Here is a 72,089-nt window from a genome sequence, read left to right on the forward strand (position 1 = left end):
TAGTTCATAATAATAGCGATTTACATAGTATATTCACATATGAATATTATATAGTATATACACTTGTGAATATTACATGATATATTTATTTGTGAATATTAGATGGTATATTCACTTATGAATATTAGATGGTATCTTCATATGTGAATATTATATAGTATTACATGGTATATCACATATGAATATTACATAGTATATTCACTTGTAAATGTTAGATTTAATACTCACTTATGAATATTAGACGGTATATGTATATGTGAATATTACATAGTATATTCACATATAAATATTACAAGGTGTATTTACAAATATATATATATATATATATATATATATATATATATTATGTTATTCACATATGAATAACATACAGACTTGCATATTTGTTTTGTGTTTTAATAATCATATACTGATTCAGGTACGAAAACATATTCATATGTGAATATAACGTGGTAATTTAGTTTATGCATTTCATCAAACAGTTGGAGTGCATACAAGTTATCTTTTTTAAAAATGCTAAAAACATAATACTTTGACTATTTAAAACTTACAAAATAGTAGATTAATAGATAATTATATGAAATTTTTCACAAAAAATGATTTGATGTTTTTCTAACCTTAATTTTGAAGTTTTGTTTGATGATCAATGTTGAATGGATGATATGAAGTGGAACTGTTGTTAATTATTGATGATGTTGATCTAATGACGTTGGGAGTATAATTGACCATAGATGTTGAAGATATGCTCATATTCAAGCAGAATTGAAGGTTTGATTGAAAGAACCAAAAGTGAATTTTTGTTGTCTACTGTTGAATGGTGTTGATAAACGTGTTATTAACGAAGATCGATGATTGATTAACACTGGATGATGTTGATCGATGATTTAATTGAAGAAATCTAGATGATCGTTGAAGGTTAGAGAAGAAATTTGGATGATGAACGATGGATTAGTAATATATTTGAACTGTTATATAATTATCCACAGTTACGTCTCTGTGATTGAAGGATATTATATCATATTTACAAGTTTGTCATCATTTATTTTATGTTAAGATGGTAATTAAATGATTGGCTGAGAATGATTCTCCCATTCTCAACCTTTTTTTTTCTCAATTGAACCCTTCTCTCTCTCTATCTCTCTCTCTCTATCTATTTCTCTCTCTCTCTCTCTCTCTCTCTCTCTATATATATATATATATATATATATATATATATATATATATGTGTGTGTGTGTGTGTGTGTGTGTGTGTGTGTTCAAATGTGGATGAGTATTTATTGTGTGGACGTAGGGACCAATAAGAATTTAAAAAATAAATTAAATAAGTAATAAATAAAAATCGGTATAATGGTAATCTTAAATATTTTAATTATAGTAAATACGTAACAACATTTAATATCCCTTCAAATTAGGAAATTCAGTATTAAAGTCCATTATATCGCAACTTATCTCCATAACCCTAATTCCCTTTTTTCTTTTTCTTTTCTCCATACACAGTCACGATCCCAAATCATTGAATTCATTCATATTTCCATGAAAAGCTCGGAATTCGCATCACTTGAGATTAGTGGGAGTATGGTTCATCAAGAGAATGCCTCAATTTTTTATTTACACCCCCACATATAGAGACGAAATCAATCAAGAATTGGTAATTTCATTCGATGACTCATCAATGTGTTTAAACATTCCACATTGATTCTTCATCTAGCGACTCATTCCTTTCATCAAATCCTCCTTGGTCGTCGGATTTACAGACCATGTTTTCTACCAGGTTTATGGCTTCGTCACCTTGTCCATCATCCCCTCACTCTCCTCGTATCGCATGTCTTCATTCCACATCCACTACCCTCGTAGGGGTGTATGTACATATATTGTAAAGGTCTACAACATTTATTTTGTCGTTGATTGCTTTCAATTCCAACTATTTAGATTGGTTCCTTGATTCGTTGATTAATAATGGTTCTTTATTGAACTTTTTCACACACACACACACACACACACACACACATATATATATATATATATATATATATATATAAAAGGCTAAGTTATAATGTTGATGACATATACTGTGTGGTTGTAAAGTCAATTCTGGACCAATGGATGAAAAAGAATGAATTGATATTATATGAGGGTCTATGATATTACAATGAAATAACATGTACCATATAATCATCCAAGTTTCATTGTAAGGGTATTTTAGTCATTTAAGCTATATTATAAAAAGGAAAATATCGGATTTTATGGGATAATTAATTAATCTTAATTAAAAATTTTGATTTTTCAATTTAATTATGTGACAACCCAAAAAATTTTTACTTTAATAGCCAAGCCAAGAAACCTTAAGTCAGACTCACCCCTGCTAACATTTGGCATTGTTTAGAGCCTGTTTGAGTGTTTTGAGCCCAATACACTTAAGGAATAAGTGTTAGAAAGTACCTGCTAGAACCACATTGTAGCAAATCAGACCATAACCCCCTTAAAATGAGTTCACGGCCACAAGACCATGAGTTTACGGCCGTAAACTCATGTGGCCGTAAACTCAAGAGTATATAGATGATACTTGGCCATTTTCTCATTTCTTTCCTTCCTTGACCAATTTTCCCTCATTCACTTTCAACTATCATCCAACTATCACCTTAGATCTTCAAAAGTGTAAGTGTTCTATCCCTTGATTAGTTGATACACCTTATTAACTAGCTTCATACATTGATTTCATCCATGAAAATCATGTTTGTTTAGATCTTCAAGAAACACCAAGAACACCAAGAACACATACTAGTGTTCTTGGCCAAAATCGACCCTTTCAAGCTTCTATATCGTAAGTACTCTTCATTATACTTCATATCTACTAAGGAAGCCTGGCATTTCGGGCAGCTTCATTTCCAATGCCCTTTGTCATGGTAGTGGTAACACTTTGCATCCTTCGGGTTCGAGGAGGGTGCAGCAGGACTAGCCTTAGTTCCACTAGAAGAGGTGCCATCATGGGACTTTCCCTTATGGTGGCTCTTTGAAGGAGCCTTCCTCTTCTTACCCTTCCCTTGCCCAATAGCCAAGATGGGGGCAGTAGTAGTAATAGGAGTTGGTGCAACGGATTTGTCCTTGAGGTTGCTCTTAGCAGACCTCAACCGGCCTTGAAGCTTGCTCAACATGACCTCCTCTTTGTTCATGTAGTAGGTCATGCAGAACTGTTTGTAGCAAGGAGTGAATAATAATATCAATCGCTATCTCCTCATCGAAGTTAACATTTAACTTCTGCAGGCGGTCGACATATCTCTACATTTTCTACAGATGAGCAGTGACAGACTCTCCATGCCTCATCTTGTTTGTGATCATCGAAGTGATGATCTCGTACCTCTCCTACCTGGCACTTTGGTGGTACCTATCTAGTAAATATTGGTGCATCTCATAAGGATAGAAGTCCTTGTAGGAATTTTGGAGTTTGGCAGTCATGGTCGCGAGCATGATATAATGGACTTTTGTAGCATCACACCCATGAGCCTCAAAGGCAGCGATCTCCTCGAGAGTAGCAGTGTTGACATCTACTTCTTTCAGCTCCTTGTCGAGGACATACTCCTTGCCCTCGTAGCGGATAACCATTTGTATGTTGTGGACCCAATCATTAAAATTGCTTCCATCGAAGATCACCCTTCCACACAAATTCATGAGTAAGAATGAGCCGGAAGCATTGTTGTTCGGGTTAGACATCTGAAAAAAAGAGAGAAATTTTGATTAGAAAAGAATCCCCAATTAAACACCCAGATGAGAAATTAGGGCTAGGATCCAACAACATTATTCACAATTTAGAAGAGGGATGCCCTGATCTAAACAACAATAATTTGAAGGTAAGTGAATGACGATTCACTAATTTCCACCATGAAAAACGGAAGCAATTAAGTTTTAAATGTTTTTGAAAATCCTAGATCTTTTAAGATTCATTGAACTTTTCAATGGCATGTTTAAATCTCGATATTCCCTTCAAGTTTGTGACTGGGATACCGAGGATCACAAACAAGGTGTGAATAACCATGCAAATGTACTTGATGCCCTCAATGTTACAGTCACCTAATCAATGTGCTGGTTAGCCACACACGCTCTATTGATCTATGTCAAACATCGAGTCACCCTTTTCAACCTTTGCTAGACCCAAATTAGTGTGCTGGTTAACCACACATGTTCCACTAACGTCTAGGAAAGAGTACAAAGTGTAATTTCATGGAATAACATCATTTTCACATTTTGCCTAAAGTAACTAAGATTGAGAATTTTTATAAAAACATTTAGTTACTTTATTAACCATTATACTTTTAATGAGGAATTAGTTGCCCTATCCTACCCGTTCGGCTAACGACCCTCCACCAATCAAGGAAGCGGTGGGTGAGAGTGGACACCCATTAAACTGCCATTTTATATGCAGCAACCTTATACCCCCTTATAGATTGGCTTCGTGAATAAGGCCTACTAACGGTAAGACTAGCATTAATCTCATACATATATATAATCATTATTCTTATAAAATTATAATAGTATAAGGGTTGAATTTTAAACTTGTAAAATTCTAGGGTTTAGAATTTAAATATTTCAAAATTAAACTTTTAATCAAAAAATTAAATTCCAAAATTTGAGGGCAAGTTTTGAAACATTTCAAAACTATCTAGATCAAAATTCAAATAATATAATTAATCAGTTAATCGGTGATTATCTAATTTGGACCTGATCCTTTTTCCATTCAAGATAATTCAATCAAATAATTCAAATAATTAAAGTTTATCATATAAGGCAATAATTATCTAATTAATTGACAAATATCTTTTATTTTGACAAGGATAATCACATGGAATCAATAAAAATCAGATTTTATTAATTAAAAACATTTTTGGTAATTATCCCAAGTCAAAATAAGCCAAAATCCCAAAAATCCATCTGTCTGACACCCCGACTCGTCGAGTCCCTTACAGAACTCGCCGAGTTCATCTGACTCGTTGAGTCTATCAGGCAGAAGGCAGAAAAACCGATTTCAAGCAATGGAATTAACACACAATGCATCAAATACAATAGAAACCAAGCAAGGCTCTGTTACCATTGATGAGTTATTAGCAAAAGAACATTCCTATGTGCACATGCAAAACCCTAAAGCTTTGGATCTAGGTTTCTCTATTATACATGCAAATTAATCCAAAGCTTGTAAACCCTAATCTAGCATACTATAAAATCAAAATTTACAACTAAAACATGTTTAGATGATTACCTTTGGATAGTAGCAAGAATCTTCAACTTCAAGAGCGTAGTATCACAATTGTAATGCCTCTAATGGCTTACAAACACCGAGGCAAGAAGATGATCTTGATGAGAGGGAATGAAGGCTTAATTTTGACTCTTAGAACTCTAGGGTTTCTTGGGGTAGCCGAAATATGAAGCCGTGGGTCCTTTTATATACGTGTGCTGCTAGGGTTTCAGTCAAAACCCTAATTGGATAGCTTAGGCCTTAAGCAGTCCAATGGAACCCTCCAGAACAAGGCCTTGGACGATTACTAAGTGGACTTACACCTTAAAACCTTCCGCCCTATAATCCAAGAGATCTACAACCCAAAATCTAATTATCTTATAATTTCAATTCCAGTCCCCTTAGTTCAATTAATCTTTTTGGATCACAAAATCAATTTCTTAATTAATTCTTGATCAATATTAATTAACTAATATGATTTCTCTTTTAATATATTACTCATATAATATATTAATAACCCATAATATCCTCTCTCTCCATAAATCATCATGTCAAGTTGCTTTGATGAAGACAACCCAAAAGGACCATGCTAGAACCGGGTCAAGTACATACCAAATATAGTTAAGGACTTAGACACTAATCCAACACATGTAAGGATGTCGTGGGCTCCCCCCAGGGTCTTATACCTTCATGTCATGGTCTCCCCCCATGGTCTTTAACTTGGAATGCCATTGGCTCCCCCACATGGTCTTATATCCAACTGCCATGGGCTCCCCCCGGTGTCTTCCATGTAATACCCACATAATCAACTAACATATCATATATCACAAAAGTATTTACCATACTACATAACACATACATAAACATATAAGGATGTCGTGGGCTACCCCCATGGTCTTATACCATCATGCCATGGGCTCCTCTCACATGGTCTTCACCTAGGAATGCCATGCGCTCCCCATATGGTCTTATATCCAACTACCACGGGATCCCCCCGGTGTCTGCCATACAAATATCACATAATCACTAGCATTCCACTTAGCATAAAGCTAACTATCATACTACATATCTCTACTACAGCTAGTGTAACACATATCATAAAATGGGTCGGCCTTGGTACCTTAGACCCATTAGTATGGTGAGGAGACTCACCTGACACTGCTGAAGTTCCGCAGATAAAACTCTAGCTGCTGGTTGACATGTTCCCGAACTGTCAGTCATGAAAACAATACCCAATTAATAATTGGGTTCCAATACACAACCATACTCTACACTTGGGGTAATTGGACCATTTTACTCCTAACATAGCTTGGTTCAAAACCAAGGCCCAAACTCACACCTTGAAGGCCCATAAGCCCAACAATCAACCAAGGCCCAACATATGGCCCAATTTTCCAAATTGAGCCCAAACCTCTACATGGAATTATTTTAAGGCCCAACCAATTATTCTTGTCCAAACAATTGGCTTTCTGATGGCCCAATAGCTAATAATCTTCAAGGCCCAATTATGGCCCACTTATGGCCTAATTTTCCAAAATAGGCCCAAGCCCCTCTAAAGGGTCTTATCTTAAAGCCCAATAATCACCTTAGTCCATAATTGTGTTCCCCATGAGCCCACAAAGGCCTACATCAGCTTAGTCGAATAAATGGCCCAACAAGAACCCAAACCCAATTAGGGTTTTTCACATGAAATGACGATTAGGGTTAAGTGTTCTTACTTAACCCATGAAGCACTTTATCCATTAAGGACTTAATCCATTAAGTCCAAACTGTCACACCCCCGAACCAGGCGGCGGAAACGTTCGGGAGCTGTCGTGACTCAATTGAATACCATAACATTGAATATATATGAAACGTAACAACATTCGTCACCATGCATTAATATAGTACAACCAATGAAGTTTACATGAAGTACATTGTTTAAACATTTCATTCCCAAAAATAAATTGTTCGATTCGTTAATAAGTAAACTGCAAGCCATCACTGAGTACGATTTCCTTTGATTCACTGATTACCTGAGAATACAAGTATTTTGAAAAACGTCAACATATGAAATGTTGGTGAGTTCATAAGCGGTATTTGAAAAACAATGTTTCGTGTCGTTTGAAAACCACCAGAAAATCCGATATTTTCTGAAAAGGAAAGCTTTTGAAAACGTTTGTGAAGATCCATAGGTATGCTTGTTTGTTTCTATACTTGTAAAAATTGTTCATTAAACTTGTATACATTTCGAATCTGTATGTATTGAAAAACCCTAGGAAAACCCGATGTTTTCCTAATTCTTTGAATTCCATGAAGTTACATTGAAAACCATTGCAACGCGTGTAGTTATCAATCCCAGGCAACGTTGGATTATTTTTGAGCATGATTAATTACTACAAACACGCGTTACACAAACGACCAGTTTATAGCTATACTAACGATCCCGTAGGCATCGTTCGTACTAATCACGTTATCCAACCGCCCTGACTACGTGTAGTCCCACATCCGAAGAGAAAGAGGACACGAAGGCCCCGATGACTCCATTAACCGGTTGGGGATAAAAAAAGGTACAAGGGGTCTCTGACCCGCCTCGCATGAAATACCGACTTTACTAGCAATACCAAAGGACCCTTGGGGACCAATACTATACAAGCCATTGAAAGTCCTTTTACGTTGTGTTAGATCGGTAAAACCCAACACTTCGTAAGGTAGAGGTCTTCGGGCCTTAAGATCAGGTCATTGGGCTAGCTAGGCCCAACAAACAAGATTTTACACTTTTGGGGCCCAAAGATGGTGCGTAGACGTCTGTGCACACTCGCATGTATATTGAATTCCCAAATGTTACTTGTATGAATCGAGATATCGTCGCGTTAGTAGTTTCGGGTTTTTATTGGTTCGAGACCGAACCAATTCGTTTAGCAACGACTTTTGGTATTGTTGTGTATTGTATTTCGTCGATAGTCGTGGTGCCATTATTTGATCAAATTGTGTGTATTGAATTAGCCTTGAAAGTTTTTTGTTTTCAGCCCCTCATTGTTTGTAAAATTTACTTTTTCAACCCTTAAATTAAATAACTTTCCGGTTTGGTCCTTAAATCATTTTTCTTGACATTTCAACACCAAAAATTATTGAAATTAATATTTTTCAGCATAATTTTTCATTGAAAACAGTTTAAGTCCCTGAAAATGCAGTTTTCTCGGTTATAACCCCTCTTTTCGCAATTTTGACAATTTTGGCCCAAATTGGAAAATCTTTGCAACTTTGGTCCTTTTTAAATTTAAAAAGCATTTTAAACCTTTGAAAAGGACTTGGAACACTAATAGTCCACTGTTTTACAGAAAAAAACACAGTTTTGGCCCTCCAAAACAGAAAATTTCGCATAATGGGCCTTATTGGGCCGAAAATGTCATTTTTAGCCCATTAAGCTTGAAATTTATGTTTTTAATCCTCCAACAAGTATATTTTCAGAAAATACATTATGGAAACTGTTTTGACTCATCTCCCCCATCAGATTTCGAAATATTTCAATTTGGGCCCTTTAACTTTATATTTTTAGCATTTTATGTCCAAAAATTGAGTTTTTAGCCCAAAGAAAATGTTACTAAGCCATTTAGCTATTTTTCTTGGAATACTTTGTATGTAGGAATATACTTGATGCTAGTATCATTTAATATAAGGTATATCTCGGTTTTGAGGGGTTTTATGGCTAGATCCAACATTATAACACACAAAAACACACATATAAGCATGGAAATCATACAAGGCATACAAAACACATATAGATCTACACTTTCACTTGTATCCCCCCCCCAACAAAACTCATAAAAACAGAAAATAGGGGGTATGAAGCTCACCTTGGGTGTGGTTTTGGTTTTTGAAGAAAAGATGGAAGAAAACTTGGTGATTTTTGGCCTTAGCACCCTTTTCTTGAAGATCTCGAGTTTGGTATGCTTCTAAGATGCATGATCACAAGTTGCAATAGATTTAGAAGAGATTTTTGATGGGATGAAGTAGCTAGATCATGGATATAAATAAAAACTTACCTAAGATGATGATTAACTTGAAAGATCCACTTGAAAGCTTCCTAAATTTCGAGATTTTTGAGTGGAGAGGGAGGAGTGTTCTTGAGTGAGTTTGAGAGATTTTTTTTTTGTGAATGTGTGTGTTTGAGTATGGCCGAGAGCAAGAGAAAGAGGGAGAAGAAGAGACCTTGAGGTGATGTTTGCATGGAAGAATGAGATATAATGCATGGATAACCATGAGGTAATAGTGAGGTGTCACTTGAAAGTCAACTCTCTTCATCTCCTCTTGGGTTTGGGCCTTGGGCCGAGAATCTTGAAGGAAAAGGAAAATTTGGGCTTTTTGCCCCTAAGCCCAATATTAGAGTTTGTTTGGGTATGTTTTAAGCCTAAAAGAATGTAGTATGATTTTTACATTTTTGTTGGACTAGTTTAGGTTATTCATGGATCAAAGCTTTTAATTCATTTCATTCTAGGCCCAACATGGCCCAAAATGTTGAAATAAATTAGTGTGGGTCCAATTAGAGCCCAATTAGGGTTCTAAGCCCATGATAGTCAAATTGGAAGCTTATTGGTCTATTTGGATCCAATAAGGAAGTTCTGGTCCAAGGTGGACCTAAGTAAGAACTTCTATAGTTTCCAATTGTTTGATGACTATTTGTAGTACTTGTATAATGTATTTGATTGAAGTTTTTGATGTCATAATCATAGGTGTCACACCTGTTCTTAAGTTTTTGATTCACATTAACTTGAGGGTATAGATTACATGACACAAAATTTCCAGTTGTGACACAAACATACAATGAAATCGGGCTTGAGTCATAACTTCACTCCAATGGTCCAAAATGCGGGTCCCGATATGTCCAAACAAATAATTCCAAAATTAGGGTTTTCTAAAACCTAATTAGGGTTTCCAATCCATTACAATCCAATTAGGCCCAAAAGCCAAGTCCTTAGGCCCATTAGGGTTTCATTAGGACAATTAGGGTTTTCCTAAGTCGGACACCACCCATTACCACGTCGGGTAGTGGTGGTCAATGGCGCCACACGACGGCTCACGGCGATGGCCACCACTTCATGGTGGTGGTTAGGGTTCTAGTACAATCTAGTCCAAGCATCCCAAAAGTAACCAAAACACATGCAAAGCACACCGCCACCCAACACGGCGGCCGGTGGCGGCAGCCACCACCCTACGGTGGTGGTTTTGAGTTTTCTTTTCCTTATTTAATTTCCGATTATAATATACAATGTTTTATCCCAAAAATAAACACACACACTAATAGATAAACACACACAAAACCACCCTTGTGGTGGCCATCAGTGGTAGATGGTGGCAGCCACCACCTCACGGTGGTGGTGGTGGCTTTTTCGTGAACTCCGGCCAAGCAAACGACCACACTCATATTTCTGTTCGTAACACAATCTAGCCACCACCTGGTGGTGTACGACGGCGGTAAAGGTGATCCTAACAGCCGGTGACACTCTTTAGCAACATAAAAGAACACGGTATCTGGTGAGGAACGATGGCAGCGATTGGTGTCATGAACGACGGTACAACAACGACGACAATAATGCTTGAACTCGACTGGCAGCGGCGGCAGCAACTTCGTTCGTTCACTCCTCACAGCCCCATCGCCAAAATCTCTGACACGTTGAACTCTCCATCACCGGCAACAAACATGGTGGAAGTCCAGCGTCTCCGACAACCATGTCGCGATGGCGGCTGCACTTCTTCCCTTAGGGCCAGGGTTTCGTAGGATTCATATACTCCCGCTCCATTCAAACTTTGGGCCATAATGACACTATTAGTCCCTTCCTTTCTCTTTTATTTCAAACTAACTCCATATTTTACCCTTTCTACCCTGACTTTGGAAATTCCTTTCAAATCTAATCCGTAATCTTACCAATCAACCCCTTCTTCTACAATTATTTTCAACCGAAGTCCAGAATTTACCCTCTAGCCCCTACTTCCATAAATTCTTTCATTTTAAGTCCAATGATACCACACACTCCCTGACTTCTAAAAATCTTTACGAAAAAAATCCTGAAATTACACTTTAACCCTCAAAAGTCCAAATGATATGATTTGGCTCCCAGAACCCAACTCTCCGCTAGATATTACGCATTTTAGGGCCAATTAAAATAATATAAAACATAAATTTACATATTGGAGTTCCGGGTTCATTATTCAATTACTCTATTTCAAACGGAGTGTTACACACTTCTAGTTGTGTCGCGCAGAACACGCACATCACTTGACATTTCGCAGTTGTTTGTTTTTTAAAAGACTTCTTTCCGACTTAAAAATTGTTGTGTCTGTGTTGCGCGACGCAACATTGGACCATTCTCTTCAAACCACTCCGCACCTTACTTTAAGTTATATTATTCAACATTAATTTGTTTTAATTTTTTCAACAACATGTTTATTATTTTACTAATATTATGAAATATATTATAAACACTTCAAGTATATTTTACATAATTTGAAAACTATTTGGTAAATTTCATATATTTTTTTTGTGTTACATTGTCTATAACCAAATATAAATAAATTAAAAAGTTAATTACTAAAATTATAAAATATATTTTAGCTAACCCAAGAAATAACCATCTTCTTGGAAAATTTAACAAATAACCATGTTGTTTGCTAAATTAATAATTTTATTTATTGTTATTTAACAATTATTATGTTTAATTATTTTATATAAACATCTTTAAAAATAATACCATCACAATCATCTTTATATCCGATTTGCATATGATTAAAACTAAAGAGAATTTTGATTTAGAATTATTTTTAACTAGGATAAATTACACGAATGGTCCCTGTGGTTTATGGTAACCTGTGTGCTTGGTCCCTAACAATTTTTTAAACTCGGACCGTCCCTTAAGTTTGTTTTTGTTGCTAGTTTAATCCTTATCATACCTAAAATGACATTTATACCCTTTTGACCTTTTTAGTGATATTATCTAATTAAAAAAATAACAAAAATACATGTGGGTCCTACTGCTCACCCCCTTCTTGATGCTACCCAAATTCTGAGACATTATCCCCATGCCTCAACCTTGTATGCTCTCGCATTCTATCATATGCTTTTGGAACCACATCACCGAAAACCACATCCAAAATTGTCGAAAGATCTACCTGCAATCGCTAGACCGTCAGCGACTAATAGTCCAGCAGGTTTCTCTCTCTCTCTCTCTCTCTCTCTCTGGCTTCATCTTCTGCAACTTCTCTGAAAAAAAATTATCTCCGGTTAGACCGGGGGTTTCATCACAAGTAGATCTTCGACTTCTTCACCTGAGGTCATAAACGACGAAGAGCTATCAGACGCATTCACAATATCGCCTCACATAATCGTTCTACTGGATATCTGCCTCATCCAATATGCTTAGAGTTGACTCGCGTTCATGACCGGGTTCATATGATAGATTTTTTTATTTTCATCTGCCTTAAACACACGAGATCTGGATTCGATTTTAGAGGGGGATTCACATGTGGATTTAGAATTTGGGTTTGATTTTGAGGTTTCTCAAGATTTTGAATCTGATTTTTATTTCAGATATCCTTTTAGTGTTTGATTTCATAATTGGTTTTGATTTCAAGTATGTGGTTTGATCTCAAATTTCAGATATGATTTTCATTTTTGGCTTAAGATTTAATTTTAGCACTGAATTTTATTTTGAAGTAATGAGTGGTGGTTGTTGACAGGAATGAATGTGGATCTTTGAGTCAGGATTTTCATTTAGTTTGATTTTCATTTGGTTGATCCTATATTCTTGTGTAAATTGAAGAAGCAATAACCATGGTTAGAAGATTTTATGATGACTGCCGGAGACGATGGTGGTTGTCGGATATGATGGTGGTCATGGCTGTCGGAGATGACGATGATGAAGATGAGGGGATGATGGTATCTACGGCAGCTAATGATGGCGGCCCCATTTACTTTATATAACTATAATAACAAAAATAAATATTAAAAATATTAAAAAGAAATAGATAAGGGTAAAAGAGTCTTTTTATGTCTGGTAGGGACTAAATGCGCAACAAAATGAAGTGTAAGGGACCATACGAGTTAAAAAAAAGTTGTTAGGGACCAAGGATGTAGGTTACCATAAACCACAGGGACCATCCGTGTAATTTACCCTTTTAACTATTGTATGACTAGTTTTAGTTTAATTTAGCACTCTACGGACTTTAAAAAAACAAACATACATCTTATTGCAGTTTGCAAATGTTAGGTCCTCCTTTTCTATTGTACAAGGTTGTAGATGTGGTCTCCAAACCACAAATGTTTTGACTTTGAGAAAACAAACAACAACATAGTATCAACAACATGAGATCCGCCCCATCCAACTTATTTTTATAATTTTTGTCCAATTTTTAGTTTTTTTTTTTTCGAATTTGGCCCATATTATTTACAAAAATTTCCCAACTTTTATTTCGGTTAGCATATATTTTGATAGCATTTAACAAACATTTAGACACATTTTAATAGCAATTTTAAGCCAAAATGGATAATGCAAATAGTTTTTTAATTATCTTTTGCCTTTTGCATACATATAAAATCTGTGTTGCAATGCACGGGATAAAACTACTAGTTTATAAACAATTAGCAATGAATTATTGTTCAAGCATCACTAATTTTTAGGTTTAATTATGTATGTATAATATATATGACATAGTTTACATTCAACTTAGGTTTAATAATGTATAACAATGTGCTTTTGGCTTGTGGATATGAATATGTAAAAATATGTATTTTTACAACCTTATATGCATGAAAAATGAATACATAAAAAATATTTCAAAAACGAATTTGTTAAAAAAAGTCTAATCTGGAAAACCTGAAAAATCTTTAAAAAATAGGCATAAAACAAAGATCTTAAAACTGGAAATTTCTTTAAAAACATGCATAAAAATGAAATCATAAAACTTGAAAAAAAATATAACTTTGTAAAAAGAATTTCGTGAAAAGGAAATTTGAAAATAAAAGATGAAAAGAAGTTGATTTTTTTCTAAAAAAAAAAACAAGTTTCAAAAAACATACAAAAGAAAAGCTGTAAAAAAATAAAGGAAAAATTGTAAAATAATTTAGACCTAATTTGTAAAAAAATGATGGTTGAGTTAAAAATATAGAAAATGTATAATTGAAGGGGCGGATATAAATCAAAGTCAGAGGAAAGCACGCAGGTTAGACCGTATTCAGGCTTTGACTTGCGTAATAAATATATGAAAAGGTGATTGAACTATGCTCCCATTCATGCCAAGTGATGGTGAAGCCATTAGGCGATGAATCATTTATACTCCTACAAAATAAATATAAAAACTATGTACGATTATTAAAAATAAAGTTATTATTTATCATGTCATATTGATAACTAGAATCGTTGGTATAACATATTTTTAGCATTTTCTATCTTATTCAAGAACTAACACATTGATCGCAGTGAACAATGTATTTCATGTAATTAATCTTTGTATATTAAACACAATAAATATAAATACAATAACGGGTTATACGAAAAGGGTCGGTTACATGGGCCTATATAAGAATCATTTATATACACAAATATCCCCATGCATCACAATGGATGAAAAGTCATGATCTGAAGACAATAGAAGCTCTTTGATGAAGATAACATCATATTGAGACATATATGGAACATGTAACATCTGAATCCTGATGTGTAAATTTTTATTTATGTTTGAAAAACCTGGTTGGCCACGACGTGTTGATGGTACCACCACGATGTGGAAAATTGGTTTGAAACTGCTCATCTTAATGGGTGCCACGACGTGTCACTAAGTTGCCCACAACGTGGTGACCATTTTGGCCCAAACCCTAATTTTCGAGCTTTGAGTCATATTTAAAGGAAGTAAAGGCTAGGGTTTCCTCCACCCTCAACCTTCATTACCTTCAAACAACTCCTTGTCCAAAACCCTAGTTCTTTTAGAAGATTTTGTGCTCGTTTTGCAAGTTCTTGGTTGTTTTAATGGAAGAAGAATAAGAGTTATTGCCTTAATCCAACAAACAAACCCTCCCTTCACTTGTATGCATCTTATGGGCTTTTTGTACGTCCTCAAGTTTCCATCTTTTAACGCCTTTCTCCTTAGATCTAGGCTTTATGTCATTTTATGGTCCCTTTAATGCGGTTGGTATGGGTTAAAGAGATAAAGTTTGCAACTTTATGGTTCTCTAATTCTCAAGAGCATTATATCTCGTAGATCAATGAAGTGGTGGTGATTTGGGAACCTTGCTTGAATTATAGGTTATATTGCATCTTTTGACCTAAATTTGGGAAAGGACATGCATAGGTAATGGTATGCAACATATCTAACATACTCAAGTTCCAATATTTCCAATGATGACCGAAGGTGTCTAGATTTCTATTCTTAAAATATTTTTTATTCAAGAAAAAACATGAGAATATTTTACTCCTTATAAATTTTACTGCCCTTACATGTTCTTAGTATAAATTGGTCACCATTTCTTTATACGAATCCCAATATCAATTTCTTGTAAATTCTTTGTGTGACAACCCGAAATTTATTCCGTTATTTTTAACCCCTCCTTCCGTTAATAAGCCTCATTTTATTAAACTGTCCGTTAACCTTTTAGACTGGTTAATTAATGTGGGACTTTTATAATGACTTGGTAAGGGTTGAAACAAATTAGAAACACCATCATTAATCCCTTGGAAAGTTTTAGTTACAACCAAGTCAAAATACGACCAATTAATCGGGTGCGACCAAAAGCCCTGTTTAACGGCAGTATCGGGTAGATTTCTATTGAGCCCCAACTCAAACCCCTATATAAGGGTGAGTAGAGTCCATTTGAGACTTTCCACTCTCTCTCTCTCTACACACTCTCTCTATAACTTGTTTTCGAGCCAAAAACGCCCATTCCGAGCCCCAAACTAGTAAGTAATCTATCCTAACTTGTTGTGTAGCTTAGTTAACATGCAAATTCATGTTTAAGACATAAAATAGGGGCAAGATAATGTGTTTACGGCCCAAGAACACTCTTGGATCGTGAACACCCTTAAGTGGGGTTTTTAAGCCCCAAAACCCCTCTAAACTACCCCTAGGGCTTAGATATGACTTGTGGACTTACACCTTCGAGCTTAGAACACTAAAACCTTGCATTTTGGAGAGTAAACATGAGTTTACGGCCCAAGAACACTCTTGGACCGTAAACCCCTCTTCATAGGCCGTGAACACCTTTTAAGGTGTTAGAAATGCCCTCAAACACCTCCTATGGCCTTGGAAAATGTCTAGAAGCAACCCCCATTGAAGTAAAGGCATTAAACATCAATTAAACCAAGGAAATAGGAGTTTACAGCCGTAAACCCCCCTAGGATTGGTCCATGGGCCGTAAACTCCCAAAGAGTGCCCAAATGATGCCCTAACTTCTTCATTTGACTTAGAAAAATGCATAGAACTTTATTTCCTACCATTTAAGACCCTAATACACCAAAGGAATGTGCATATAGGAGCTTACGGCCGTAAACTCCTTGTTTAGGGCCGTAAACTCCTCAAGTGGTCCCTTAAGAGCCTTAAACCCCTTCATATGCCTTATATTTGGACCTAGCCTAATTCTATGAATGATATAAGACCATTTAGCATCTTAGAACACCCCCACCATGAGTTTACGACCGTAAACTCATGGGGAGTTGGTCTTAGGGCCGTGAACTCTATAAAGAGTTTACTCTTGAAGAGTAAACTCCCTATCTAGGCCATACACTCCTTTAGATGTTACCCGTGACACTCCTAGCACTTGACCAAAGTGTTTTTCTGCATTTTAGGATGCGTATATGTGTTTAATTAGTATTATATTTGCTAATTGTATGTAAACATATGTCATCATATGTTAATAGGTCACTAAGTGTGTTCAAGTCTTTACTTGACACCGGGCACCCAACCGACACTTTCGTTCGATCCGCTTACAACAAGTGAGTTCATACCCCTGAATTAACCATTTAAATGTTTTTACATGCTTTTAGGGGGGATACAAGTTAAAACATGCCAGTTATCATATCAATCACATGTGATTGATAACCCGCATGTACAAGGATTTATTACACTGTCAGCTGTTTTTATCAAGTATGGTACTATAAATGGTTTTCCAAAACGTTTTTACTTGTTTAAATCTTTTCTCAAATTATCTCTCGCGTTGTGTGTTTTACTTCAAATTCAGTTACATCAGTATTTTAAACAAAGGTTTTCTTTACTTATATTGTTTTATCAAAGTTATAATCAAAACTTGTTTATGAAAGATTTTCAAGGGTTTCTAAAGGTTTTCAAACTTATTTTACAAAAGAATACCAAGTCATGATTTCTTAAGAGTAAATGTTTTCCAAAGTTTTCATCAAAGTTTTCTTCCATGTTTTTATACTTCTACTTCGTTAGATACTACTACTTCGTTATGCCTCTATTTCGTTAAATGCTCCTACTCAGTTAAACGCTTATACTTTGTTAACGCTTCTACTTCGTGAAACGCTTCTACTTACTTATTAATGCTTCTACCTTGTTAACGCTTCTATTTCGTTAAATATTTCTACTTAGTTAAATGTATGCATGTGCTTGTATAGTTATGTAAATAATGTTTAAAGGACTTAGGAAGGCTAGTTCGCCCTATTTCCTTTTCCTCGTTTGGATGTGGTCTGGTGGGATCGGATATCCGTTCGAAGGTCGTTTAATCATTAATTATATATTATGTATACATGTATAGACATAAATGTTTGCATCGATCAGTTCATTTCCCTTGGGTAGCAAGGGCATCCTCCCACTCGTCACTCATAGATCAGAGACACTAGTAACTATTACAGGAATAGTTAGGAGACTCTATCTCTCACTCTATCTCTCTCTCTATATCTCTCTCTTACTTTAGAATGTGACACATTATTTCCCACTACGGCGCTTCATTGCACCAACGCCGTGTAACCAGAGTCTCTGGGAAGGAGAGCGAATATCATGTGTATAGATCTATACGGGACTGACACTCCCACACCCTGACTACTAGCTACAGTCCGCGCCGGTAAGGCCCATGGGTGACATGAAGCCACTACTACTGCCACTACCTCTACGCGTGACCTGGAGGGTCATCGGATACTCTATCGTCGATCAGCATTGTTACATACGAGTTCACATTTACTCTTTGTTTTAGACCTTGCTAGACGTATCATTTAGTTGATACTGTCTGGGGTCTGTGTTCACTGTTTTTAGGCCTTGCTAGACGTATCTTTCATTTGATACCGTCTGGGGTCTGTGTCTCCTTTTGTTAGACTGAGCCAGGCGTGTCATTCACTCGATACTCTCATGGAGTCTATGATTTCTTTGCCTTAGTCAGCAGTATCTTCTGCTGAGGCATATGCTATTTTCCCTTGTATTTTACTAGTGATATTCTTTTACTTACTTTAAACTCAAATACCGTATTTTGGTAATGATAATATTTCAGGGAAATTCTCTTTAAAACATAACACTGTCGGGTCTTGGTAGAAGACTGCTTTTATTAAGAAAATATAGGATTTTCTGGAAAGGACTCTAATACACCATCGACTCTAAACTACTACTTTTATAAAGTTATTTTGAATAAAATGCTTACTTACACAAATGACACTAAATACTTATGAACTCACCAGCATTTATAAAAATGCTGATACTCGCTTTCAAAATAACTTGTATTCTCAGGTCAGCAATAGACAGGTACATCCCAGGAGCTTTTGGTGAAGACAGTTTAGTACCAAGCTGCACCTATATTATTACTTGTATAACTTTGATGTTTCTATGCAATGTAAACTATATAAAACTATTACTATTAATACAATGATTGTTGTACTTTGATTACTATACTGCATATGTTGTGATACTTGACATGACGTCATCCATCCCAGAACGTTTCCGCCGTTCCGGTTTTAGGGTGTGACACTTATTCAATTCAATCACTACACTCGCTGCTAACTTATTTTATCATGTGTATTTTTGTCAATACGTTCATATTCTACATCTTGTCATTAAACTCCTGAAACTATAAGTAGAGTGTCATTTACACCCAAGTTATGACCATTTTAGTGATAACTCTTTTTATATACTAACATATGACATGACAAAACTCATTGGACCCTAATATAAACTTTTAAAATCACAACATGATATTTTGATGGATTAAAAAATATAAGGACCAAATTTTGTAAAAACAAAACCTATCGTGGCCAAAGGTAAAGTTTAGCCGAAAAGGGTACTTCGAATATGGAACAAAGGGTTTAGCGTCAAAACACATTCAAAATCTTACCCTGTGACTCGTAGCTGACATGAGAAGTTTTTGATTTCTGAAAGGTGAACTGTGATCTAGAAGAACGTAATCATTGTGCGTTCTAGTTGATTTCTTTTTGAAAGATGACAGGAAGATTTGCATTTAGATTCATGAAAGGATCTTTAACACAAAAGCTAAAACAAATGGCGTCTCCCGTTGCCAATCCTAGGCATTACTGTTCTTCTTCTTCTTCTTCTTCTTCTTCTTCAGCTAAACCTAAACTTTCTCAGTCTTCTAGAAAGGTAAACTCACTCGACTTAAATTTCGATTTCTTACAATGGAATAGTCTGTGTACTCATGCAAAATCTTCTGGTCAGAAAATTATTGAAAGCTTCATAATTTCGGGTTTCTGAATCGTGGTTATCTTAAACTGTAGGAAAGATTACTTGCAGGAGCTGCAATCGGCGTCGTTGGGGGAGCTTATGCAAGCACTTTGGATAAAGAAACATTCAGGTACGTTACTTAATCTGGATGCGATTAAGGAAAAGAGGGTTTTGATGCTATCATTGTAAGATATTTTTGCAGTGGGTGGCTATTTACAGCAACAAAAGCTCTCAATCCAATGTTTGCATTATTGGATCCAGAAGTTGCTCACCGTTTAGCTATCTCTGCTGCAGCTCGTGGGTGGGTCCCACGGGAAAAGAGGCCAGATCAGCAAATTTTAGGGCTTGAAGTTTGGGGAAGAAGGTTTTCTAATCCAATAGGACTTGCTGCAGGATTTGATAAAAATGCAGAAGCTGTTGAAGGTTTACTTGGATTAGGGTTTGGATTTGTGGAAGTTGGATCAGTTACTCCTATTCCACAAGAGGGCAATCCAAAGCCTCGTATGTTTAGATTGAGAAATGAAGGGTGAGAAACAAAATTTTTTCTATTATCAAGGGCAAATTTGTAATTTGTAAAAAGTTAGGACTTGTTCTTTTTGCATTTAGTCAAAAGAAACACCCATATATAGCTTATCGGGATACATGATGTTTGCTTTTGTGGACTGAATGAATTGTCTGAATGAGCATAAATGACCATTTTACCATTTTTCCCAAAATGATTTGTTTGATATTATGGCTGATTTGCAGTCTTGTAGATGTTTATGTCCTTCTAAATAGAAGGGTAAAATGGTCATTTACTTAGATTCAAAATTTTGTTTGTTTTTTATGTCATTCTAAATAGAAGGATGCCTGATGTTTGCTTTTGTGGACCGAATGAACCGTCTAAATGAGAGAGTAAATGACCATTTTACCCTTCTGTCTAAAAGTGATTTGTTTGATATTATGGTTGATGTGCAGTCTTGTACATGTTCATGTCATTCTAAATAGAAGGGTAAAATGGTCATTTATTTAGATTCAAAATTTTGTTTGTTGTTTATCTCGCTCTAAATAGAAGGATGCATAATATTTGCTTTTGTGGATTGAATGAACCATCTGAATGAAAGAGAAAATTACCATTTTACCCTTTTGTCTAAAAGTGATTTGTTTGATATTATGGCTGATGTGCAGTCTTGTACATGTTTATGTCTTTCTAAATAGAAGGGTAAAATGGTGATTTACTTAGATTCAAAATTTTGTTTGTTTGTCATTCTAAATCGAAGGATGAGAGAGTAAATGACCATTTTACCCTTTTTCCCAAAAAGATTTGTTTGATATCATGGTTGATTTGCAGTCTTGTCCATGTTTAAGTCATCCTAAATAAAAGGGTAAAATGGTCATTTACTTAGATTCAGAAATTTGTATGCTGTTTTATAACAAGTCATCTTGTTTTGTTTTTATGCAGTGCTATTATTAACAGGTGTGGCTTTAATGGTGAAGGAATAGTTGCTGTTGCAGAAAGATTGGATACTCAAAATAGTAAAAGAAAGCCAAAAAAAACTTCAACTTCTTCAAATGATGAAGTCAAACATGGTCAAGGAATTCTCGGGGTCAATATTGGAAAAAATAAAACAAGTGAAGATGCTGCTGCAGATTATGTACAAGGCGTACATGCTTTGTCCCAATATGCTGACTACTTGGTAGCTTCTTTTTAACATTCCATTTTAAATCTTTATATTTCCATTTAATTTTATTTTAACATTTTTTAATCATGTTGTAAGGTAATTAATGTTTCTTCACCCAATACCCCTGGACTTCGAAAGCTTCAAGGAAGAAACCAGTTAAAGGACCTTGTTCAAAAGGTTTGTAAATTGTAAATTGTAAATTGTAATCCAGTTAAAACTTTTTGTTTAAAATATTATATTGTGTTAGTATAAAAAATGAAATAATAAATGATAAATTCATCAAATTTTTTTGGTATGATTAAAGGTTAAAGCAGCTCGTGATGAAATGGAATGGGGTAAAGTGGGCCCTCCTCCATTGCTTGTAAAAATCGCTCCAGATTTATCTAAGCAAGATCTTGAAGATATTGCAGTGGTATGTATTTTGGGTTAAATTCAAGAAATAGAAATGTATTTTACTTTCATTCTTCCTATTAAAGCATTATAATTTGAAACTTTACTTAATTGTATCAATGTCATCCGTATAAAAATGCAATTTTTATTGTCATAAATCGGTAGATTTCTCAAAGTATAATGTTACAATTAGGTAGATTTTTGAAGTACAAATGTCTTAATAAGAAAAAGTTTGAAGTTAAAATGCTTTAGAGAAATGAAAATAGGATTCTATAATACACAAATAAATGAAAGTATGTGGCTATTTCTTACATTCGGGTTCTTACTTGTTTCATTTTGACTTTGTAGGTTGCTCTTGATCTCCACTTGGATGGTTTGGTATGTTTCTCTATGCAAATGCTTGGTGTATTTTTTTTAGCTTTCGATAATTAATTATTTGGATAAATGCAAGAGTAAATTACATGAATGGTCCCTACGGTTTGGGGTAATTTGCACGCTTGGTCCCTAACTTATTTTTTTAACTCGGAAGGTCCCTACTGTTTGTTTTTGTCACACGCTTGGTCCTTGTTATACCTAAAAAGGCTATTATTTAAATAGGAAAAATGACGGGATATGTAAGGTAAGGTGAGTGAGGTGAGGTAGGGGGTGTGTTCATTTAAATAAATTAAAAAATCAAGGGTAAAATAGTCTTTTTAGGTAAGACAGGGATCAAGAACGTAACAAAAACAAACAGTAGGGACCTTCCGAGTTAAAAAAATAAGTTAGGGACCAAACGCGCAAATTACCATAAACCATAGGGACCATTCGTGTAGTTTACTCTAAATGCAATAAATAGCAATGTGATTAAAGCAATACAAAAATTTTAGAGAAGAAAACAAGAGTTTATTTATGTGATTCACCATTTTTTCCTAATACAAAATCGTACTTTGAAAAAAATTTATCCATACAAATGCGAAACAATTCACATTGCTATAATTGGATAAAAATTTCAAAATATAATTTCCTAATTTTTTTTTGAAAGTACATTGTTATGATTGGATGGATTTTTTGAAGTATAATGACGTAATAAGGAAAAACTTGGAAGTATAATGCTGTAACAAAAACATACCAACTAACTAACTAACACACCAAACTCCTATTTATACTCATTTAAACCGACCTAAGTAGGAGAATTACCAAATTGCCCCTCTTTTAAGAATTGTAAAAGTTATCCTGGTGATTTTAGATTATATCAAATACAACCATTTCAAGGCCCGAAGCTGTTGAGAGGAATCCGGTGTCAGAGGAAGGTGGTGGACTGAGTGGGAAGCCTCTTTTTAATTTATCAAATGACATCTTAAAGGATATGTATGTTTTAACAAAGGTACAATTTTCTTGCTATAAATATTGTCAATTCCTTTTTTTTTAGTCATTATTGTGTCTTAATGTGAATTTGATTATAGTTATTTTATGAATTGTTGGCTAAATCGATATACTAGAATACTAGATTTAGCCACTAAACTATTGTGTTTTTTTTTAGCTTCTGAACTATTATTATAACAATCATAAAAGAAAAATTGAGTGACAAAATCGATAAAATGGTGAAATGCATTGTGGTTTTAAACTTTTAATAGAAGTTAGTGAGAATCAAGAAAGTTTTAGCTTATTTTATAGCTATTAATTATTCTCCTCATCCTTAATTAAACTTTATAAAGTGAAAGAATCATATGCTTTTAGTTTTTCCCATTTTACTTACAAACTTTGTAAATTCTTTGAAGAATATTTAATCCTTGATTGTTATTTAAAAAACCTATTTGAGAATATATTTAACCTTTTTTTTTAGGGAAAGATTCCTTTGGTTGGCTGTGGAGGTGTAAGCAGGTTTGTTTTTTGTGTTTTTTTTTTTTTTTTTTTTTTTTTTTTTTTTTTTTTGTTGATGTGGACATATGACGTGGCAGGTTTATTGAAAACAGTTTCATTAAATAGTAACCAAGTTTCAGTTTTGTTTCGTATACTTTTTTTAATGTTTCAACATTTGATGATATTGTTTCGATAACAAAAAAATACAAAAATTCAAGAGTAAATGTCGAAACATTAAAAGGAAAATAAAAATGTTTACAACAATGGAACAAAATTAGAAAGTGATTGGTTAAACACTTAAAACTTAAACCTCTTGAAAAGAAATTTGGTTATATTATTATTTAGTGACATTTTCCATAGTTTTAATTTATAAATTTTATTAAATAAATCATATTTTACCAAATGCTTTTATTGATTTAGTGGAGAGGATGCTTACAAGAAAATAAGAGCAGGAGCAACTCTTGTTCAGCTTTATACAGCTTTTGCTTATGGTGGGCCCGCTCTTATACCCCAGATAAAGGTATACCCTTAGATTTTGCACTAAAGGGTAAAATGGGCATTTAACCTTTGTCATAATTTAGGACTTATAACAGGGAAGAGGTTGTTTCTTTCACTTAATTGGCTTAATGTATTAACATACCAACACTTTACCTATTTAATATTTGAGAAATTTGTTTTTTGGAATGCAAGGGTAAAATGGTCTTTATTTTTTTGTGGGGTTTGCAGGCTGAACTTGCAGGTTGCTTAGAAAGGGATGGCTTTAAGTCAATTTATGATGCAGTTGGTGCAGACTGCAGATAATCATGATGCCAAATTATCATGTAATCTTTTTTTTTTTCATTGTTTTGTAAAATACAAGCTACTAAACAGAATTCATATTTACAAAATTCTGAAGCTAAAATTTTCAAGGCTTTAAATACTTTTGTTCTTATTTATTAATTTTGTTTTTACAAGCAATTGTAGTAGTGTATGCTAATAACATTGTAATGTTGTACCTAATGAACGGGAGGGAAGAATGATATGATGTATTTCAAGCATTTTTACATTAGGATATTAGTTTTGAGTGATGATTGTATTTAGTGCAAATTGGAAGAAATAGCAATCTACTTCATAATTTTTTTTTCTAAAAATATAGGTTATTTACTTTATATGTAAACCCTGTAATGGCGATTTACTTACATTTCCTCATACACAATAACGTTTATATATTTCGTTAACAACAATAATGGCATATTTACATTCTTTTTATTGATATAACAGAATATAACATATAAATTACATCTTGCATCAATGTGTTGTATCAAAACTTATGGATTTAGCCCTTGTCCCCTAGGGTCTGATGCTTGGGATGAAATCTAAGGTTTCAAGGTATAATTTCTCCTCTGTTAACCTTGAATTCGAGTTTGAAGATTGGGATGAAACCCAATGTCGATTTTATGTCGATTTTGATGTGGTTCTAAACCCAATCATACCGTTCATTTAATGGATTTGGTGTTTGGGTAAGAGTTTAGCCACAAACCCTAAAATCTCAATTATGATCATGAAATTTTTAAGTTGATATCTAAATGATTCTATGATCATTGATGTAGTTTTGTTGCAATAAATCCATCATGGATGCATAAACTTAAGGAAAGAGAGAATCAAAGTTTGAATGATTTGAATTAGGGACTCAATAGCTAAATGAAGTTTTCACTTGATTTTTAGCATCTACTTGTGTAAATGAGATTCTAGTTCATGAATTGATACATTAAGAATGATTTGGATGTAAAACACGAAGGATCACTTTATCTATAAGTGGTTTGGCCTTAAGGGCAAAATTGGAAACTATGGAACTGGAATAGTGATTCTATAGTTAGGATTCAAGCTCTCAAATATTTAGATGGAATTAACAAAAGTTGAAATGCATCTATTATGATCCCAATATGGTCTAAAAGGTTTTGGGAAGGTTACATAGTTCATTAGATCCCATGAAAATTTTAAGCTCTCAACTCCATAAGTAGAAGTTTGATGAGCAATAAAACTATTGAATTGTTGTGACAACCTTAATGGATTAAATGATGGGTTTTTGTATGTTATAATTTCTTCTAAACATGTTTGGGATTCATAGAAATGGTACAAGATACTACTTAAGAAACTGAATATAATATGCAAAGTAGAATGGTTAAATGAGAAGAAAACTAGAAATGACAAATCACTATGCAGAACCCAATGTGCAATGTCCCCTGATATGTTTCATATTTTGTTGATTTTCGAAGTTTAGTTTATCCATTTGGTCCAATTTCACCTCTATAAGTTATAATTGGAGTAAAATAGACATTTTGATATTAAGAGAGTTTATGACCCTTTAGAGGTATTTTAGTCATTTTAGCAACCTATATTTATATCTTATAGGTGGGGATTGAAGAAGGGTTTCACTAAGGAAATGACTTACTTCTTTAGCTAAGAATTAATGTGAGTTTACCGGGAGTACACACCCCTATACCTCACTTCATGTGTTTTGTTTGGTTTTCATTACATGATATTTATATGTAAACCTTGATCGCGATGTGGGTTATATGTACATTTATGAAATCTAATTTTTGAAATTCTTTTGGTTGGTATAAAGCTAAAATGCTTATTTTTATAAAAGAGCTTTTAGCATCCTACTTGTTGCATTCATACTAGGTGGGTGACTTGAGTGGCCACAAGACTTTGGGACCCTACAAACGAGAAATAAATACCTAACTTGAGGGTTGTGAGTAAATTTCTAGATAGCTCTCATGTGCACATGTGGGCTCGCTACCCTTTGTGTGGCATAGGATTATGGCTCCCTAACTGCCTCGCTTATTAGCCATTCATGAGTCTCGGTTATTAGCCATTAATATTTACGAGTTGGATTTATGAGATGGACAAAGTTGGGTGTAGGTGCATGCATTGCATATCTTTTGGAAATCATTTCTTATTTTCCCTAGTTTTTTATTAGATTGTTTTCTAGCAATTGAAAGGTTTTGAACACACTAACATATAATTTATAGAAGTAGAAGCATATTAAAATTCTAGTCCTATGTTCAAACTAAAACCTACAAGGATCTTATGTTCATAAAATTATTGCAACTACAAGAAAGATGAGAATTGCATACCTCTTTGTTAACCAAAGATCTTGCTTACGATCTTGTTCTTGCCACTTTGTTTGGATGTCAAGGATCCAATCAAGAATCCCTCTAATGGTATCACGCCTAAGATCACCAATCAAGCAATAAGACAACACCTTGGATGTAACGACCAGGATTTCTAACATCTAATCTAAGAGAAATAGCAAAGTTTTGTTTTTACAATTGCGGAATTCTACTGTAACATCCCTAAAATCATAGTAAAAGTTTTTCATTTTTAAAACCATTTAATAATGTAGCACCTGGTTCCTGGTACGTAAATCTTATTTGAGTATTCTCTTTTTGTAGCCTTGGACTCGGCGAGTCATAGGTCCGACTCGCCGAGTAGATACGGGACCCGGGACACGTTTAAATTGGCGACTAGGCGAGTCCATATCCTGGACTCGGTGAGTCACCAATGTTGGATGAAACCCTAAGTTTCAGGGGTTTGCACCCTATTTAAACAACATATCCGCCCTAAGCCAGCCCCCATTCACCCCCCAGAGCTTCCAACCCTCGTTCTAAGTTGTTCATTGAGAGTTTGAAGCTATTGTTGTGTGATCTTGAAGGTTTTGAGGCAAAAGGGAAGTAGATCAAGAGGAAGGGAAGGAATCCAAGCATCTTTGTGCTCTCTCAGCAGTTCCTTTGAGGTATAACCCGTTTTCCCCATGTTTCTATGCTTATTACTTCATTTAAGTCATTCTTGAGCCAATCCCCAAGCTTGAATGTGCAATATAAGTCGTAATAAGTTGATTGGCCTTTAGATCTAGGCAAGATTGAGCTCCAGGAGCTCAGATCTGTTACCTTTATCGACCCATGTTGCTTGTTCACCCTAGATCTACCCTTTTGAGGCATTTTGAGCCCTAAATCCCTCATTGGTGAGTATCTACACGTAAAGTTGGAAACTTTACGTGTCATTCATGCTCTAGGAACCCAGATCTGTAAATGGCATGGACTGGAATCGAGCAAAATCGCATATATAGTGAATGCATGGCGACGACTCGGCGAGTCGTTCATCAGACTCGGCGAGTCGGTTCGCGAGTCTCCGAGTTTGTCCCCTTTTCGTAGTGTCGAGTGAGCAGTGAGTCATGGGGTGTGACTCAGTGAGTTAGAAGCCAAACTCATCCATGGAGGAACTCGGCGAGTCCATGCCCTGACTCGGCGAGTTCAAGGCAATCTCCTTAGATCAAGAACAGACTCGGCGAGTTGTTCATACAACTCGGCGAGTCACAGCATAAAGTGTTCTTCGGATGAAGATGAACTCGGCGAGTTGTTCATACAACTCGGCGAGTAGGATGAAGGACTTGAACCTCAGTTAAGAAGAAGAACTCGTCGAGGCAACGCCTAACTCGACGAGTAGGGTCGGGATCCAGGACAGTCGTTTGGTTAGGGACTCGGCGAGTTGGAGAGCCAACTCGGCGAGTCGGGTCAACTGAAAGTTGACTCTGACTTTGACTTATGACATGATCAGGGGTAAAATGGTCATTTTACCCAATGGACAGTTAGCAGTGTTTGATTGAGTATGTTGTGGGATTTGCAGCCGGAGGATTTCCGGAGCAGCAGCAGCAACAATAGACAGTCAGTTCCCGATCAGATCAGCAGCTACTTCGAGGTGAGTTACCTTCCAGTAGCGGTGGGTCTACGGCCACAATGCCGGCCCACCGGTAGGATTCGTATGTTAGATGATTGTCTTTGTGATAACATCTAGGTTTGCTACTACCTGATATGTTATATGCTAGCAGGATATGTTTTATGAGATAGAAGTAGAGATCGGTTGGTAGGACCGAAGGGTAGTTCAGACACCCCAGAAATGTCTGACAGTACGTGATGATATATTTGCATGCTGGCTTGTTATGTTATATGCGATAGAGGTAGTGGGAGGGGACTAGTCCCCGAGGATCGGTTGTTAGGACTGATGGGTAGTCAGCACCCCAGAATGGCTTGACACGGGTAGTCAGCACCCCAGAATGGCTTGACGCGGGTAGTCGGCACCCCAGAATGGCCGTACCGGGTAGTCAGGCACCCCAGAATAGCCTGGCAGTATGAATGTTATGTGTTTGTATGGTATGTGGTACAGTGGGGGAACTCACTAAGCTTCGTGCTTACGGTTTTCAGTTTTGGTTTCAGGTACCTCCTCAGCTAGGGGAAAGGAGCCGGCGCGGTAGCAGCATGTCACACACACTCACTCTCTTGTTTCCGCAGTTACGAGTTTATTCTGGGATTGATACTCTAATATTTGATTGATCGAATGTTGTGGTTCTCAATTTGGTTTCGATGTGAAATGGTTTAATCAAACACTGTTTTAACTATTAATGCTTTTATGTAATGTTTTATAATGAAATTTTTGGACGTGAAAATTTGGGTCGTTACAAGTTGGTATCAGATCCCTGGTTTGAGGGATTCGGACACACCTTCGGGGGTGTCTGAACTCAAATCGAGGGATTAAAAGATTTTCCAAAAGAAAATGTTTTCTAAAGATTGAGAAAAGAGTTTTGAGAAAGAACAAAGTGTGTGATGTGCGCGACCGGCCGAGCTCAAGTAAGTATTCCCCAAAGTACCCATACAAGTTTATGTTATGTTTATCAGCTTTTGTAGAACAGTATGCTAGAATAGGACTAAGGATCTAGGAGTGATCCCTTATGTGTCTGCTTTATGTGTTTCAGTTGTATGAAAATTGCATGCTAGTATTGAGTAGACAGCGAGTAGGATAGCCTGATTAGGTTATGCCTGGTAATATGAGCTTAGCATTTTATACTAGTACAGTTCCTGTAAGCAGAAAGAGTTGATTGAGATTGTTACCCTTGTCTGAATGCTGCTTGCTTCGTGCTATGTGGGACTCTAAATAATGGGAGTTAGCCATTAGGCGAATACGTCACGTCACATGTGATCGGGTTGAATAATCTTAGAGTGCCGGATTTGATCCTACTGCGCAGCTCTTGTTTGAGTCCAACCATTGTAGGGACGAGTCGGGTACTTGAAGGATTATCTGAGCCTCGTCACATGTGATGGTATTCGGGTAATGGCTAATTGGCATTACAAGGAGGCCTGTGGCAACTAAGGACTGGATATAGTAGAATCAGAGATTTCCCTAGGGCAAGCCTAAGATGAGTATAGTAGTGATCAGCAATAGTGAAGGGATCTGGTGGAGTCGAGGCATTCCTTGAAGAAGGTACGGATAGATGTGGAAGGTAGTATGGGCCTGTACTACTGAAAGCAGAGGATCCGTACCCAAACCAAGGAAGGCCAAAATAAGACCAGGGAACTTGTAAGTAGCAGTGATCCCTCAAGAAGTATCGGTATCACTAATGAATGTTATTATGTATTGCAGAATGGTGGTACTTCGATCGAGGCCGATAGATGGCGGTTCAGGAGAGGGGTCAAGTTCGGGATCAGGTTCCGAGCCGGTAGATGAGGGACTATGCGAGTTCATCGCGTCAGAGATCACCAAAGGTCTCCTTGAGTCGACTCCCATTATCTTCGGGTCGATCAAGAAAGGGATCATCGAGTTGATAGAGGATCGCCTCAGGGCGTTCAGGAGCGACATGGCATATGGCCAGTCGGGTCCTCGCACACTGTCCTTTAAGGACTTCAGGGGCAGTGGTGCGCCAGATTTCCACGGGGAGAAAGACCCCATTGCTGCCAGGCGATGGATTGCAGACATTGAGTCTGCATAGTTGACTAGCTTCTGCCCCGAGGGGTCGAAGGTGAGGTATGCAGCAGGGTGCTTGCGAGACCGAGCTCGTGATTGGTGGGATTCAGTGGGTGACTCGTTGGGAGCCTCAGCTATCGAGGCTATGACTTGGTCAGATTTTGTGACCAGATTCAGGGCAGAGTTTGCGACGGCTGTCGAGCTTCAGCAGCTAGCCAGGGAGTTTTTAGACATGAGGCAGACGACTGAGACTGTGGCGGAGATCACCACCAAGTTCTGGGAGAGGGCTTTGTTGGTGCCCCGGTATGCTGGTGACGAGGATATGAGGAGGACCCGTTATCATGATATGCTACGAGCTGACATCCAGGAGCATGTTAGCTTTTCGGCTTGCCCTACCTTGGACTCTATGATTGCCAGGGCGAGGGAGAGGGAGATAGATTTGGAGCACATCCGGAAACGGAAATCAGAGGAGGGACAGATAGGAAGGGCTTCGGGGAAGAAGCCCAAGGGATCAGATGGTAGGCCGAAAGGCCAGTCAGGACCGAGCCGCTGCAGAAAATGCGGCAGGCCGCACGAGGGGGCGTGCAGGTTGGGATCATCAGGCTGCTACAAGTGCGGCAAGTCTGGGCACATCAGCAGGGATTGCACTGCTCCGGCGGCAGTTATTCAGACATCAGAGTTGTTGTGTTTCCACTGCAACCAGAGGGGCCACAAGAAGGCCAATTGCCCCCAGTTGACAGTTTCAGCGCCGGTGAAGGCGCCAGCTCCAGCGACCCTGTGGATCACGGATGGTCGACAGGGCAAGGCAGAGACTCCAGTGGTGAGGAGCCGAGCATTTCAGTTGACTACCGAGGAGGCACGCGCCGCACCCGATGTGGTGACGGGTATGATTCTTTCCCTCTCTTTTATTTTTTATGATGTTATGATATTGATATGTGCTCCGTATGTATATGTATGCATTAGGATCGTTCCATGTGAACGGCATCCCAGTTCAGGTGTTGTTCGACTCGGGTGCATCCCGGTCATTTGTTTCCCTTGCACTTAGCAAGAAGTTTCATGAGTCTTCGGGCGAGTTAGATTGCCCTTTAGAGGTAGAGATTGCTGATGATCGATCGGTGCGAGCATCGATGGTGTTTCGAGATTGCGTATTGCGTTTGTTTGAGGAGCGCTACTTGGTAGACTTGGTTCCCATTCCGTTGCGTGGAAACAAGGTAATTATAGGCATGGATTGGTTGAGCCCCAATGGGGCGGTGATAGATTGTGCACAACAGCTAGTGCGAGTCAGGACCCCAGGTGGGGGAGAGTTAGTGATTCATGGCGAGAGGCCACAGTGTGGACCTACAGTCTGTTCGGCAGCGAGGGCTAGACGATACCTTTAGCAGGGATGCACATGATATGTCGCGTACGTGATGGATACCTGGGAGGCGGGTAAGACGACGGTGAGCGAGGCTTCGGTGGTGCGAGATTTCGCAGATGTTTTTACAGAGGAGCTTCCTGGGATACCTCCGGAGCGACAGGTTGAGTTTAGGATTGACCTCGTTCCTGGTGCGGCTCTGATAGCCAAGGCACCGTATCGGTTGGCTCCTCCTGAGATGCAGGAGTTGTCTACACAAATGCAGGAGCTGTTAGACAAGGGATTCATTCGACCGAGTAGTTCACCCTGGGGAGCCCCGATTTTGTTCGTGAAGAAGGACGGGTCGCATCGGATGTGTATAGATTACCGGGAGCTGAACAAGGTAACGGTAATGAACCGTTACCCACTCCCGAGGATTGATGACCTCTTTGACCAGCTTCAGGGAGCATCTTGGTTCTCCAAGATTGATTTGCGTTCGGGTTACCATCAGATGAGGGTCAGGGAGGAGGATACGCAGAAGACCGCATTTCGGACGCGCTATGGCCATTATGAGTTCGTGGTGATGCCGTTTGGGGTCACCAATGCTCCTGCCGCGTTCTTGGACCTCATGAACCGCGTATGCAGACCGATGCTGGATCGGTCTGTGATAGTCTTTATCGATGACATCTTGGTTTATTCCAAGACTCAGGAGGAGCATGAGGAACGTCTGAGGGAGGTGTTGGAGACCCTGAGGAGGGAGAGCTTGTATGCCAAGTTCTCCAAGTGTGAGTTCTGGTTGCGCGAGGTGCAATTTCTTGGACACCTCGTCAACCGGAACAGGATTCTGGTCGATCCGGCCAAGGTCGAGGCCGTGATGAGATGGGAGGTTCCGAAGTCTCCATCTGAGATTCGGAGTTTCCTGGGATTAGCAGGCTACTATCGGAGATTTATTCAGGATTTCTCCAAGATAGTCGTACCCCTGACGCGGCTGACGAAGAAAGTTGTGGTCTTTCGGTGGGGACCCGAGCAACAGGCTGCATTTGAGACACTGAGACAGAGATTGTGTGAGGCGCCGATCTTAGCCCTGCCAGAGGGCGTAGAGGATTTTGTGGTTTATTGTGACGCGTCCATTTCAAGGTTGGGCGCGGTATTGATGCAGAGGGGGCATGTCATTGCCTACGCCTCGAGGCAGCTCAAGCCTCACGAGGCAAACTACCCGATGCATGATTTGGAGTTGGGGGCGGTGGTTTTTGCCCTCAAGATTTGGCGACATTACCTCTACGGGGTTCGATGTACCATTTACACGGACCACAAGAGTTTGAGGTACCTCATGGATCAGCCGAATCTGAACATGAGGCAGCGTCGGTGGTTGGACGTGGTGAAGGATTATGATTGCGAGATCCTCTACCACCCGGGGAAGGCCAATGTGGTGGCCGATGTGCTTAGCCGCAAGGCGGCGCCGATCAGGGACGTATGCCTGAGGATGACCATGGTGACTCCCCTGTTGGAGCGAATTCGGGAGGCTCAATAGGAGGCTATCAAGGAGGAGCATCGGAAGAGCGAGCGTGTGGTGGGTCAGGTTTCCTCCTTTGATTATGATAGCCGAGGACTATTGACACTACACCGTAGGGTGTGGGTGCCGTATCATGGAGGCGTGCGCCAGATCTTGATGGAGGAGGCGCACAAGTCCCGATTCTCTATTCATCCCGGGGCGACGAAGATGTATAGGGATCTTCGTCTAGATTATTGGTGGCCCTGCATGAAGCGGGATGTGGCATGGTACGTTGAGCGGTGCTTGACCTGCCGGAAGTTCAAGGCCGAACATCAGAGACCGCATGGCAAGATGCAGCCGTTGGATATTCCACTGTGGAAATGGGAAGATATCACGATGGATTTTATCACGAAGCTTCCCAGGACCGCGCGTGGAGTGGATTCGATTTGGGTCATCGTGGATCGATTGACCAAGAGTGCTCACTTTATCCCGATTCAGGAAAGCATATCGGCCGAGAAATTGGCCGACATCTATATCAGGGAGATCGTGGCGCGGCACGGGGTGCCAGTATCGGTTATCTCGGACAGGGATGTGCGTTTTACTTCCAGATTTTGGAAGAGATTTCATGACGAGTTGGGCACTCGTTTGCATTTTAGCACCGCCTTTCACCCGCAGACGGATGGTCAGAGCGAGCGGACCATCCAGACCATGGAGGATATGTTGTGGGCATGCGTGTTGGACTTCGGTGGTAACTGGGATACCTATCTTCCCTTGGCCGAGTTCTCCTACAACAACAACTACCACGTGAGTATCAACCGCCCTCCATTCGAGATGTTGTATGGACGGAGGTGCAGGACCCCGATATGCTGGGGTGAAGTTGGCCAGAGAGTCATGGGGAGCACCGAAGTGGTGCTCAAGACGACCGAGAGGATCCAGCAGGTTCGGAGCAGGCTTCAGACTGCTCAGAGTCGACAGAAGAGTTACGCCGACAAGCGTCGATCCAACTTGGAGTTCCAAGTCGGGGATATGGTTCTCCTGAAGGTGTCGCCTTGGAAAGGCGTCATTCGATTCAGGAAGCGGGGCTAGTTGGGCCCGAGATTCATCGGACCGTTCAGGGTTGTAGCCCGGGTGGGCAAGGTGGCGTATAGGCTGGATCTGCCAGCCGAGCTCAGCCAGATCCACAACACTTTCCATGTTTCTCAGCTACAGAAGTGCCTAGTGGACGATTCAGCGGTGGTGCCGCTAGAGGATATACAAGTTGATGACAGCCTGAATTACATTGAGCGCCCAGTCGTAATCCTCGACAGGAAGTCGAAGGATTTGAGGAACATTAAGGTGGAACTAGTGAAGGTGCAATGGCAGCACCGCAAGGGTTCGGAATGGACTTGGGAGCCGGTGGATGAGATGATGGAGCATTATCCCGAGTTGTTTCAGGATCGAGCAGCAGACTTCGAGGACGAAGTCTAAAATAAGTGGGGGAGATCTGTAGCACCTGGTTCCTGTTACGTAAATCTTATTTGAGTATTCTCTTTTTGTAGCCTTGGACTCGGCAAAGTCATAGGTCCGACTCGCCGAGTAGATACAGGACCCGGGACACGTTTAAATTGGCGACTCGGCGAGTCCATATCCTGGACTCGGCGAGTCACCGTTGTTGGATGAAACCCTAAGTTTCAGGGGTTTGCACCCTATTTAAACAACATATCCGCCCCAAGCCAGCCCCCATTCACCCCCAGAGCTTCCAACCCTCGTTCTAAGTTGTTCATTGACAGTTTGAAGCTATTGTTGTGTGATCTTGAAGGTTTTGAGGCAAAAGGGAAGTAGATCAAGAGGAAGGGAAGGAATCCAAGCATCTTTGTGATCTCTCAGCAGTTCCTTTGAGGTATAACCCGTTTTCCCCATGTTTCTATGCTTATTACTTCATTTAAGTCATTCTTGAGCCAATCCCCAAGCTTGTATGTGCAATATAAGTCGTAATAAGTTAAGATTGAGCTCCAGGAGCTCAGATCTGTTACCTTTATGGACCCATGTTGCTTGTTCACCCTAGATCTACCCTTTTGAGGCATTTTGAGCCCTAATCCCTCATTGGTGAGTATCTACACGTAAAGTTGGAAACTTTACGTGTCATTCATGCTCTAGGAACCCAGATCTGTAAATGGCATGGACTGGAATCGAGCAAAATCGCATATATAGTGAATGCATGGCGACGACTCGGCGAGTCGTTCATCAGACTCGGCGAGTCGGTTCGCGAGTCTCCGAGTTTGTCCCCTTTTCGTAGTGTCGAGTGAGCAGTGAGTCACGGGGTGTGACTCAGTGAGTTGGAAGCCAAACTCATCCATGGAGGAACTCGGCGAGTCCATGCCCTGACTCGGCGAGTTCAAGGCAATCTCCTTAGATCAAGAACAGACTCGGCGAGTTGTTCATACAACTCGGCGAGTCACAGCATAAAGTGTTCTTCGGATGAAGATGAACTCGGCGAGTTGTTCATACAACTCGGCGAGTAGGATGAAGGACTTGAACCTCAGTTAAGAAGAAGAACTTGTCGAGGCAACGCCTAACTCGACGAGTAGGGTCGGGATCCAGGACAATCGTTTGGTTAGGGACTCGGCGAGTTGGAGAGCCAACTCGGCGAGTCGGGTCAACTGAAAGTTGACTCTGACTTTGACTTATGACATGATCAGGGGTAAAATGGTCATTTTACCCAATGGACAGTTAGCAGTGTTTGATTGAGTATGTTGTGGGATTTGCAGCCGGAGGATTTTCAGAGCAGCAGCAGCAGCAGTAGACAGTCAGTTCTCGATCAGATCAGCAGCTACTTCGAGGTGAGTTACCTTCCAGTAGCGGTGGGTCTACGGCCACAATGTCGGCCCACAGGTAGGATTCGTATGTTAGATGATTGTCTTTGTGATAACATCTAGGTTTGCTACTACCTGATATGTTATATGCTAGCAGGATATGTTTTATGAGATAGAAGTAGAGATCGGTTGGTAGGACCAAAGGATAGTTCAGACACCCCAGAAATGTCTGACAGTACGTGATGATATATTTGCATGCTGGCTTGTTATGTTATATGCGATAGAGGTAGTGGGAGGGTACTAGTCCCCGAGGATCGGTTGTTAGGACCGATGGGTAGTCAGCACCCCAGAATGGCTTGACACGGGTAGTCAGCACCCCAGAATGGCTTGACGCGGGTAGTCGGCACCCCAGAATGGCCGTACCGGGTAGTCAGGCACCCCAGAATAGCCTGGCAGTATGTATGTTATGTGTTTGTATGGTATGTGGTACAGTGGGGGAACTCACTAAGCTTCGTGCTTACGGTTTTCAGTTTTGGTTTCAGGTACCTCCTCAGCTAGGGGAAAGGAGCCGGTGCGGTAGGAGCATGTCACACACACTCACTCTCTTGTTTCCGCAGTTACGAGTTTATTCTGGGATTGATACTCTGATATTTGATTGATAGAATGTTGTGGTTCTCAATTTGGTTTCGATGTGAAATGGTTTAATCAAACAATGTTTTAACTATTAATGCTTTTATGTAATGTTTTATAACGAAATTTTTGGACGTGAAAATTTGGGTCGTTACAAATAATCCATAAACCATACAAAAACATTGTTTTCATGAACATAGTTAAAATCAGAGTGTCCAAAATCATCAATCAATGAAATATCCAAGGATGATGTGCACAATCATGTCTTCGCCTTGCCTCGATCATCTAATGTACCTAAAACCATGAAATCAAACTGTAATCCAAAGCTTAGTGAGTTCTCCCAAAATACACACACAACAAAACAAATACAAACATGCATGTTGGGTCCACAGTATCCCAACTGGATTACCTTTGGCCCATAGTCTCCCGACTGGATTGCTCCGGATTTGTTTGCCTCCAACACAAAGCAGTACCGCCTGAACCCACCCGCACTATGCCGACATATGCAATAGATAAACATATAACCAACAAATACAGGTAATCATACAGATCTACCAATCTAACATATCACTATAGCATATCATCATCCTATATACCAAAATACATAAAACAACTTAGTGGGCCGACATTGGTGCTTTCGACCCATGAGTATAGTGAGGAAAACTCACCTCAAAGTCTAGAAGATAGATGAACTGATCACTACTCTAAATACCGGCTCTATAGGTCACCTAAACATCAGATAGGGACCCAACCTCAATCTACTATTCAAATTATCCAAAATGACCTAAAGTCAAACTTGGTCAAAGTCAACATGTAAGGTCACACCTTATGATTTGATGAGTCAAAACACTCTATACGCTAACTGCCAGCGCCAATGTCAACATCAACATCAGTGCCAGCGCTTCAAGCCTTTTCAGCGCCAGGGTGTAGTTATATAATCTAAAGTAATCTTTGTATATTAGGTAACTATATATATATATATATATATATATATATATATATAATAGATAGCATATCCGATATCTTTGTGATGAAGATCGGTTCTTAGTATAGATTAGATACAATCCATTTAATTAAGGAATATACTTGGATAGATTAGTATATATTCAACATTACGGTGAAACCCTAATGTTAACGTCTTGGTGACCGTCTTTGTGACAACATGTTTTCTTGGTGAAAATAAATCTTTTCTTGGTGAAAGAACATTTGGTGAATCCTCTTTGTTATTTACTTTTTTTTTCTTTATTTGCTTAGTTATTTTGTTCTTGTTTATTATACTTGAAGTGTATCCGATTGATACAAACCTTCATGTAATGTCCCAAAATTTCATACCAAAAGTTTCATTTTTATAATAGTAAAACCATCATTCAAAACGTGTTCATAAAACCATAAAAGAAAATCGGAGTATTTCAATAATCATCCAAATACATTAAGTCAACAAAATACGGAACAACATAGTATGTGCAATGCTATCATCCCGATCCCTTCCCCTTCGATCCGGAAGTACCTAAAACATAAACTGAAAACCGTAAGCACAAATCTTAGTGAGTTCCCCAGAATACCTCATACCATATATATTAAATATACAATGGGTCATGCCAAACAACCATCAGGCCCCACCCGGCATCGAGCCCTGCTCGGAACACATATGTCAATAGCATGTGATAGGCCCCACCTCATGACATTCATCAAGCCCCACCTGACATTAGGCCCCACCTGTCATTAATACAGACACATAAAACACATGCAAGAATCATTAAGGCAAATATCATACAATACACTCATCAGACCCCACCTGATATCAAACCCCGCCCGATATACATATCACATACTACACATGCGAGAGTCACACAGACAACTAGCATCCTAACAATAATAAATCATGGGCTGATGTTGGTGCCTTTGGCCTGTTAAGCATAGTGAAGAGACTCACCTCAAACTGCTGAAAATCATATAAATGCTTGGGCTGCTGATCTGGAAAACCACCATGCTAAACAATGAAACAATACCCTAATTAATAATTAGGTCAAAGTTCATAACCGGGGTCCCCGACCCAACACCCTCAACCTCTAAGTTAAAATACTATTCTACATTTTCCCTTATTGGTCCCAACTAGCTTGGCCCAACAACCCTATAGTGGTCCAAGGCCCAAAGTCAACGGTCGAAGCCCCAACAGCTGACCCTCACATCGTAACTAGCTCATGGTCATGTCGTGAGTATCAACTCGACCAAGTCCCAACTCAGCGGGTCAACTCAACCCATCAATTCGATTCCAATCATCGTTACGTCGTGACCTCTTCCCGAGTCACGTCGTGACCTAATCCGGACAAAATAGTCAAGATGGCAAGCATCCTCACGACGTGATAGGCATAATCCTTATGTCGTGAGCGCTGCGCTGATCAACATTGAGCATTAAGCTCTTATTCCTTACATCCATAACTTGGGACTTTCCATAGGGTCTTCCCTCACCCAAAGGATGATAAAAATTGTAGCTTTTTAGTCATGCATGTCAAATGCATGACTCAAACACTCACTAGGTCAAAAGAGGGAAAAATGAGATCTAGACTCATGCTTGGAGTCTCAAACTATACCAAAACTCAGATCCAAAGACTATATCACAGAGAATGACTCAATGATCCATAAAGTTCCCAAATTTATGGACCCCTTGCATGCAATCCATCACGATCATGCGAAAAGGAGCTTAAAACTTAGACCTAGCATGTAAGAGGTAAAAAGGTCCGAGCTTTATGACTTAAAATGGTCCAAAATCTCAAGAAGAAGGTAAGGTAGAAGTTGAAATGCCAAGAGGTTGCTCCACCAAGGTCTTCTTCCACTTCAATGAGTCAAAAAACCACCAAAGAATGCTTCAAAGATCACAAAAATGGCTAAGGACTTCAAGTGGACCGAGATTAGGGTTTTCAGGAGGCAAGAGAGTGAGGGAGGATAAGGATGGGCAACCTTATACCTCTCATTCCATTAAATACTCGAAATATTAAGGTTTTGGTTACTAGGTCGTTCTCACGTCGTGAGACTCAAAAACATGGGTCAACTAGTCAATGGTCACTCACGATGTGGCCACCATGTCTTACATCGTGAACTTCTTCCAAAGCTAAAATTTAAGAAATTAAGTACCTCCATGATCCGGGTGTTACACTTCAATTGGTATCAGAGCGGGTTTTTGATACACTCAAATTATCAGGCCGACTTCCAATAATCCCAAATCCTTTGGTCTCAACAAGATTCCTCCTTTCGATGAGCACAACTTCAATATGTGGAAAACTAAGGTCATGGTTATTCTTGAAACCATGGACTTTGAGATGCTTAAATTTTTTGAAAAAGGTCCTCACATTCCTATGTATCAAAACTCAAACCAAGGGCTTGGATCACATAATCAATATTATCAAATTCCAAAAGGGTCTAAACCCTATTCCCTTGAAGCCCAAGGCCTTTACTTGATCCATTTATTGTCCATAATCTCGAAATAAGAAACTTCTCAAAACATGATTTTACATCTACTAAAATAAAAACAATTTACTTCTCGGGACAAATCATGGGTTTACAATAAAATTTACATACAAATTGGAACATGAAGGAAAATACATAAATAACAACCTACTATATATTTCTTTCTTGTACACCTGTCTTCTCTTCTGGTACCAAGACTGCTGCTACCCGAACCTGTAAAACATAAAATCTATGAAATATCAGACACAACGTGTCCGGTGATTTATTCTTCTATCTTTTTATTTCTTTCTTCTTTCTTCTCTTTCTTATACTCTATCATCTACCACTTTCTATTAATAACATACACTGATATTTTTTTCTCATTCATCCATCTCTTCTATCTTTTCTGTAATCTTTCCTTCAACTCTTTCTTATCTCTTCTATCTTTTTCTTTGCTATATACTCTGTTTCTCATACTTTTCTCTTAGCCTTCTCTTAAGCACTTCTCATACCCTACTCATACTCCATCTGTAACATCCAAAATTTTGGTAAGTCTTAAAACCCTAAGGATTGTAATTTGTGCATTAATGGTACCTTAAGTAGGTTGGGCGTACTTAAGTGTACGCTTAGCGTACTTCTTGGATGTGGTCGCGGAGGAATCAAGGTACGCTGGGCGTACCTTGAGTTACACGGGGCATACGCGTCAGGGTTGCAAAACCCTAATTATCTAGACTTGAGGGTTGTTTAAGCAATCTTATGTTCCTTGGACTAAACCCTAGAGAGCCTCCACAACCTTAGAACGTCCATATACTCCTGGAAACCTTGTGAGATCATTCTTAAGCCTTAAAGTGTGCATTTGTGACCTTTTTGTGTGTATTTCAAGAATAAGGGGTGGTCAAGCAAGCTTGGATCAAGTGGGTGCTTCAAGATCCTGCATCAAAAGCATCTTGCAAAGCTTCTGGAGGTAAAAAGCTTGCATCTTTCCTTTCTAGTCTTTAGATCTAGCTAGGGTTTTGGTGGTTTGTCCCTTTTATGAACTTTGGATCTCTTTTGTTGACTTAAGCCTTCCCTTTTGATATGAAAGTCATATTTGAGGCCCCCTAGTCATTTAGGAGTATACAAATGGAAGCTTGATGAGAGATTTGATCCCATGCATGGGTAAAAGACCTTGGAAAGGTCTTAATGGAGTGGTTGGGTGTGTATGAGACATGCAAGGGCATAAAGTTGCCAACTTTATGCCTTAGGACATCTTTTCAGACTTAGATCTAACCTTTGGTCATGATGGATTCGAGTATTAAGCACTTAATAGAAAAAGTGCTTAAGCTGTTTGTACGTTGGGCGTAACCAGTTGTACGCGGCGGGTAGTGCCCAAACCTTCAGTACGATGCACGTACCAGGGTGGTACGTTGGGCGTACGCAGCTCAGTTAGGCCCTAAGCTGTTTTGGGCCTCATTTGGTTGCTGGGCTTGATTGGATTTTGTGAGTTATAGGCCTTTTTACCTAATTGGGCCATGGACTTATTGATTGGGCCTTACTGGACCAAGGGGCCCATTAAAGATATTGGACTTGGACTTTGGGGCCCATTTGCAAGAGAATGGTAATTGGGCCTTAGGGGTAGACTTTGAAGATTGGGCCTCTATTTGGGTAATTTAAGGCCCTATTATTGATTGTATTATGACTGTTGTTATTCAGCTCGGGAGGCTGCGAATTACTAGGAGGGCAATATTCGTATTCATCGGACGGAGGTGAGTCTTCTCACCATACCTATGGGTCTACGGCACCAAGGCCGACCCATTATGTGTACGTGATGTATGTGTGTTATTCATTTATGAATTGTTATGTTATGTGATATTATGATGGTATGGAAGACCCCGAGGGAAGCCCGTGGCATTGGATATAAGACCATGTGAGGTAGCCCGTGGCATTGGATATAAGACCATGTGAGGTAGCCCATGGCATTGGATGTAAGGCCATGTGGGGTAGCCCATGGCAGTCCTAGGTAAAGACCATGTGTGGTAGCCCATGGCATTCTTGTTGATTGTATTGCATGGTTTCTGTGGCATGTTTGTAGCTTAAATTAGCTATCAGGATATGTGTATGTGTTTGTGTGTGTTATGCTCTGGGAAACTTACTAAGCATTTCGCTTACATGTCGTTGATTTGTTTCAAGTACTTCTGAGCCCAAGGGCAAGGGCCCGACGTGATGACGTGGCGTGCACTCTATCTCTCTTTTAATGTATTTGGGACCCTCTGATGTTTTAAAAAGGAAAACAAAGATCTAATGAATATTAATTTGAAAACATATGTTTGGGAATCTGTGGTTTACGAGATGGTTTTGATTAACTCAAAAGTGAAAAAAATTTCTTTGTAAAATTGGGTTATTACAAGTTGGTATCAGAGCCTTGGTTTGAGGGATCTGGGCACATCCTCGGGTGTGACAGGACTCAAACTAAGGAGGTGATAAAATGTTTTCAAAAGTAACCAAAAAGGAATTTAAAAGAAACCCAAAGGGTGAGAGTGCGACACATGTGATCAGCCGAGCCAAGTAAGTAGTTTCCCAATCTGAATAACCATGTTATACTGATATTGAGCTTCGTTGATTATATGGAACTTGCTAAGTGTATGTTTTAAAAATTGTATACGGTTAGGAGCTTACAGCCTCAGAATGATTGTGTAACAACGTAAATTTTCAAAACAAATTTTCATTTCTTTAAAACATAATTTCATTCAAGACAAACCATAAAATCCAATGTAACATAGTCATAATACAAAACATGTCAAATCCCAAGATCAAATATATCCAAATCCGCCTGTGTGTGTGTACGAGTCATGCCGGCGCCTTCCCACGGTCCTCGCTAGTACCTGAAACACATAACACAACAACTGTAAGCATAAATGCTTAGTGAGTTCCCTAATATACCACTTACACACATATACCCTTCCAGGCCATACTCCACACGACCTTCCGGTCCATGTATCTCAGGGGACTTCCGTCCTAACCCGGTAAACCTTCCGGTCCTACCCGTGTCGACCTTCCGGTCCATAACTCCCTGACCTTCCGGTCTACATCATAATGCCTTCCGGCCCATATCATAATTCCTTCCGGCCCATATCAAGCATAGCATACATATCACATACAAAACAGGCAACTAATAGCATACAATGCATATATCTTATAGCATACCAGACCTTCCGGTCACACATAGGTACCCTTCCAGGTACAGTATAGTGAGAAGACTCACCTCGTATGATGTCTAATGTCTCACGTGCTCGATATCTCTGAATCTCGAAACAACGACCTAGCCTCGCCTAATCACATCAAATAATCTTTCCAAATCATTAACGACTCTCAAGGCTATACTACATTCCTTTCTACAATTCCACAGAAGGGTAAAAGACCATTTTACCCCTCCCTGACTCAAAAGTCCACATGTTGACCAAAACCCTAAAAGTCAACAAAAGTCAACAGCAAGCAGTATGCAGGGCGTACCAACTCCTGTACGCGGAGCGTACCCTTGCACTCCAGAATCGGGGAACGCGACCCCCTACGCGGCGCGTACCCTTTCTTTCATTTTAGGTCTTAAACGGTTAAGACATAATCTCATATTCCAGATCTGGCCATTCTAATACCTCTTAATCCATAAAGTCGAAACCTTTAAGCCTTTGCATGGCTGTAAAGGTCACTTTGATCTCAAAACACCTTTCCTCTTTCCATAATGAGACTATAACTCATGCATGACACAAGATCCACGTCCAAGACTGGATTTTTATGAATCCTCAACACAATATACACTAGAAAAGGTCAGATCTAAGCTCATGGAGACTATTTGCACACAAAGTCTCCAACTTTGAACCAAAAACCCTAAAAATGGTCCAAAAAGCAAAACTTATGAAGAACAAGGAAAAATTTGAGCTTTTTACCTCAGAAGGGATCTCCAACCACTATAGAACTTGGATATACACTTGTTCTTCAACTTCTAGCTCCAACAATGGCTCCTTCTTCTCCTTCACCACCTTGAAATGGCACTTTGAAGCTTAGAATACTCACACACAAGCTAAGGATGAAGGGAAAACTCTCTTAGGGTTTCTTTCTGTGAGATGGTGGCTGAGAGACAAGACCATCTCATTCCTTTTATAGCCCTCAAGTCATATTAGGGTTTTGCATCTGGACCGGTTACGCCTGGCGTAACCTTGGGTACGCCCAGCGTACCCGAATGAATCCGCGTACAAAATAAGTGCGCGAGTACGTGCAACGTACTCCTTAGTACGCCCAACGTACTCACAAGCCTAGCATTTACAATAAGGGACCTAACGTGACAATCTTGGAAAAGAAGAAGGGTTAAATGGTTGAACCTGAATTTCGGGATGTTATAGTTCTCCCCCACTAGAACCAGACTTCGCCCTCGAAGTCTTATACCAAAAACAACTCCGAATGCTGCTCCCGCATCTCTGACTTTGACTCCCACGTCAGCTCGGACCCTTTCTGATGCTGCCACTGAACCTGCACCAACGGTACCTCCTTGTTCCTCAGAACCTTGATCTTTCGATCCCGAATCGCAATTGGTTTCTCAGCATAATTCAGGCCCGCATCCACCTGAATATCCTCCAGCGGCACAACCGCCGACTCGTCGGCTATACACTTCCTCAACTGAGACACGTGGAAGGTATCATGAATCAGGCTCAACTCTGCAGGTAGCTCCAATCGATATGCTACTCTGCCTACCCTCGCAATCACCCTAAACGACCCAATATACCGGGGCCCCAGCTTGCCCCTCTTTCTGAATCGAATCACTCCTTTCGAAGGAGACACCTTCACGAGTACAAAATCCCCAACCTGAAACTCAAGCTCGGATCGTCGCCTATCTGCATAACTTTTCTGACGACTCTGAGCGGTCAACAACCTCTGTCTAACATGTTGTATCTGCTCTGTCTTCCGAAGCACTATCTCCGTACTACATATCACACGTTGCCCTACCTTACCCCACCAAATGGGGGTCCGACACCTCCTCCCATACAACAGCTCAAAGGGTGGCATACCAATGCTCGAGTGATGGCTGTTGTTATAGGAAAACTCAGCCAAGGGAAAATACGTGTCCCAACTTCCTCCGAAATCCAATACACATGCCCGAAGCATGTCCTCAAGAGTCTGAATCGTCCACTCACTCTGTCCGTCCGTCTGTGGATGGTATGTGGTACTGAAATGCAGCCTCGTACCCAACTCCTCGTGAAACTTCTTCCAAAATCTGGAAGTAAAACGCACATCTCGGTCTGAAACAATCGAGATCGGAACTCCATGCCGCGATACCACCTCCCTCACGTACAACTCTGCTAGCCTCTCAGCAGAAGAGCCCTCACTGATACAAAGAAAGTGAGCGCTCTTCGTCAACCTGTCCACAATCACCCAAATCGCATCAACACCCCTGACAGTCCTCGGCAATTTGGTGATAAAATCCATGGTGATTTGTTCCCATTTCCACTCGGGAATCTCTAACGGCTGCAACTTACCATGCGGACGCTGGTGCTCGGCCTTAACCTTGCGACAGGTCAAGCACCTCTCTACGAACCATGCAACATTCCTCTTCATACAAGGCCACCAATACTCCTTCTTCAGGTCCAAATACATCTTAGTGGCTCCGGGGTGGATCGAGAACTTCGATCTATGCGCCTCCTCCATCAAGACGGTATGCGTTCCGCCCACAAACGGTACCCAAACCCGACCCTGGAAGGTCATAAGTCCTTGACTATCGGTAACAAACTTCGATACCTGTCCGATCACTCGCTCTCTCTTGCGGTTCTCCGGTCTCACGGCCTCCGCCTGGGCCCTTCGAATGGTGTCCCATACCGGAGTCATCACTGTCAATCTCATGCAAATATCTCGTATTGGGGCGCCCTCTGCCCTACGGCTCAGGACATCGGCTACAACATTAGCCTTTCTCGGGTGGTACAGGATCTCACAGTCGTAATCCTTCACCACATCCATCCATCTCCTCTGGAACATGTTCAGATTGGGCTGATCCATCAAATACTTCAAGCTCTTGTGGTCCGTGTATATCATACACCGAACCCCATACAAATAGTGCCGCCAGATCTTGAGGGCGAACACTACTGCCCCCAATTCCAGATCGTGAGTGGGATACCTCGACTCATGAGGCTTTAACTGTCTCGATGCATATGCTATCACATGCCCCTCTGCATAAGCACCGCTCCCAACCCTGATATCGATGCATCACAATATACCACGAAATCCTCCATCCCTTCCGGAAGGGCCAACACCGGGGCTTCGCATAATCTCTGGCGAAGTGTCTCGAACGAGGTCTGCTGCTTCGGACCCCAAGAAAATGCAACACCCTTCCGGGTCAACTTGGTGAGTGGCACGACGATCTTGGAGAAATCCCTGATAAATCTCCGATAATAGCCTGCCAATCCTAAGAAACTCCTGATCTTAGTAGGTAACCTCGGCACCTCCCAACTCATCACAGCCTCAATCTTGGCCGGATCGACCAATATCCTCTGCTAGTTAACGAGATGCCCTAGGAACTGGACCTCCCATAACCAAAAATCACACTTGGAGAATTTGGCGTAAAGCCTCTCCGATCTCAGAACTCCAAGGATTTCCCTCAAATGCTCCTCATGCTGCTCTCTGGATTTCGAATATACCAAGATATCATCGATGAAAACAATCACCGATCGATCCAACATCGGTCTGCATGCATAGAGCAGCCTGTCATTATTGGTTTGGTTGATGTGAATAGAGGGAATCTTAGGTCAGCTGAGACTGATGTACCCGATATTGTGGGGTATGGTTGGATTGTGGGACAAATTGAAGTTATCAGGTAGAGCAGTTGGGAAAGGTATAGGTAGGTGTAGAAGGTAGTATTGGGCCCGTACTACTGGAAGCAGAGGACATGTACCCGAAGCATTGCTAGATCTGATGACCTCGAGGAGGACCAGAGTGGGAAGACCCCTTATATGGAAATCCTGATCATTTTAATTTATGATATTTCGGTTCAGCATGGTGATGACACGGTTGGGAGCAGGGGGATCAGGATCGGGATCTGGATCCGGGGCTAGGTCGGGCGGCCCTACTGATGGTATTGATGAGAGATTGCGTGAGTTGGTTGCAACCGGGATTACGAAGGGCATCCTTGACACTACCCCAGTCATCTTTTGGACGGTCAAGGAAGGTATGATGGACATCATGGAGGAGAGACTCAGGGCATTCAGGGCTGATGTTTCTGTGGGTCAGGGCGGAGCCCGAACTCCCACATTTAGGGAGTTCAAGGCATGTGGAGCTCCAGAGTTCTCTGGGGTCAGGGACCCCATTGTGAGGAGACGCTGGATAGCGGACATTGAGAATGCCCAGCGCACGAGTTCTTGCCCAGAGGAGGCAAATGTTAGATTTGCTTTCTGTATGCTGAGGGACAAAGCCAAAGATTGGTGGGGTAAGGTTACTAGCCAGGTGGGAGTAGTCGGTGTAGCTGAGATGTCGTGGGCTGAGTTTGTTCGACGTTTCGATACGAAGTTTGCACCACCTATTGAGGCGGCCTATAAGAAAAACGGGAAGAGTTGGAAGCTGAAGGTGTTGGATTTGAGGAGGACAAGCTATTTTATGTTGTTGTTGGTGGTCATGATAAAAAAGAAGAATTTATGGATTAGGCTCTTTTGCAAAGGCGGTTCCCAATAGGAATGGTAAAACGGATGTATCTTACATTCGAGAAAAAAATGATGAAATATAAGAAATGAGGGAGCTTGTTGCTAAACAAAAACAACAAAATGAAGAGCTTAAAGAAATGATGAACGCCCAACAAGGGGGAAAAATCAAGGGTTGGGCATCTTGAAAAACAACTTCAAACGACATTGGATCTTATTAATGTCTTTACAAAACAACAAGAGCAGTAGGTTGATATATGTTTATTGAAGATTATGTATTTTAGAGTAGCAAATTTTTTTTCCATGTAATAAATAATTATTTTGTTATTTTATGATATAATGGTTATGATTTTTTTTTTGTTTTTTTTCATATATTACTACAAAATTATTTGAATATAATTTATAAATCAATTATCCATCAGTCCATATTGAATCTGGTATATAATATATACACCACTAAAATTGTTAGGGATTCATGACCACGAAATTTTCTAAGAAGTGATCAAACAGAATTTGATAGGGATTTATGACCACGAAATTTGCTAGGAGATCATCAAACGGAATTTGCTAGGGATTCAGCATGACGAAATTTGCTACGAAATCACCACCACGAAATGTACTAGGGAATGACCATCGTGGAATTTACTAGGGAATGACCACCACAAAATTTACTAGAGAATCACCACCATAGAATTTGCTATGGATTCGTCACCATGGAATTTGCTAGGGAATGACCACCAAGAAATTTGCTAGGGAATCACCGCCACATAATTTGCTAGGGAATCACCACCACGGAATTTGTGATGGAATAACTACCACGGATTGTGCGATGGAATCCTACTACGGAATACATGACAGAATACCACTTACCGTAGATTTCATTCCTTTGTCATATTTGTGATGGAATTATCTTTTCCGTTGCAAACCCTCGCTACGACGTTTTAGGTACGGAAATAGGTCGTTGCAAATTCCGTTGCTAATCGTCATTTGTAACGGAATTTCAGCTTTTAGCAACGGATTCCTTCCGTAGCAAAATCACGTTTTTCTTGTAGTGTGAATCCATTTATAGAGGTTAGAATGAAATAAAACCAACCATATGATGTTTTAGAGATAAATATTGAAGCCTTTGAACCCACTTGGTTTTGGGGTGTTGATGAAGATAACAAAAGATCAACGTGTATGATCTTCTCTACAAGTATCCATCATCAAGAGTAAGGCACTTGGAATGCTAGTTCCTTATTGTATTCCTGAGTGTCTAAAGCCTTTAAGTGCTTAAATCAATTAAGCACTAAAGGGAACAACTCAAGAGGTCTTCTAAACCACCAAACTAACTTCAAAAGAAAGAGAGAGACAGAGAGAGGGAGAGGAGTAGAAAACCCATAGTTTTAGAGAGAAAGAAAGGAAGAAGAAGAGCTTCACTCTTGCAAAAATGCAAGCCTCATGTATCTCTTATATAGCCTATGAAAAGTAAGGTCTAACCATTAAAATAATCTAAAGTAATGGTAGTCTTTAGAAGCATGTGAAACAAAACATGGAAGGTTGAAAAAGCAACCTCCTACACCATCATTATGCCTTTTAAAAAGTAAGATTCTTTATTTTTTATAAACTACAAGTTTATAAAATAAACTTTGTCTTTAGGTAAAAGACAAAATAATCCAGTTAGTCCAAAATATTGTGCATGACTTATTAATTCATACCATATGAAATAATAACTAGTAATACTCTCTTATAATTATTATTTTCACAAAACAATAATTATTCCCTAATTAAAATACAAGAATCGATATTATTTATTAATAATCATATTAATAATAAGTATAAAAAATGTGCCAACTTGATAAAGGTGTGATCCTATAGGATCATCTATTACTAGCAATATCACTCCATAATGATTCTTGGACATATAGATCCAACAAAGGCTTTACCACGACTCGGTGAGCAAAGCGGAGATTTGGATGAAAGCTTCATTGTAAGTATAGGGCAATGTACTTTGCATCACGACGTGGTATATGGGTACCATGGTGTGGTGATGAAAGTAGGATGCTATTCGGGAAAGGCATCGCGACTCGGTTAGAGGCTGAACACAACCTAATAACATATATCACGATACCGTACAGAGACTACCATGATGCGGTTACACAGTTCAAGAAACATATTTTAATCTATTAAGGGTTCGTTTTTGATCAAAACTCTCCCCAAATTGTTTGAGAGCTAGAGTATGGCGATTTTAAACCCAAGAAGGTGCGAAGAGGATTTATAGATGGAGGATTGTAAGGATTAACATCCTTTCCCCACTTAAGTTAATGAATTGTCCTTTGTATAAAGCTTTGAGCTTCAATGGTGAAATTGTTAATTTGACTAGATTGATTGAGTTAATAGGATTATAACCCAATTAGTATATTATTTATAGTGTTTAGAAGAATTGAACAAGCTTTGTTTTTGATTTCCATGGTGAAATCCATAAATGTGAAGTTAGGGTTTCAAACCCTAACTAGTGAGAGGTGAATTGATGCAATATATTAGAGTGTAAAGAATTAGGTAGTATGGGATGCTTAATTCATTGGATGTAATAGATTTACAAGTAGAAAATGAGATGCTATAATTATGATCAATTAAGTGATCATTTTGACATAGAGAGTAGATAAGATCTTAATAGGCTAAGACAACTTTTAAGAAACTTGACATGTTGTATGAATAGGCCTTGAGCAAGAAGAAGGATCAAGATGTATCAATTGAAGACTTGAAGATAACGGGTAGTTAGTTTTCATAAACTAACAAGGTGAGTTATAATTTTCACTCTCTCACTGGATTATGTATGCATGTTATGTGTTAATGTTATTATGTATGCATGTTTATATGTTTATGGTATTGTCTTAAATGCCCACAAGATACTAGGTGAAGATAGATTGTGAATACATGAGTTTTAATCTTGTAAATGACTAAGTATGCATGATTATATGATACATGTATTATGTTAAATACCTATAGACTAATAAATGAAGATAGAGTATGGTTATATGTATTATAATATTATGATTGAGTATATATGTATGGTTAAATGGTAGTGGTATTGTGTTAAATACCCAAGATATATTAGATGTAGATATAATGTGAATGGCATGTTTAGATAATAATGGTATCATCTTATATACCTACAGGCTAACAGATAAATGTAGAGTATATATGTTTGGTTAGATATTGTGGTATTATGTTAAGTACCCAGCATAGAGTAAATGAAGATATATTATGGATGTATAACTAGATGTCAAGTGTATTGTGTTGAATACCTATATGCAAGTAGATAAAGGTCTAGATTAAGTACTTAATTAATTATGTACTAGATTGGTATTAGAAGATCTCTTGATGAGATGATGAGATAAAGTGTTATTATACATGTGACATGTAAGACTATGGGGAGACCATAACATTCACGTGTAAGATGATAAGAAGAGTAGAAAGATGATTCCCCTAGGAATGAGATTGTGATTCCTTCAGGGATGAGATTATGATTCCCATGTTAATGAGATTATGATTCCTATGGGAATGCAATTATGTTTCCTTTGGGTACGAGATGATGATTCTTTTGGGAATGTAAATATATGATTCCTCTGAGAATAAGATTAGGCGTGGTTAGAGAAGGTTGGGAAAGGGTTCCATGAGTGGAACGAGGTAAGAGGTTTCTTTAGATAAACTTGATATAGTCCACGAGGGATTAAGTGTAGAGGATTCATAAGGGATAATTGTAATCCATGAGGGATTTAAGAAAAGTGAAGTTGCCAAAGGATCCGCGAAGGATCAAAGTGAAGGGACTAAGTCTGGATGGTTATAATCTAATATGGTTAGATTTATGTTGTCCCTCTATATAATAGGTGAATCTATCATATGTGATTAGACCGTTTGGTCTAAATGAAAGCAGAATGGCAAAGTGACGATAAAAGATGATAATAAAGATGATATAGGATGAAGAGAGAGGTTATAGCATGCTAAGGAATAAGAAGAGAGTATGAGGTAAGAGAGAAGGGCATGAGAAGGGAAATAAGATAGAGTTTAAGAAGAGCATGAGATGAGATGAAGACAAAGCAAAAACTGTGACATCCCCAATTTCACGGCCATAAAAGACTGATTTGTTTATGATTAGTTAAAAATTAGAGTATCCTTTTTGAAGAATAATATTGCGGAATTTGTTCCAAAAAATATGATAAATATATTATCAAATCATTTCCGAAAAAATGTATTTTGTTTATACTAAAACATTGGGATGTCATCGTCAATACAGAAACATAAGCATAACGAAATATTAAAAACCTTACAGTAATTAAACTAGTGGCCTAATACTCCTTGAATCTCTCAACAAAATGTATCTTTAATATTACTACTCGTGATACAATAAACTAAGTGGGTCAGGTTGGGAAAATTGGTGAGTACATAGGGTTTTCAACTCACAATAATATAATTAATATGTCTAATAATCAAACAATTAACCCAATTTCTCATCCCCATTATCTTCTTTATTCTTAAGGATCTTCCCTAAGGATCATCTATGCTCACACTACTAGTTCATGGATTCCTCCATGATACTTGTCAGTATGTATTCTTCTATATTTATTCATAAGGATTTATCCTAAGGAATATGCACGAAGTCCATCACTGCTAAGATTTATCTAATAGGCCCTAAGTCTATAGTTGATAGTGTTTATCTATTAGGCTTTAAGTCCATAGCGCCAAGGTTTATCTTCTTTATTGACAACATTATTTTAGGGAGTCCACTTACAATTCTTGTCAATGGGTTTTTAGATTACATCTGATGAACACATAGTTCACAAACACCTACAGGTTGCGAGTCTACTAGCGTTCCACTGGACTGTCTAGAATAGTCTGTGGTTGTCATATATACTCTGCTAGATGATGTCATCTTTAAAGTCAAGGACTCTCATCATCTATTTCATCTTTCATCTCTCATCATCTATATCATCTTTCATCTCTCATCATCTATATCATCTTTCATCTACCCATCTTTATCCAATATACTTATAGGTATAAAAATACATATACAGTTTAAACCAAGTAAAAGATCTATAAATCGTTCATCTTGCATAGATATCAGGAACACATATAATAGACACATATAACATGTATTTATATTAAATACTTCATATCTATGTGTAGATGAAAGTAAATATGCACACACTTGTTAAAGTGATGACTCGAAAATCGGACAACGCTTCACTTCTAGCAACTATCTTTTCTTTCGAGGTAACCTAGTATTATTATCACTGAGTCGTAGTCTAATATTTCTTGTGACTAATTATTAGTCTAGATTAATCATTAGTTCAAAGTCTATTGATCTATAGCTGATAAGGGACAACCAGGTAAGATCATATCGAAGGCAGGGTTCGTTTGGTATACAAAGTATACTATTTGGAAAGCTCACTTTAAAGATTCACTAAATCTAGCTTTTTCATCATCCCCGTAAGTAGATCAATCAATATAACGACTTATAATCACTGATAAATATTATTTATAGGTTCATAATAATGATATTAAATTTAAGCATAAGTAACACTTAAATCACGATAAGCATAACTTAACTTATAGGTGGTTTAGCGAGTGGGCAAAAATTTTAAACCGAAAGCTCTATTTCTCGGGGCTTTCTGGCACTCAGGAGCTTCTCTACTAACACTTAGGAAGTTCTAGAGAAAGGCCTTGGGACCTTGGGAGGTTTTTGGAAGAGAAATGATGAAGAGGTGTGAAGAAAAGAGTGAAATTTGTGTTCTATTTATAGGCTTCAAGGAGGCTCACTACGCTGGGTGTACTCAACACGCTACGATGGGCATATGCAAATTACGCTGGGCGTATTAGGGGCATACAAGACACGTGCCACACCGAGGTTAATCCGAAAATTAATTATCTTGTAAAATTCATAACTTTTGCATACGAGCTCTGTTTTTGACGTTCTTTATATCCATATGTAGCTATCAACGAGATCTACAACTTTCGTTTAGACTCGGTCGGCTAATTTTGACTTTATTTTTAAAGTTATATTTTAAAAGGCTTATACAGTTAAAGTCCGTTAAAAATTCATAACTTTGTCATATGACGTCCATTTTCGACTGTCTTTATATTATTAAGCTCCTATTAACGAGATCTTCAATTCTCGTTTAAATCGTGTTGACTAATAATTGACCAATCTAAAATTCGATTTATGAGCTGTACACTGCTACGCTGAATCTTATAAAAATCATATCTTCCTCAAATGATGTCAGATTTGGACGTTCTTTATATGCACGCTCCCGGTTTAACGAATACTACAACTCTCGTTAGATCACTAAGGCTAAAAAGTATTTTATCAAAAATTTACATTTTACGTTACGAAGAATCGTTCTATTTAAATCACGAAACTTCAATGTGTCATAACTTCTTCGTTATAAGTCGGATTTCAACGTTCTTTATATGTACGGAACCCCTGTGACAAATACTATAAACTTGGTAAGGGTTATTTATCGTAACTAATCTTCTATCAAAAAATCATTTTTAACGCTTATTATCTCTAAATTGACTAGTCCGAATCTGCGGGCGTTAGACATGAGTAATGGTAAAGATATAGTAGGAGAAGGCATGAGATGAGACGAAAGAATGAGATGAGTCTGAGAAGAGGCTAGGATAAATGAAGATAGATCAAGAGAAAATTACAAGAAAAGATGGAAAACATGAGGTGAGATAAAGTATGAATATGGGAAGACAAGATTAGAATTAAAGAGTATGCATACTAAAGATTGATGTAGAGTATGATTGCACGAAGATAGAGTATGATATAATTTACTAGACATGTGGTCTGATTTTGTATATTTTTCGTGTATTACAGGTTCATGTAGTGGTCGTTGTATAAGAGAAGGTAGGAGCACGAGGACTTGGACTAGAAGTACTTTTTATTTTTAGTATTTACTTGTTGTAAATTTTAAAGTTATGTTTTATTGTAAACCCAATGATACATGGGATGTTAAGTGTTTTTGAGATATAGAATTCCGTATATTTATACAAAACTCTGATAATCCCTATAATGTTTAGAGTGAAAAAATTGGGTCATTACATTTAACCTCCCAAAAATCCACTATTTTTTTTAAATCAAAGTAAAACAATTCCAAAATAAGGGTTCTATCCATAACAATCATAAAACATCGTATCACAAAAATATTGTCAAATGCGGAAATTAAGTCTTATTTTGAAACTAAAACACACAACATAAACATAAATAGATGTCGTGCCCCCGAGAATGTCCAAATACCCCTAATCAAACTCGCTCATTGCCCTTCGAACTTGAATGACTTACAACTAAAACATGAATAACAACGGTAAGCCCAATGCTTAGTGAGTAATCATAACAATCACTCATTATACAGATCATAAGAAAATCTTATCACATACATAAACATCATATAATCATAATTCTACACACATTATATATATATATATATATATATATATATATATAACCCCACATAATTTTTTTTCTCTTATTTGTTCTATAAGCACACTCAATAAACTCAATGTAATCGACTTTGTTTTGTATTACCTAGTTTTTTAATGAAGGAAAAACATGCATTGCTACATTTCACTCCAATAAGCTTTTCAAGAAAAATGTCGAACTCCGAAACTCCATTCCACTGGAATCAACATCCCATACTAATGCTCTATTTGGATTGAAATATACAAGATGTTTGTAGATGAATGTTCCATTATAGTGGTCATCAATGATAGAAGAGTACCATTACACATTACCATTTTCTGTGTATGATTGACCAAGGTGGGTGCATAATGGAGGATACAGTGACCTAACTAGTGTAATGGAGGTATCGATTCCCTAGTAACCTAACTAGGTGTAAGGGAGGTATCGATTCCCTAAACGAAGCAAGGAGACAACATAGTGCGGGTGCATATAGATGAATATGTGCCCTAATTTCCAAGATGGTATCTCTGTGCACATATTAGAGTAAATGGATGTTTTGAGCATCCTAATTTCTATGTAATACCCATGTAATTTCCATGTATTGCACATCTAATTTTTTAAATTTGAAATTATCAATATAACCGGTAAAACCTACACTAACCGGTCATATGAATGTTTTTGAACAACCCAAACAAGTTTAATTTTCATTTTTGTAACTAAATGTGTACATAGGGTAAAGTCTTATAAGTTATTAACCTTATTAAGAAAGTTAAGATGTTACATTTTCCTAATGCTTAACTAAAAAATAGTTCAAATTTTTGATAGTAGGCAAACGTTATTGGAATTGTTCTCTTCGGTTCTGACTAGTTCTAAAATTTAAATAACTGTTTTGTTTTGTATTGGTTCCAACATTCCAATAGCTGTTAATTTTGGTTTTAGGACTAGTTTTCTAGAATTAGGTTGCATACCGGCTGGTGCACAATTCATTATTAACAAAAGAAATTCATATTAATATGGTAAAATGTTAATAATTATCTTGAACTAAATTGATTTGATTCCGTATGTTATAAGGGATATATAGATATGTAAATTCTATAGGTTATACCATGATAATATACAATAGTAAGTATAATATATAACAATGTTGAACTAAAGAATGAATTGCTACATTAACAAACGAAATAAACAAAATCACAATTGTGATGTTATTTCTTGAATAATGAAACCAAGTACAAACCTATTAAAGAACAAACTACTTATTTCTAAAAAGTAAAGTCATATATGTTCTACAGATGATCCCATTGAATAAAATTCATGCCCATAAGATCATATTCATCTAAGTTGTTTTTGGCCTTATCTTGAAAAGTCATACCCCTAGTTCGTCATTACTCGATTATTCTTTAACTACAAAGGCTGTGTTAATCACTAATGCTTCTTGTAGTCCTTTAACGTCATTAAGATTTTTTTTGAACTATTTTTTTTCATTTAAAGCATGGTCTTCTTTTACTTAGCACTCCTTATAATTTAGAGTAACAATAAGTGGGGAGGTACAACACTAACAATCAGCAAAACCAACACTCATATCAATATGGGAACGACATACTCACATGTTGCTGAATGTAAAAACAATTGAATTGAGATCATAAATAACGACCAAAGAAATCGAACAACTACAAGAATCACATTGCAATGATCATATACTTCACCAATTAATGGAATCTCCGACCCCTTGAATACTTACCAACAATCTTAATTTCTTAATACATGATGATGGGATCGATGCCTTGGGAAAAAAAACAAAAAAAACTATACTCATGAATGTATAGTTGAATAGGGAATATACAAATTTAAAATAAGATCTAATTCTTATTGGGAATTGTATTTATTACATGCGATGACTTAGCTAGATGTAACCATTGTATCCTCTCAAAATGTTTCTTGTGAATGTTTAATTGTGTTGCTTTAAGTTAGAAAAAATATTCTCATCCGTGTGTGATGACATATGTATAATTAGGATGATATTTTTGCTTAACTCCATAACAAAGTAGCATTATGACTAGGGGTGGTCAAAAATATCCGCATCCGAACATCCGATCCGAAAAATCTGAAAATCCGATCCGAAAATATCCAAAAAATCGGATATCCGAAAATTCGGATACCCGGAATTCGGATATCCGGTTTTTCGGATTCGGATACGGATATTAAAATGTGAAATTTTCAGATATTTCAGATATCCGAAATCCGAAATATATAATATAAAAAATTATTAAAAATAGTTTTAATGCATTGAGTTTTTTCATTTGAAATTCAAAAAGACAAATTATTAACATTTTTACTTGGTACGCAAAGTGAAGATGGTATAAATGTTACCTTTTTATGTTGATTTTAGTAATTTGAGTTTGATTTCTCAAGATCTTCAGGTATCATGAGGTAACTTGCATTTAACCGGACCAAATGAAGTCTTAGTATACCTAACAAATGCATAGAAACGTTCTTGTTCTTGGAGAGTTTATTTTCTTTATTTAAAACTAATGAAATTCGGATATCCGGTTTAATATGCGAATCCGTATCCGAGATTTCGGATATCCGAAATTTCGGATACGGATTCGGATATCAATAATCAACTATCCGAATTTTCGGATATCCGGTTTTGAACACCCCTAATTATGACGACACACTAATCATTCTAGTGAATATATCTTTCTTTTTTTTGTTTTTTTGTATTTTCCAATGATAAATATTTAACACGTGACAAAGGGAGGGAACCGTAATTATGAACTTTTATAATAAAAAAAGAGATCTCGATACAACAAAAAGTAGAAGGACCAAAATTGTAAATAACATAAACCCCCTAGGCAAAGGTGAAGTTTAGCCGAAAAGGTTACTTCGAATGAACAAGGGTTTCCACGAAGCAAATACCATAAGCCGACAATATTCTACGTCAAAATATTAGCGTAAGAACTCTTCAATTTCCCCTACAAACAAATGAACAGTTATTTCCCTAATTGCAAACAGGTTTGATCATGTCACACTCGTAGCTAACGACGGAAGTTCTGTAAATTCGAAAAGGTAAATCGCGAGCTTGAAGAACACAATCATTGTGTATTGCGGCTGACTTTTTGGAAAGATGACGGCAAGAATTGCATTGAGATTCATGAAAGAATGTTTGAAACAGAAGCTCAAATCAACGGCGGCTCCCAGGCATTATTGTTCATCTTCATCTTCCACTGCTCCTGTTAAACCAAATATTCCTCATTCTTCACGAAAGGTGACTTTTCCTTCCTTTTAGAACACAAGCAACGTGTATGCATCACCTCCATTCAAAACCGAAAATAATACATTTGACTTTGAGTGTGTTCTTCACCTCAAAATCAGTACGAACAATTTCCTGTGCAACAAGACATTAATAACGATTACACAGTATATTTCAAATTTGAATGTATTCGGTTTGAATATAAACAATCAACAGTGGACTAATAGCAAAAACATTCATAAATTGAAAGTTATTTGAATTTTCATGTGTATTGGGTTATGAATTTGTAATTAATTTTACATTTTAGGGAAGATTACTTACAGGAGCTACCATTGGCATGGTTATAGCTGGGGGCGCTTACGCTAGCACTGTTGATGAAGCAACATTCGGGTATTTAAATCCCTTACTCTGTTTCCATTGATTTACTGATAAATGATGTTAAAAGCACATTGCAATTTTCTTCATTTAACCCTAATTGATGTACAATTCAATTCATATGCAGTGGGTGGCTATTCTCAGCAACAAAAGTTGTAAATCCATTCTTTGCATTGCTGGATCCAGAGGTTGCTCATCGCCTAGCTGTCTCTGCTGCAGCTCGTGGGTGGGTCCCACGGGAAAAGAGGCCAGATCAGCAAATTTTAGGGCTTGAAGTTTGGGGAAGAAGGTTTTCTAATCCAATAGGACTTGCTGCAGGATTTGATAAAAATGCAGAAGCTGTTGAAGGTTTACTTGGATTAGGGTTTGGATTTGTGGAAGTTGGATCAGTTACTCCTATTCCACAAGATGGTAATCCAAAGCCTCGTATGTTTAGATTGAGAAATGAAGGGTGAGAAACAAAAATTTTCTATTATCAAGGGCAAATTCGTAATTTGTAAAAAGTTAGGACTTAGGACTCGTTTTCTTGGCTTTCTACATTGAGTTGTTCTTACTGTATTAAGTCAAACAGAAACACACATATAAGCTTACCTGATTAGGGTGCTTCTTCTTGACTTAATGCATGAAAGTGAGGGAAATAAGGCTTTCACTTTAAGTCCTAACTTTTTACAAATTTGCCCTTGTTTGTTTTTTCGTTTGATTTCCTAAAGTATGTTGTCATTTTCTCAAGTATTTCTTAAACATCAATTATTGAGACAATGCCTAATGGATGTTTTCTTTTGACTTGATACAAAAGGATCTTAATTTGTAATTAGAAAGGAAACAGACGGGTAAAATGGTCATTTCTTATTTAGACTGTCCATTTAGTCCAAAAAAGAAACAGCTTTTGTTCATACAAAACTCACTCTAGACTGAATGATCCATCTGAATGAGAGTAAATGACCATTTTACCCTTCTTGAGAACAGAAGTGTCTTAAGGTGTAATTAGAAAGTGGGAGGGTTAACGTCTTCAAACGGAAGGGTAAGATGGTCATTCACTCGTATTTAAGCTGTCTATTCCGTACAAAAAAGAATCAGTCTTTGTTCATACATAACTCATTCTAGACTGAATGAACCATCTGAACGAGAGTAAATGACCATTTTACCCTTCTCGAGTAAAAAAGACCGTTTCTTTGAGAATTGTAACAAATAGAAATTGTAAAACAAAACAGAGATTGCTCTCACGAGAATTTTCAAAATTGTTTCTGATTTGTACAAAATGACCATTTTACCCTTTTCGAGTAAAAAAATGACCGTTTCTTTGAGAACTGTAACAATTAGAAACTGTAAAAGAAAACAGAGATCTCTCTCATGAGAATTATTTATACTTATTTCTGATTTGTACAAAATGACCATTTTACCCTTCTTGAGCCAACGTGTTTTGACTTTGTGGACAGGGCCATAATCAACAGATGTGGATTTAATAGTGAAGGAATAGTTGCTGTTGCAAAAAGGCTAGGAGCTCAACATGGTAAGAGAAAACTAGATGAAACATCAAGCACTTCAGTGTCTTCAAATGATGAAGTCAAAACTGGAGGGAAAGCGGGTCCCGGAATTCTCGGGGTTAATATTGGAAAAAATAAAAGTAGTGAAGATGCTGCTGCAGATTATGTACAAGGTGTACATACGTTGTCTCAGTATGCTGATTATTTGGTATCTTCCCTATTCTATTTTCATCTTTTATTTGTTGATTTGTTCTTCACATTCATATTTTTTGACTTATGATATTACTTCCTATAATCCTACTTGAAAAATGTGATATTGGTGGAGTCTCTAAGATTAGCTTTATTAATGCAAATATATAAAAGTTGTGGATTTAGTCAAGATGAAGAAGAGGAAGTGAGGGCAAAATAGTCATTTAGCATAAACTTAATACTTCCTATAATCCTACTTAAAATGTGACTTTGGAGGAGTTTCTAAGATTAGCTTTGCCAATGCAAAATTGTAAATATATAAAAGCTGTGAATTTAGTCAAGAAGAAGAAGAGGAAATGAGGGCAAAATAGTCATTTAGCATAAATTTAATACTTCCTATAATCCTACTTGAAAAATGTGATTTTGGTGGAGTTTTTAAGATTAGAGATGCTAATGCAAATATATAGAAGTTGTGGATTTAGTCAAGATGAAGAAGAGAAAATGAGGGCAAAATAGTCATTTAGCATAAACTTAATTGTTAATGGCTACACTTTTGAGTTAAAGATCCAGGGACAAGTGGTGCAATGAAACTATGTTTTGGGGACCATTTATGCAAAAAAAATGAAACATCTGGACTTAATCCGTATCTTTTGTGAGAGCATAGTGATGAAAGTGGTAATTTAGTCTTTTATTGATTAAGCCATTTAATTATTTTATGTAGTGATTAAACATTTAAACCATTATATGTTTTTTTTTTTGAAAAAATACAGAAAAGCATAACGTCCTTCCACTATTTTGTAAATTTAACCATTGAACTATTAATTTTATCAATTTAGCCACTAAATTATTATATAATGATTATAAAAAATAAATGGTTAGTGGCTAAATCGATAAAGTTATGAAAGTACATTGTGTTTTTTCATATTTTACCCTTTTTCAAAACAGGGTATCCGGGAAAATGTTTCTTTTTTTCTTTTATTTTTTTTAATTATTTTTTTTTAAGGTCAAAAAAGGTATAATGGTTTAATCACTATAGAGAATAGTTAAATGGCCAATAAAATGGTGAAAGTTCAAGTTGGATCTTGATTAAATGATTATTTTGAGAAATTACTCTTATAATTCTTTTTTGATTTATTGCATATTATATTTAATCATGTTACAGGTAATCAATATTTCTTCCCCAAATACCCCTGGACTCCGACAACTTCAAGGAAGAAAACAGTTAAAGGACCTTATCAAGAAGGTAAGCAATAACTTCTGGTTCTAATTTCTAATTTCTAATTTCTTTTTTGTTAATTGAGAGATAAAGGGTATAATCGTCACATGTTTGTTATTATTAAAGATTCAAGCTGCTCGAGATGAGATGCAGTGGGGAGAAGAGGGCCCACCTCCATTATTGGTAAAAATTGCACCAGATTTGTCCAAACAAGACCTTGAAGATATAGCACAGGTATGTATATATTTGCAACACAATATTTGAGAAAATGACAAAACTTGGGAAAATGGAAAAAGAAAATAATTGAGGACAAATTTGTAAAAAGTTAGGGACTTAATGGGGAAATCAGATTTTTTGGAATGTAAGGGTAAAATGGTCATTTAGACTAATTTCATACAGTTTTTATTCATAGTATAGAAGAATCTAGAAAATATTACCTTTTTCCCACCCTTGGTTTCCCTCCCAATTCCTCCTATCATTCCTACTATAATGAATATTGTGATGTAAGGGTAAAATGGTCATTTAATCTAGTTCATACGGGTTTTATATAAAATCTTTGGAATGTAAGGGTAAAATGGTCATTTAGTCTAATTCATATGGTTTTTATTCAGTCTATAAAAGAATCTAGAAAAGACTACCTTTTTGCCCCTATTCTTTTTCCTCACAATTCCTCTCACGTTAAAGTTGATGAATATTGTTAAAAATTGATGAATACACAATGAAATTAGTTTTTTGGAATGTAAGGGTAAAATGGTCATTTAGACTAATTTCATACGGTTTTTATTCAGTCTATAAAAGAATCTAGAAAAGATTACCTTTTTGCCCCCCTTCGTTTTCCTCCCAATTCCTCCTATCATTAAAATCTTTGGAATGTAAGGGTAAAATGGTCATTTAGTCTAATTCATACAGTTTTTATTCAGTCTAGAAAAGATTACTTTTTTGTCCCTCTTCTTTTTCCTCCCAATTCCTCTCACATTAAAGCGGATGAATATTATGAACTTAGTTTTCCAGAATGTAAGGGTAAAACGGTCATTTAGTCTTAATTCATACACAAAATCTTAGGGTTCTTATCTGTTTCTTTTCGATAATGTAGGTTGCCCTTGCTCTCCGGTTGGATGGTTTGGTATGTTTTTCTCAATGCAAGAAACTCCATATTTTTTTTAAAAGATTCAAACAACATTCATGAATTCTATTAAATTTTATTTATTTATTTATTATTTTTTTTGTAGATTATATCAAATACAACTATTTCAAGGCCAGAAATAGTGGAAAGTAATCCTGTATCAAAGGAAAGTGGTGGATTAAGTGGGAAGCCTCTTTTTAATTTGTCAACTGACATCTTAAAGGATATGTATATATTAACAAAGGTTCATTTCAAATTCACTTACTACTAAAATATTATCCCTTTTTCTTTTTTCCTTTTCTTAAAACTCATTTTACAATATATTTCTTCTTCTTCTTCTTCTTCTTCTATATTTTTAGGGAAGGATTCCTTTGATTGGCTGTGGAGGTGTGAGCAGGTTTGTGTCTTTTTTTTTGAACTAATTAAAATTATAAATTTTATTAAATAAATGACTTTACCATATTTTTTAGTGGAGAGGATGCTTACAAGAAAATAAGAGCAGGAGCAACTCTTGTTCAGCTTTATACAGCTTTTGCTTATGGTGGGCCCGCTCTTATACCCCAGATAAAGGTATACCCTTAGATTTTGCACTAAAGGGTAAAATGGTCATTTACTCATATTCAGTCCAGAGAAGAAACAATAAATAGTGTTTTTGAAATAGTAGAGGACTTTATGCAAGAGATAGAATGTAAGAAGAATGTATTAAGGCCATAGATATGAGCTCTTGTATATATACCCTTTTTGCTATAGATTTTGCACAAAAGGGTAAAATGGTCATTTACTCATATTCAGTCCAAAAAAGAAACAATAAATAGTGTTTTTGAAATAGTAGAGGACTTTAAGCAACAGATAGAATGTAAGAAGAATGTATTAAGACCATTGATATGAGCTCTTGTATATATACCCTTTTGCTATTGATTTTGCACAAAGGGTAAAAAGGTCATTTACTCATATTCAGTCTAAAGAAGAAATAATAATATGTGTTTTTGAAATAGTAGAGGACTTTAAGGCTTAAGCAATGGATAGAATGTAAGAAGAATGTATTAAGACTTTAGATATGAGCTCTTGTATATATATACCCTTTTTGCTATAGATTTTGCACAAAAGGGTAAAATGGTCATTTACTCATCATATTCAGTCCAAAGAAGAAACAATAAATAGTGTTTTTGAAATAGTTGAGGACTTTAAGCAACGGGTAGAATGTATTAAGACCATAGATATGAGCTCTTGTATATACAATACCCTTTTGCTATTGATTTTGCACAAAAGGGTAAAATGGTAATTTACTCATATTCAGTCCAAATAAGAAACAATAAATAGTGTTTTTTGAAATAGCAGCGGACTTTAAGCAATGGATAGAATGTATTAACACCATAAATATGAGCTCTTGTATATACAAAATACCCTTTTGCTATAGAAATTGCACAAAAGGGTAAATTGGTCATTTACTTATATGCAGTCCAAAAAAAGAAACAACCTTTGTTTATATACTATGTTTTCTGTTTTGTAGGCTGAACTTGCAGAATGTTTAGAAAAAGACGGGTTTAAATCGGTTTATGATGCGGTTGGAGCAGATTGCAGATAATTATTTGGAATTTTCACAAATCTTTTTTTGATGATTTTTGTAAAGATAAGCGAGTGAGAGAGAGAATGGATTTTCATAATCATACTTACAACTTCATCCCTTTGAAGTTGTAATTTTGCAAGACTTTGAACGATTTAAATTTCCCCTTTTTTGTTATTTTTTGTTAGTTGAAGAAACCTTGCAATTTTGATGACTTACTAATTCCTAGAAATCATTGCTACTAACATTATATTTTACTTCACATAAATGGGGAAGAATTATGTATTCAAGAGTCTTTAGTTTTAGAAATAGTTGTATAGTTTTGCTTCAAAAGATTATGGATTTTGACTTGACTTGATATGTTTCAGTCTGCTTTTGGTTAAAGATTTTATAGTTTTTGTGTTTAATTGTATTGGACCAATGTTTTAAAAACCTTTATATATTCTTGAAAAGCTATTATGGAGTTCATTTTTGGGATAATGACTTAAAAGGGTAATATATTTTTCGATTTGTACACATTTAGTCACTGAGTTTTTTTTCGTTCACATTTACCCCTTCAACTTGTTAAACCGTACACATTTAGTTCTTATGACCGGCTATTCCAGGTTAGCCGGTAAAAATGACTTAATAGGGTAATATATTTTTCACTTTGTACACATTTAGTCTTTAATATTTTTGTACACATTTAGTCCTTAATATATATATTTTTTGCAAAATAAGTCATTTGTGTTTTTGTATTCATTTAGTACTTATGAATGATTTTTTTAGGTTTTTCTCACAACATCTTATGTGGGATAACTATTTGGCGGTGGGATAAGTTGAGTTAGCCAAGATACCTGGTGCGGGCCGACTATAAGCTATAGGCATGGAGACTCGAGAAGAGTGGTTGGGTTAACGCGACATGCCAACAAACACTGAGTATTCTAGTCTGATGAATGATTGGGACTTGTTGCATGTTGGCGTTCCATTCCGATGACTGATTGGGCCAAGGTATTCCAGTCTGATGAGTGTGGGTCCGTTATGCATGATAATACGTTTGTTGTATCGTTTATTTTGGGGGAAACTCACTAAATTTTGTGCTTACCTAGTTGTCTATGTTTTTAGGTTTTATTGTTGGTCGTGGGAAGGAGAATGCATGATTGTACACTTTCATCAACAATATTGAGGATTCCGTATTACTTATATTACTCTGATTTTTGATAAATATATTTTGGAATAAACGTTTTTTTCTTAATAGTAGATTTATAATTAGGGAGTTTTGCCTTATTTAAAAATGAAATTTTTTTGTTAGAAAAATGAGACATTACACATAAACATCAACAACCTCACACATTTCATCAATGATTGTTCCATGTAAGATGTTGTGAGAAAAACCTAAAGAAAACATCCATAAGTACTGAATGTATACAAAAACAAAAATGATTTATTTTGAAACAAAAAAATATTAAGGACTAAATATGTACAAAAATATTAAGGACTAAATGTGTACAAAATGAGAAATATATTACCCTATTAAGTCATTTTTCCCGGCTAACCTGGAGTAATCGGTCATAAGGACTGAATGTGTACATTTTAACATGTTGAAGACGTAAATGTGGACGATAAAAAAACTCAGTGACCAAATGTGTACAAATCAAATAATATATTACCCTTTTAAGTCATTATCCCTTCATTTTTTCTAGTGTTTAGAAGCATAAAAGATGTTGCTAAAAAAAGCTATTTGTTCCAAAACGTGTGAGAATGTTTATCTACCTATTGGTTTGATAATAACTGAGGTGGAAGTGCGTTTTAGATATATTTTTTATGTGAGTTGTGAGTTATGACTAGAGGTACAAATTCGTTTTTAGGTTTTTATGGACTAAATGGTAGGTGTGTAAGAAATATATCTCTTGTATGCAACTTAATTTTGTTATCAAGTAAACTAGATGTGAAACTCGTGTATTACATGAGTTTATTAAAAATAAAAAATATGAATATATATAAAAATTAAATATTTTATAAAATAATGTTTTCCCATAACAAAATGTAATCTTTTGGAGCATTTATGAAAGAAATCAAATCGTTTGAAGCTTTTATGAGAATTTATTATCAAATTAATAAAATGATAACCTTAAATATATATAACCCATTAGAATTTTTTGGAAATTTGTTTTAAAAAATTGAAATCACCAAAAAATGACAAGTGTAAAATAACAATTTTAAAAATCTTAGAAAATAATGTGTCAAAATGAAGGAGAAAGTATTTTCATTTATTAGGAAGGATAAATAAATCTACAAGTTGATTAGAATGACTATATATATTAGTTTGTATGTAATGATGTATCATTTCAATATCTTCTAGTATAATAAATAAAAATCTTTTTGCCACATGTCACATTCTCATTCATTTTGTCACATGTAATTTTATGATAATTCTAAATTAAATTTTATTCCACATGTTATTTTATAGTTTTCAATTTTATTAAATTCCACATAATATTAAATATAATAATAAATGCATATCAATTTCATTAATGAATTTTCCTTCTAATTTCAAAATTACCAAGTTAAAGTTTTATTAATTTCTTTTATTTATTTATCCAAATCATTTCTTTAAATTTAAAAGAAAAAAAAAACACTTTAATTTTTATAATTCATTTTTTTTTCATTTTTCTTATAAATTCAAACTTCTAAAATGTTTAGAATTTTATATTTAATTTTTATTATAAATAAACCTATGTAATACATGAGTCTCACACGTAGTTTATAATATATTGTGTAACGCTCTAAAAATTTCAACCAATTTAAACTTTTCGAAAACAACCTAGTTTCATAAAGTTATTACAAAAAGGTTTCAATACAATTATTATCAGAGTCTTTCCAGAACCACATCATAAAACAAAATCATGAGGAGCGGTACGATCACTCCTATGCCTTGCCACGGTCTCCTGAAGAACCTGAAAAACATTAAACCACAACTGTAAGCCCGAAAGCTTAGTGAGATACCCCCAAAATACCAACCACATATACCATACATGCCATATCATAACAGAACACAGAACAACCATGCACCTCGGGTCTACTGTGTGACTGGTCCGCCGCACCGGCCTTCAGTCCACCTGATCCACCCTCCGAGTCTAGCCATACATATCGAGTCTACAGTGTGATTGGTCCGCCCGCACCGGGCCTTCAATCCACCTGGTCCACTCTCTGAGTCTACAGTATGATTGGTTCGCCCACATTGGGCCTTTAGTCGGCCTGGTCCACCCTCCGAGCCTCCCTCTTGGGGCCTACAGCCTATCCGGACCGCTCGCTGGGCCTTCGGGACAACCGGTCCGCCCTGGGTATGTTGGCCTATAGCACAAAGCAAGACCCGCCTCAACCCAACCCCAATCCAACAACCATGTGCACATAAACATTCATTCATATAACAATTCACATTCAATCAAGCCGATCTAGCAGATCACATAACATAACATCATCCTAACCAGGATACCGACCTAACCGGTCACTAGCATAGCATCATCCTATATACCAGGATATCGACCTTAACCGGGTCTCTAACATAATACCATCCTAACTACCAGGATGCAAACATAGCAAAGCAATAACATAACAACGATACCCGGATCACAATCCGATAAAGGGCCGACCTTGGTGCCTTAGACCCTGTTGTTATAGTGAGGATAACTCACCTCGCAACTACCGACTGAAAGATAAGACCAAGATGCTCCGACCACTGATACGATCTCCACCACTAGCCAACACCAACACTGAACTCAAAACAAGTGCCAACAATTACCAAAAAGTCCCTGGAAGTCAACTGGTCAATCCTTGGTCAGAGTCAAAGTCAAACTCAACCTCCTGACTGACTCTACTCGCCGAGTCAACCCGATGACTCGTCGAGTCCCCATGCTTAGAACTTTCCCAATCCGCGACTCAACTCGCCGAGTTACCCCGAGACTTGCGGAGTCTCACAACTCTGAGTCCCCTCGCACTCAACTCACCGAGTCCTCCCTTGACTCGCCGATTCATGGCTCTACCAGAAGAAGGTTAGGACCTCATGACCAGACTCGCCGAGTCCAAGAACAGACTCACCGAGTCCAAGGCTATCTTCAACCTACTCGCCGAGTTCCTGCCCATCTTCAAGCAACTCGCCGAGTACACCTTTGTGACTCGCCGAGTGCCTTTAGATCTTAACCCATACAGAAGCCTTCCAGGCCATGCAGTTGATCCAAACCATAGATCTACCCTTCTACAACTCATCCATCACGTAAAGTGGCAAACTTTACGTGAATCCAAGGAGATCTAGGCATTTTACACTCTAGGGCTAGGGTTTGGGACAAAATGGCTTCACCAAACACTCAAGAACAGGGTCTTTAATGCACTCTAGACCTTCTCCATTCCAGATCTGAGGTAGCAACCTCAGATCCAACCTCCAAACTCAAAATACCACAAACTAATCTTTCCAAATACTCCAAAATGATGAATCTAGATGAATAACAGCCCAAGCAACGAAATAATACCTCAAAAGGAAGCTCCAACAGAAGAGAAATCCGAATCTTAGCAAAGCCCCTTGCTCCAAGCCTCTTAACTCTCCAAGATCTCCTCCAAAATCTCTTCTCCAAGGTTCAAATGCTCTCAAATCCCTCACAAACGCACCTTAGGGTTTTCTGGACTTCAAGAGAGGGTAAAGAGGCTGGGGAGAGGGTATAATGTCCTTTATATAGGGCTCATCCTCCAAAATTAGGGTTTTCTCCACTCAGCACCTACTCGCCGAGTCCAGCCTCCGACTCGCCGAGTTGGCCACTTAACACGCGACTAGGGTCGCGACCCTACTCGTCGAGTCCACCCATGGACTCGCCGAGTTGCCCTTCCACATTTACACTTTGAACCCTGAACTTGCACTCCTGAACTCAGGATGTTATAATTCTCCCCACTTAAATTAGGCTTCGTCCTCGAAGCCTGCGACAACTCAACTCCGGAACTACTCCCGCAATGCACCACCTGACATTAACCAGACCAGGTTCCTCAAGACACAACCACCGAAATCCAAAACCCAACTTTCCCCTTCTTGCGGCGTTCTGACCACCGCTTCAAGCTGGCCACTGGCCTCATCCTCTGATAACCACACTTATCAACCGAGTACCACTCCATGATACTTCACTCGCTCCAAATCACAACAACCACTTGACTCATACGAGCTAGTGATAATCCTGAACCACCGGAATCCCGATCTGAGTCCAACTTTATCCACTCCATGCTGACAGGATGACACATCCCTTAGACTTAGAGCAACTCCCATGAGCTCTCCCCCGCAATCTTATACCCATGCTGAACTGGCTCTAGTATCCTCGGGTTGGGAATACCCGACACACTGACGACACCTCCAAACATCCCCCAGGATGAATTACTACTACATACACAATTCCTTGATCAAAATCAAGCTGGGAATCCAAGAATCCATCCCTGCATCCCTTCCGAGCCTCTTGGCTCTACACCCTCGGAATTCTTTCCGTGACCTCAGCAGACATCCAATCCGGATGTGATTCCATATCACTGCCGCAAACCCGCTGCTCAATGACCATAATTGGAACACACCAATCATAACTCCGCACTACTGCTTTCACTTTCGTGAACTTACACTCCCTCTCGGAGCTACATTCTTTTCCCTTTCCTTAACAAGGAAAACCACTTGGATGCCTTGACACTACCACAAGTACCACGGTGCTCACCTAATACTACACCATTTCCTTATAGCATAACCGCTATCCCATACACCACACATACTCTGAATCTGCTCGCAGGGACTCTCGAGTCCATGCACTACCTCCACTAATCGTGATCAATATCCGAGGCCAGACCTTCTGATGTTATCACATCGCGACATACTCATTCTATATCCTCATACAGATCTATCAACACATGCAGAGTCTTCAGCATGACTGGACCGCCTTAGCAGGCCTTCAACCCATCTGGACCACTCTCAGAACCTTCAACAGGTTTGGACCGCCCTCCAGGGCCTTCAGCCTGTCTGGACCGTTCTCCGAGCCTTCGGCCTGACTAGTACGCCCACCGGCCTTCAGTCTATCTGGACCGCTCAACTAGCATTCATCATCCCGCGTTATCCCTCCAGAAAACTCTCCCATGCATACCGTTCTACCCCTCTAGGGGTTCCGAACTCTATCTCCACCCTACATACTCAAACCCGGCCTGATCCCAGACCTTCCACAATCAATCACCCTTGGTCTGCATCCCGCCCCGCCTGTCTGACACTTGCTCATACCAGCCTACGCTCGGCTGTCAGAACCGCTGCTGAATCTCAACAACTAAAAAACCTCTCATGCTTATCGATCTTTCGGAGAATTCTCTAATTCTCCCCCACTTAGAGCACTGACTATTAACCACTGGTCGCCATCACCGACCTCCCTCGACAACCCTACTCAACACAAACCCTTACACGCGAACTGATTCCTACCAGAACGAGCAAACTTCACAAATTTACATAACAACACTGATCATCTTGGGCTCGAAAGAAACTCGATCTTCAGCTAACCACTCCTCAGACTGCAGATGCTACCCGACATTCCGACCAAAAGCCAGATTCCTACTAATAATCCTCATGAATGACAACAACCGAAGTTTCCAACACCAAAACCATAACCATACCACAACCCTCAAGGAACAACGAATACAATACCAAAAATCACACAACGATACTAGCAGATAAGCAATACTCCACAAAAATCACCAAATAACAAGACATCAAGAAAGAAACATACCCGCAGCTGCATCCGGCACTGCCCTAACCTCCTCCGCTGTAAGCTGAAAAGCACGACCCTGAGCCCTTGGGGGCTCCGCTCCACCCTGACCTCCACCCGTAATCCTCAAAGTGTCTGGTGCTGGAGTCTGCACCAGTCCTGCAGCAAGCTGTGGACAATTGACCCTCAAGTGTCCAACCTGATGGCAATGATAACAAATCCTCAAATCCCGAACCAGGGCTGTCTGCCGACAATACCTCGCATAGTGCCCCTCCTTTCCGCACTTGCGGCATGCACCACCGGACCTACAAACTTCGGTGTGACCCTTCCCACACTTCCCACAAGTGTGGCTACTCTGATCTCCCAATCTAGAATCAACGGTCTTGGACCGTTTCGGCGCCGGCTGCGACTGCACCGGAGCCTGCCTCAGCTCTCGCAACTGCAACTCAATCTCCAAATCACGCCGCCTGGCGGCCTCCTGCAACTCTAACAAGGTCTCGCAGCTCTGCGTAGACACAAACTGTCTGATATCCCTCTTGAGCATACTCAGATATCGGGACATCTGAGCCTGCTCCGAAGCGAACTTAGGGCAAAACATCGCCCTCTCAGTGAACATCCTGGTGATCTCCGTCACCGACTCCGAATCCTGCTTCAGCTCAAGGAACTCCTGAGCCAATCTCTCCCTCTCAACCCGCGGAACATAACGAGTGCTGAACATCTCCCGGAACTGATCCCATGAAACCGCAGCTCTCTGCGTATCTGAATATGACCTCGTGGTCAATCTCCACCAATCCTTCGCCCTGAGCCTCAACAGGTTCAGAGCACACCTC

At 38.1% G+C, this 72,089-nt stretch overlaps 2 protein-coding genes across 3 annotated transcripts; both read left to right on the forward strand.

Annotated features, from left to right (window-relative positions):
* The first annotated feature begins 19,462 nt into the window (after positions 1 to 19,462).
* LOC145096982 (dihydroorotate dehydrogenase (quinone), mitochondrial-like) lies at positions 19,463 to 24,868 on the forward strand. The gene is made up of 11 exons (XM_079034408.1): positions 19,463 to 19,783; positions 19,918 to 19,994; positions 20,067 to 20,390; positions 21,306 to 21,540; positions 21,622 to 21,702; positions 21,830 to 21,937; positions 22,264 to 22,293; positions 23,141 to 23,278; positions 23,738 to 23,775; positions 24,175 to 24,274; positions 24,481 to 24,868. Exons 1-11 carry the CDS (start codon positions 19,625 to 19,627, stop codon positions 24,553 to 24,555), a joined length of 1,365 nt encoding a protein of 454 aa, XP_078890534.1. The 5' UTR covers positions 19,463 to 19,624; the 3' UTR covers positions 24,556 to 24,868.
* A 33,273-nt stretch (positions 24,869 to 58,141) lies between these two features.
* Positions 58,142 to 64,809, forward strand: LOC145096989 (dihydroorotate dehydrogenase (quinone), mitochondrial-like). Of its 2 annotated transcripts, XM_079034425.1 has the most exons (12): positions 58,142 to 58,269; positions 58,385 to 58,583; positions 58,876 to 58,958; positions 59,071 to 59,394; positions 60,380 to 60,635; positions 61,779 to 61,859; positions 61,959 to 62,066; positions 62,926 to 62,955; positions 63,062 to 63,199; positions 63,315 to 63,352; positions 63,426 to 63,525; positions 64,466 to 64,809. In XM_079034425.1, the coding sequence occupies exons 2-12, from the start codon at positions 58,443 to 58,445 to the stop codon at positions 64,538 to 64,540; spliced, it is 1,374 nt and encodes a 457-aa protein (XP_078890551.1). In that variant the 5' UTR covers positions 58,142 to 58,269; positions 58,385 to 58,442; the 3' UTR covers positions 64,541 to 64,809. The 2 variants fall into 2 exon arrangements, with proteins under 2 accessions (XP_078890551.1, XP_078890545.1); XM_079034419.1 differs by having other exon boundaries at positions 58,214 to 58,583.
* Positions 64,810 to 72,089: the final 7,280 nt, after the last annotated feature.

The sequence above is a fragment of the Lactuca serriola genome, chromosome 1 (genome assembly GCF_051521515.1).
Source record: "Lactuca serriola cultivar US96UC23 chromosome 1, Lser_US96UC23_V15, whole genome shotgun sequence".
In the NCBI taxonomy this organism is placed as follows: domain Eukaryota; kingdom Viridiplantae; phylum Streptophyta; class Magnoliopsida; order Asterales; family Asteraceae; genus Lactuca; species Lactuca serriola.

Excerpts from the sequence above, each read along its gene's own strand:
- LOC145096982 (XM_079034408.1), top strand. The coding sequence starts at position 19,625 with ATGACAGGAAGATTTGCATTTAGATTCATGAAAGGATCTTTAACACAA. Across the intron at positions 21,541-21,621 it reads CCCAATATGCTGACTACTTG|GTAATTAATGTTTCTTCACC; the intron begins GTAGCTTCTTTT and ends TCATGTTGTAAG. Across the intron at positions 22,294-23,140 it reads ATCTCCACTTGGATGGTTTG|ATTATATCAAATACAACCAT; the intron begins GTATGTTTCTCT and ends TGGTGATTTTAG.
- LOC145096989 (XM_079034425.1), top strand. The coding sequence starts at position 58,443 with ATGACGGCAAGAATTGCATTGAGATTCATGAAAGAATGTTTGAAACAG. Across the intron at positions 60,636-61,778 it reads CTCAGTATGCTGATTATTTG|GTAATCAATATTTCTTCCCC; the intron begins GTATCTTCCCTA and ends ATCATGTTACAG. Across the intron at positions 63,353-63,425 it reads GGCTGTGGAGGTGTGAGCAG|TGGAGAGGATGCTTACAAGA; the intron begins GTTTGTGTCTTT and ends CATATTTTTTAG.